This window comes from Nelumbo nucifera, chromosome 1 (assembly GCF_055504915.1).
Source record: "Nelumbo nucifera cultivar China Antique chromosome 1, China Antique-T2T, whole genome shotgun sequence".
Taxonomy (NCBI): Eukaryota; Viridiplantae; Streptophyta; class Magnoliopsida; order Proteales; family Nelumbonaceae; genus Nelumbo; species Nelumbo nucifera.
Genome location: NC_142649.1, coordinates 208,279,348 through 208,335,621, shown reverse-complemented (window position 1 = coordinate 208,335,621; position 56,274 = coordinate 208,279,348). Strand labels below are relative to the sequence as shown.

At 35.2% G+C, this 56,274-nt stretch overlaps 3 protein-coding genes and 1 non-coding gene across 7 annotated transcripts; 2 read left to right on the top strand and 2 right to left on the bottom strand.

The window, feature by feature from the left end:
* The first annotated feature begins 3,016 nt into the window (after positions 1–3,016).
* BOU (Mitochondrial substrate carrier family protein) lies at positions 3,017–7,341 on the top strand. 2 transcript variants are annotated; one of them, XM_010276911.3, is made up of 4 exons: positions 3,017–3,305; positions 3,606–3,722; positions 6,227–6,618; positions 6,714–7,341. In XM_010276911.3, exons 3-4 carry the CDS (start codon positions 6,227–6,229, stop codon positions 7,213–7,215), a joined length of 894 nt encoding a protein of 297 aa, XP_010275213.1. In that variant the 5' UTR covers positions 3,017–3,305; positions 3,606–3,722; the 3' UTR covers positions 7,216–7,341. The 2 variants fall into 2 exon arrangements, with proteins under 2 accessions (XP_010275213.1, XP_010275212.1); XM_010276910.3 differs by having other exon boundaries at positions 3,017–3,394.
* Positions 7,342–11,059: 3,718 nt separating this feature from the next.
* LOC104610420 (pyrophosphate--fructose 6-phosphate 1-phosphotransferase subunit alpha-like) lies at positions 11,060–37,153 on the bottom strand. 3 transcript variants are annotated; one of them, XR_016081002.1, is made up of 19 exons: positions 36,996–37,134; positions 35,962–36,137; positions 34,689–34,801; positions 33,930–34,004; positions 33,091–33,204; positions 32,931–32,998; positions 32,212–32,295; positions 23,195–23,248; positions 22,310–22,390; positions 22,122–22,215; positions 21,948–22,021; positions 21,280–21,390; positions 20,109–20,153; positions 19,968–20,024; positions 19,574–19,678; positions 19,370–19,486; positions 12,586–12,686; positions 11,802–11,993; positions 11,060–11,374 (listed from the first exon to the last, which is right to left on the bottom strand). XR_016081002.1 is itself a non-coding variant. In XM_088896017.1 (19 exons), exons 1-19 carry the CDS (start codon positions 37,077–37,079, stop codon positions 11,249–11,251), a joined length of 1,842 nt encoding a protein of 613 aa, XP_088752143.1. In that variant the 5' UTR covers positions 37,080–37,153; the 3' UTR covers positions 11,060–11,248. The 3 variants fall into 3 exon arrangements, 2 of the variants coding, with proteins under 2 accessions (XP_088752143.1, XP_088752142.1); XM_088896017.1 differs by having other exon boundaries at positions 11,802–11,967; positions 35,962–36,134; positions 36,996–37,153; XM_088896016.1 differs by having other exon boundaries at positions 11,802–11,967; positions 36,996–37,130.
* Positions 37,154–37,418: 265 nt separating this feature from the next.
* TRNAM-CAU (transfer RNA methionine (anticodon CAU)) lies at positions 37,419–37,503 on the top strand. Its single transcript is given in 2 exon segments — positions 37,419–37,456; positions 37,468–37,503. It is a non-coding gene; the product is annotated as a tRNA-Met (tRNA).
* Positions 37,504–50,171: 12,668 nt separating this feature from the next.
* On the bottom strand, positions 50,172–51,301 carry LOC104610351 (abscisic acid receptor PYR1). Its single transcript, XM_010276912.3, has one exon. The coding sequence runs from the start codon at positions 51,159–51,161 to the stop codon at positions 50,514–50,516; it is 648 nt and encodes a 215-aa protein (XP_010275214.1). The 5' UTR covers positions 51,162–51,301; the 3' UTR covers positions 50,172–50,513.
* Positions 51,302–56,274: the final 4,973 nt, after the last annotated feature.

Genomic DNA, 56,274 nt, shown 5'->3' with positions numbered 1-56,274 from the left:
AAGAGAAGAGAATTGGAGGACAGTGTTGGATTTTAAAAATAGTTATGCATCAGGTGTGTATGGATTTTGGTGAATTTGGTGGAACATTAACCAATCTTAATGACAGGGGTAAACCTCCCCCGTAAAGGGTAAAATATTTAAACCTTCCCTTCCTAACACCTAATAAACACATTCCAACACCCTCCCAACCTGATCTTACACCGCACTTCTCATATATTGCACGTCTCACTTTTATGGTGGATCCCAATCTTATGTAAGATGTAAAGTGCCTGATCATGGTGGGAGGGTGTTAGAACGTGTTTTGTTGGCATGTGTTCTCAACTCTAGAGAGTGAGAATTGTCAATGGATTGGATTAGGTAGGATCGGTCTCGAATCGATTATTAATCAAAATAAATTGTAGACTCAAAATCGTCCCAATTATACTTAAAATTATATTTATTTATTTAAATAATAACTTAAATTTTAAATTTTGATCATATAACCTTGATAAAAATAATAAAAAATACTAAGTTATTTATATGTTAATAAATTAAATATTTTTAACTAATATTATGTTATTTATTATCTATCAAATTTATCATTTCAAAAATAAAATATGATAAAATTTATAAAAAATTAAAACATATATAATAAAAAAATCGATTCCAAGTCTGAATCGATTCGGAATAAACAATAACTAAAACCAACTCAATTATTAGGACAAAATCACCAAAACCATCATAATCGATTCAATCAATTCGAACCCATCAGATAGGACCGACCCATTTAACAACTACAGAAAATCAGAAATCTCCTCTCACATTTGGGTTAAATACTTAAATTGTAGAAAGGCAACCCTTCCTTAGTTTGACATTAAAATGTTATGGAAAAAAAAAGATAATATTCATGATTTTAAACATAATGAAACTCTGATTTTGCCCATCATAATTTTTACTTGGCCGACGGGGATGGGTTTTGCATTACCATGGCCAAGTGAACATTAGAGGGTAAATTTGGAATATATGAAAAATGCAATTTCTTATTAAATGAGAAAAACAAGGGTATTGTGGTGATTTTATGTATTTTGTCTATTAGAACTAGACGGAAGAGGTTTATTTGTACAATTTACCTCAAGTGTGAAATGTAAGGAGAGGGTTTACATAAGTCATATTTTTACCTTAAAAATAAAATCTCCCATACATCAATTTTTTCATTTATGAGAAGATGTTCCCATTTATGGCTGCGATGTGTTGTGAGATGTTCTCAATCTTTCAAGCTTCGGTTCAAAAATGGATGTTCATCACGAAACACAAAAAGATTCTATGATCAAGGTTTTAATTTAAAATTATGAAATTTGAGTGTGAAATATTTTTGTTATTAAAGGGGGAAAATAGCTCAAAACTTGGAAACAAGTATCTTGCAAGCTAAAACTAAAAATAAAATGTTACACGCTTGTTGAGTATCTACTAATAGAGGTATAAATCGGCCTGTTCAGTCATGCTGTGTTGTGTTCGCCCATGGACCTCAAACCCCAAGCCCAGTATGGTCCATCGTACTAGACCAACTCAAAATTGTGTCAAGTCATACCAGGCTATGGGTGGCATGTTCCGGTTTATACCTCTATCTACTAATCTACTGTGCTTAGCGCTTGTTGATATATAATTTAAGTAAAAAAAAAAATAAAAGAATTAAATTGAGAATATCAGATAATAAATAAATATAGGTTTTCACTATAAGACACCCTCTACACTTTACCATATTAATTAAAACACCTCCTGCAATTTGTGTATTAATGCCCATTCTCTTTAATGGAAGTGTAAAATGACATTTTAGACCCCCCGGTGTCCACTCAATAGGGCTGCAACTTCAAATAAATCCATCTAAGTCGGTTCGAATCTGAGTTTGATCTGGTAAGAATCAGATTTGAATATCCTTATGATCCTAAAAATCAAATGGAATTGGGAAACCAGATCCATTTAGGCTATGTTTGGTTTGAAGGAAAAGGTGAAGAAAGGAAAAAAAAAGGTAGGGAAACTCATACAAGGTTTGTAAAGGTTTTCTTACCTTTCCTTTCTTTTTCTTTTCCTATTTTTTCCTTTAAACCAAATACAGCCCAAGTTTTCAGATTGAATTGGGGATATACCTTCAATTCTATCCAATAAGAGTCGATCTAATCTGTTAGTTATAAAATATTATATCTTAGCGGGACTCATATATATGATGCATGGGTTTTGTTAAAGCAAGAGATAAACAATAAAAATAGATAAGAGTATACAATTGTTTTATATTTTAATTTTTAAATAATTAACAATTATTTATATTTTATATTTTACTTTTATTAATTAACAATTATTTATATTTTATATTTTATGTTACTTTTAATAATTTACATGGATTTCCCGCGGGTCGTGCTGTATCGAGTTGGCCTGGCCCGTTTGACACCCTTATATCTATAATTCAGAACAACTGTGGATTGTGATGTGGTGTAAATTGATCCGTACCACAAGGTGGTGTGGACTAGTTCACACCCACCACCACAAAACACTTCCTTAGTAAATAACACCTAAAAACAATGAAAGAAAACCTGTTCCATTTTGCTATGATGAACTCTTGGACTTAGGGAGGGAGAATTTCATGGACTCTTTGGACTAAGGAGTAGGGAGGGAGAATTTCATTTTCTTATGATAGGCATCGGAAATTATAGACTATGGAGTATATATACAGATAGGCAATAGCCATATGCTTGGCTTTGTTGACATTTCAAGTAACATCCTATAAGGTTGTTTTCTAAATATATCCAAACATGAATTTGATGTTTCCCCAAATGTCCCATCCACCTAAATCAAAACATTTCAGTTTTCTAATGTTTATTTGATAAAGGATATGAAACCAAACAACGGTTTTTCAATAAACGCCAACGTAACCAAACAATACCAAGTCAATATTCTCAACCTCATCTTAATCCGTATTTTACTGCCGCCACTGTGCTGCAGCTTCTCTCTGTAGTACACATACATATATACTGCAGTGGGAGTAGAGTATGAAATCAGTGGTAGCAGTTGTTTCTAATTTGGGAGGAGGAGAAACATTCTTGCGAGTTACGATTGAGATTGAGGGGTTTTGATTTGCTTCGTTCGAATCTGCGTCTCGGCATCCATGATTTATCAACCACATTCTCTGTCCATCCACTGCCTAGCTTCACTTTTCTTTTGTCTTACTCTAACCTAACCTCTCTCTCTCTCTCTCTCTCGTGTGGTTCTGAATCTACAAGATTCTCCGTTGCTCTTCTCCTTATCGCTATTATAAAAACGCCTATGCTCAAGTTGTAAGCATCCAAACCGAGTTTTTTCTGCATTGAAAAAGGAATAAAAATTGCAGAAATGGAGCTCTTTCTTGCTAAGCTAATAGCATTTGGTAATTAAATAATTGATTTGTTAAGTGTCTTTTTCTGCCTATACCCATTTTCTGCATATTCGTGGTTTGTTTTGATTATTTATTATTATTATTATTATTATTATTATTATTATTATTATTATTATTATTATTATTATTATTTACTGCTTTATGAAAGCTCCAATCCTGTTGCCATTTCTTAATTTCAAGTTTTTGTCTCGTGTCTTTTCAGATTTTACAGCTTTATATTGAGGAAGGGGATTTTAGTTGCAGGAGGCTGTCTCTCTCTCTCTGTCTCCATTCCATCCTCTTCTTTTGCTTCTTCGTTAATTTGAGAAGATCAGATCTAGTAAGATTTTTAGCCTTTTATTGATCGTCTCTTAATGGTTTTGATTGATACTTGCTGGAAATGATAGTTGGGTATCGAAGAAAGTTCCGTTTTTGGCGATCAACTTGGATTAATGGTCTCGCTATGCTTATGTTATTCAACTTGTTTGCGTTACACTTGCGAATTGCAGATCCGATTTGCTAATTGCTGTTCTGATTGGACTTATTTTCATTTGCTGTATCAGTTGGTTGCTTCTTAGGCTTTTCGCATGGGATCTGAAACTACAATCCTTTTTTTTTTTTTTTAATTTTCATTACCAATTTAGGTTGTTATTATTTTTTTTTTCTAATTTTATTTATTCAACTGAACTGCAGCAATGCCATTCAATAATACTTCCGAGGTCGATAAATTTCTACTCTCACACTCTCAGTTGAGAATGCTTAACTACTGTTCTATATTATCCCTTTTTATTTTTCGTGACCACCGTTTGTCGATTATTCAGGTATCCTTACATTTTATATCATCTAGAAGTTGATTGCCCGGACCCTCATCCTCCACCAATCCTATATTCAACCGTCTCATTGCAATCCTTCCTAAAATCAACTATTTCAGTCCTGATGCTTCTGTTATCTAAGACTATCCATATTTCCATATAAGGTTGACGTATAAATCAGCTGATTTCCATGATTTCCTGGTGCTAGATAATAGAGGAAAGTGATATCCACTATTTCAGACCAATGTTAAGATACAATTCATTGTAAAGGGTCTCTCTGAGAAGCACGGAAGACTGGAAGAGATATCCTGCTCCTTGTTATATCATACATGTCCCACATTCTAAGAGAGGATGCCCCGATTTAATGACCTCACATTGAGATCTTTTATGTTAGACACTTAGACTTGAACTATTTGGGTGAATGTAGCCATGTAGCATTATTGATTTTTTTATTTCACACCATGCTTCTTGTTGTCCAAAATAATATCTTATGTAGATTTGTTAAGATCACAGAATTTAGTTGATATTTGGTGCACCAGAACTTCTCTCTCTCTCTCTTACCTTTGTAATGGTGGGTTACAATTCTTTGCAAGGATATCATACTTCACACATACATGGTGGCAGGGAACAGGGCTTCTTCTCATTCCTGTTCTTATGTGAGCACATGTTTAGAAAATATTAGTTACCACTGAAAATGGACTTGGAATCAAGTAAAGTTCTTGCAAGTCTTCATTTGCCATTTTCTTCTAGTAATTATATATTTTTTTCCAGATTTATTTCATTGTTTTCCTGATATCCATGGTTAACAGATTGAATTGCGTTTCACTTTTTTTGTGTAATTTAGTGTTGATAATTCTTTCAGGTCATATTATGTCTACATAAGCCTATCATTAATTACAGAAATAATATGATAATCCCAAAGAAGTTGCATGGTGAATCTGGCTCCAATTTCTGGAGCAAGATATTGACTACTGAATATTGAAAAAGCAGCTGCTATTCATATTTGTGAAATATCTGGATGGTCAAACCTCAGATTCTTATGTGGCTCTTGACTGAGCAATGACTCAACTGCCTCCAACAATGGCTCTTCAAGAGTGGAAGACCATCAAACTGATTTATCCTGATGTATCAGAAATAATCTCATAGTGGTGAAATTCTCTTTAATTCAATTAATAATATCTTTAATTTTTTAAGATAATTTATTTTTTGTTGTCCTTTCTTTCCCAGTTTTTCATGATTTTCTCAATAGAGCAAAGATAATCTTGTTACAGCTTCCTTCACCAATTCTTTTTTTTTTTCATTTGTTAGTTATGACTACACTTTGGGAATAAGGACACATGTCAGACACATAAGATGTTAAATGAGTATAAAATATGATGTTGCATTACCACTATTAATTTATAAATATAACTGTGTAAGTTCCACTTGTCAGAGCAGTATGTTTCTATTATTGGTTGAAATAATACTGAAAATAGTCTTGCATGAACTTGCTTGGCACTTCATGCAATTACATATTTACAGTGGTAAAAAGCCACAAATAAGTGCTGTAGATGGAACTGAAGGTCTTGAATGGTGATCAAAGTATGGGAAATTAACAACAACTCATAATGGTTGTATTAAAAGTCAGGGATCACATACTGTTTGCTCTTTGCATCCTTTCTACCTTTCTGATAGTCAATTATGATGACATAAAGTGTTCTCATTGTTTATGATGTGTAAAAGAAAGCTGCTGCTTTTAATTTACCTATGCCTTTTGTTGTGTATAGAATAACATATTTTGCGTGCTCCAACTTCTCTACTTCTGTAAGGAGCTTGAGCCTGCAAAAGATAACTTGATAACAAACTTCTATGACATGACTTAAAGGTCACCATGTTATTCATCCCAGATCACAAGCTTTGATAACATAAAAGAAGTACCTTCTGTATATACTTCATTTAAGTTTGTTTTCTACCCCAATGATGGTGAAACATCTTATCAATAATACTTGCTGCTAAAATAAATAATCTTTGTCATTGTATTTGAATTTTGCAGATGGGGGATGTGGCTAAGGACCTAGCTGCTGGAACTGTTGGAGGGGCAGCACAACTGATATGCGGCCATCCCTTTGATACCATCAAGGTCAAGCTGCAAAGCCAGCCTACTCCACCCCCTGGTCAACTCCCTAAGTATTCTGGTGCCATGGACGCTGTTAAGCAAACAATTGCAGCAGAAGGCCCAAGGGGCTTGTACAAAGGTATGGGGGCTCCACTTGCCACTGTCGCAGCTTTTAATGCTGTTCTCTTCACTGTAAGAGGACAAATGGAGGTGCTGTTGAGGTCTGAACCTGGTGCTCCACTATCAGTTAACCAGCAAGTTGTATGTGGGGCTGGGGCTGGAGTTGCTGTTTCTTTTCTTGCATGTCCCACGGAATTGATTAAATGCAGGTTAGTGTTATTATTGGTTTTCTTTTTCATGCCCAAGGAAATCACTGACCTTCATATTTACACCATTCTTGCTTGCTTTTATGGTGGAAACATAGGTTGCAAGCACAGAGTGCTTTGGCAGATTCTGGATCTGCTGCCGTGGGAGTGAAGTATGGAGGGCCAATGGATGTGGCAAGGCATGTTCTCCGATCAGAAGGGGGCATCAGGGGTCTGTTTAAAGGTTTGGTTCCCACCTTAGCACGTGAAGTTCCTGGAAATGCTGCAATGTTTGGAGTCTATGAGGCTTTCAAGCAGTTCCTTGCTGGGGGTCAGGACACCTCAGGGCTGGGTAGGGGCTCTTTAATTGTTGCTGGAGGCTTAGCTGGAGCCTCCTTCTGGGCCTCGGTCTACCCAACAGATGTTATTAAAAGTGTCATTCAGGTAGATGACTACAAAAATCCCAAGTTTTCTGGCTCCATTGATGCCTTCAAGAAGATACTAGCATCTGAGGGAGTTAAGGGCCTCTACAGAGGATTTGGACCTGCCATGGCCCGAAGTGTTCCAGCCAATGCAGCCTGCTTCTTGGCATATGAGGTGACAAGATCTAGCTTAGGATAATGACCGGGTGTGATTATGTTGTCTGATTCTTTCTCACCAACGAAGGATATGGTGAACAATTGCATTCTTATCACATTTTCTGAAAACCAGTTCTAATCATTAATTGAAACCTTATTTTATCCTGAATTTTTTTGTCATACATCTTTTATCAGCATCACCTTCTGGCTTATGTGTTTTCTCTCCCATCTAGATTTTTAAAAATTGTCCTAATTTAAAGCATTGCCACACGAAAGGGTTTAGTTTTGACATGCAAGTGTGGTACTAAGGCTGAAACTTGCCTTGTGATGAAGGCAAGGCTGGTGGAGGGAATAAGCAAGATCCAGCCACCATGTAGATGTAGACAATCCTGGCTCATTTAAGATTTCCTGTGATTGTGATTTGTGAGTGGAAGTGGCCCTACTAGCCAGACTCTTCAGTATTTCCATCCAGCGAGATTGTGTTCCTGCAGCACAGGCTCATCCCTCACTTGGAACCATGCTTGCTAGGCCTGACTCGGTCTGTGACTGTTTACTCTCTGACTAAATTAGCACTGCAAACGCCCCGGATCGACCTACTACATGTTTATTTTTGTTTAAACAGTCAGATCATCTCCTTTGTGAATAAAAATAAAAGATTTACCAGTATAACTGAGTGTCCATATTTTGCAGATAAGGTCCTAAAAGAAAGAAAGTTGATCAACAAGGCCTATGGCCCCATGCCACATTTCTTATATAAATTGAGATTCCTTAATATGCTATTCCAATGGCTAGGATTTCTGTAGTCTGGATCATCCTACTACTGGGACCTTGTTAGGTTCTTGAATCTTGGATTGATTTGTAATTCTCTAGCCATATCACGATGATGTTGTGTGAAGGTGTAAGTAGTTTGATCTGTCTTCATTGAAGTATGAGCCTTCTTAAAGCCAAGGGCCGTTGATTCTAGAGTGATGCCAATTGCCAAACAGGGCCTAAGAGGTCGACTCTGCTCTCACATTTTGCCTACGAGTGAGTTTAGATAGGCCCATTGGCTATTATATTAGTTTGAGCCTAAGCATGACATTGAAGCTCATCTTTACATAATTGATGCGTCCAATATCTCATATGAGATTGTATCAGTGGCAAGAGGACTGATCAATTTAGGTGGTGTTTGGTTCCATTGCCATTTTCTGAGAAAATGGTGCCACAATGGAGCTACATCAGATTTTTAGCCGTTTTCTCAAAAAAAAAAAGACAAACATTTTGCCGTTTTCTCAAAAAACTGTTCATCTCAGAAAATGTCATTTTTGATGTTTTTACAGTTCTCTAAGGCTGTGTTTGGTTTGAAGGAAAAACAGGGAAAGGAAGGGAAAGTTAAACCTTTAAAAACCTTGTATAAGTTTTCCTAAGTTTCCCTTAGTTTTCTGGTATGGTGTCTGATGTGACTCCTACGTGACCGCAATAGCACCAAACGTTCTTTCAGAAAATGGAATATTCCACAATTAGATCTCTTTGGGCAGGCTTGGGATAACCTCATAACCCTACATAGGCTTGGGTGTTTGTTACGACTAAGAATTGGGATCTGTTCTTCACACAGGGCGCCTCACACTGACTTCACATGCACATCTCACCATGCATTGGGAATATTTTCCATGGAAAATGTTCCCAATGCATGGTGGGATGTGCCTGTGGCTAGCCTGAGGAGGTATAGTTAATTGTAGCTCCATATATTCTTTCAGGTTTGAGCTAACCATTGAATCAGTCTAACTCAACATATGGGCCAAAAGGGAATTTTCTATACTTTGGTTAGATGTTGTTGCACATCATTCTAGGGGATTAGAATTTCCTTGGAGGGTTCATTTGAATTCTACGACATTTGCACATTTCAGATATGAAACGGAACCACTTTAAAGAAATTGTTATCATGAATATGTATATCAGAAAAATAGATTTCCCAGCTAAAGTGAAAACAGTGCTTGTATTTTTTGTATATCTAACTTCTAAATTGCAGCGCATACTAAGATGGACCAACATCAGGATTCTGGTCCTACTAGTATGGAGCAACTGATCACAGTTTTCTCTTAACCTGTTTCTTTTGGCATTCTTGTTTGTTCATTCCTTACGGGTAAGGGTTTGAAGATGAAGCTCCAATCTGTATGATCAAGAAAGATGATGGAGCATCCCGGTTTGTTGATTTTAACACAGCTGAAGAGAGTCAAATTCAGAAATTTCATGTTATTTGTATCATTAACTAATACAACTTAAAAGGGTGAGAGCGGATCATGAATTGATCATATTGGGAGATCAACTAGGCCAAAACTCAGCTTGAAGCATGGACTCAGGTTTATGATATAAGGCAACTTGCTGCATACTAACAGTTTTGTCCATTCTAAGGTTGTGTTTGTTACCATTGCTGTTCTATCTCACAAGTTTTGGGTTTATCGATAAAATTGGTGAGAGAGATGTGTTATCATATCATATTGAGAGTCACTTCAGCTAGAATGATTAGTTTCATTGCTGTTTCTCCTCAACGTGAATTTAACAATCTACAAACTGACTCTCACACTCATTTTTTAAGATATACCTGTTTCAACTATAAACAGCCTCAAATAACAACTGCAAACCAATTTCTATTGATTAACCCAAAACGTATCAGATAGAAACACTAATGGTACCAAATAATACAAAATAAATAGTACACCAAAATTCAAAAACCATCTTATTTGTTACCATCATAATTGATTTCCCCAAAAATGCATTTTATAATTTTGCTCAAATCCCACTTCCACCAGGGTTTGGGGGGGGGGTGTTTAAGGGGATGGGGGATGGGCTACCCATTGTGTAGCCATGATGCAAAAAAATAAATAAATAATAATAATAATAAATTAAATAAAAAATGCTATCAAAGTAAATCACATATTAAAATATGTTTTATGCCTAACATTTTTTCATGTACTATAGTTCTTGCTTCACAATTTATAGTGGACAACTATGATTTAGTGTAAATTTTCAGGAAAAAAAAAAGATTGTATACATATTGGGAGGTAGAAATAAGTTCCCGTTACAAAAACACTCTTCAGATGGATAATTGTACTGTTGATTTTGGACCATATTTTTCTTGGGAGAATTAGGGGAGTCGCCAAAGTCAAAGAGCTTGTACACGTGCAGGACTTGCTTAAAAGGTTTGGATATAACTTTTAACCCAAAAGATTAAAGATATTAAGTTATGAGTCAATCCTTATACACAAGTCTCTTGCACTTCTTATCCCTTTCCAGTGTTGGACACAACCACTTACACATGTATATGATACCTGGCAAGTTAATAGTGACATAGAGGGCAGATAGAGTTTCCATGCTTAACATGAACCAAAATGGAGAGTTGCAGATCCTTCAAATTGAACCTTGAATGTCCATGCCCAAATATTAGGCTCAAAATTGTTCCCATTTACTTCACATGGAAAATAGTCATCATGGGTCTCTTCAGTGTTGGTTGGCATCTGATGAGGGAAGGGATACGATGAAGAAATTCATAGAGGGGGTTTTGTTCCCACCTGTATGATTCACAACGAGTTCACATCTCTGCAACCATGGGTGTACTCCCTTGTGACCCTCAATGAAACATGAACTTGCCAGCTATGGAAATAAATTCAAAACATTATGTCAACTGTTTTTTTTTTTTTTTTTTTTTCATTGCTGGTGCGTCTGTGTACCAATGAGTTATCATCTTTTGCACAAGGGTACAAAGTTGCATTTAGTCCAGATGTGAGATAAGGTTTGATATGCTGCAGCAATCTACTTAACAACTTTTGCGTAATCATCAATTAATGATATAGTTATTTGATGGTTCATAGCTAGTCATTTTCGTTTACCAGACAATCATAATTAAACAGTTGGGTTAAGAGATTTAATCATTAATTATGTAGAAGAAAGATCTACAAACACATAGTTGCTGCAGTCTTTCCGACATTATGTTGGAAAACCTCCATCTCCACCATTCAACAAACAAGTGGTAGACAGGCAGTTCAGTTCCAAATAATAATGACTAATCATTATTTCGGTGACAAGAAGTGAAGATCAACTCATAGTGAGGACTGGCCTTTTGTACTGGGTGACATAAGAGAGAGGATATTAACCACTGAAGCCATGGAACTAACGGCTGCCTTCAATACATCTTGTGAACAACCAGGTTTCACCAACTTCTTTACCTGTCATGAACATAGACAAAGGAGATTGTCTCAAGAGTACCACATATCAGATCACATAGGTAGAATTGAGGATGCAAAAGTTATCATTTCTAATAATTTGCATGCCAAATATCTATCAAGTTTAGTTGTAAACCTCCTCCATTGAAGTACTTTTGTTTGGAAGATAAAAATTCCTTCAGAATATGTAAAAAAGTACAATAGTATTGTTCAATTTTAGACCATTTGACATATAAAGATTTTCCAGGAGAAATATATAGAAATAGATGATGCTGCCTTCTGTATTCATGATTATGTGCCCACAATAGTTTGGTCATGCATTTAAATATGAGGTAAAATGCTGCATACTATCATGACTTTAAATTAAGAAAGACCCAAGTAGAAGAGAAGGTAAAAAGGTGCATGAGAGAACTTGGCTGTTGAATATTACCATGTCAATGTAAGTTTGCAACTCTTTTATTCTCCCCATGTAATCCTGGTCTTCAATACACAAAGTAATGGTTTTGCTATCAGAGCCTGGTCCCTCAAATTGAATGGGCCCTGGATTTCGGTAGAGATCATCCATCAAGAGCTTCTCGCCATTAAAGACCAACGTTCTGTTACCACCGCAAAAATGTCAACCCTGTGAAGGCTAGAAGATAAAGTCTATTGAAACCAACTAATGAAAACAATGGAATAGAGAAATGCATCAAAGATCTGTGAAGCCATTATTAATATTTTCTCACGATAACAAAGGATGACAACGATAGTAAAATAATGTTAAATAAATTAAAGAAATTCTAATGGAATCAAAACACTAAGGATAAAAATTAACAAGACAAGTGTTGTCAGTGAACTGTTTAATGAACCTCCTGTTTGATAGTCCAATTCAAACTATTCAATATGCAGTAAGCAAACTATTGCTTAAATTTTCTAAAAATCTATATTGTCTATGTAGTCACACTTACTGATTATGTTATTTCATAGTATTGTCCATGATAGATGGGGCCATGTGCGGAAATCTTTGTTGTTTTACTGACCTTTAATCTCCTATTTGCATTTACAATCAACTTAAACCCAGTATACCATTGAATCAAGTCAGTTTTGTTAGCATAAAAATGAAGTGATGAAGGAATCAACAAAATTATTATAATTTTGTGATGGACAAGATACTGTGTTTTATTAAGAGGACACCTTATTAAAGTAAGTAAAAGTAAAATTCCAAAACCACTTACTGATATGGTTTTCCTCTCAAATCTACAGGAGCTGGATGAATGGCTGGTTTTCCAATTGATGAAGCCCCAGGGCCCTGCGACCTCTTTACTGTCATCATGGCCTGCCATAAATAACATTGTAAATATAATGGAGGAATGCTATGTATGCAGGTCATTTTAATTTTTTTTAAGATTCCATTCCCTATATTATATGGTGATAGATAAAGGAAAAATTAGAAACTTCTCCTAACCATGTGATAAAGGAAATGAAAATAAAAAGTTAAAGAGCTTTCAGATTTTGAAAGGGAAACCTAAATTGTTTTGCAATATCAACCATATAAAATAAAATGGATCCAAGAAAATCTTTAGATGAAAGGACATACTCTCATTGGAAAAAAGATAATAAAGGATGTGTGTGCTCTAGATAGAAAAAAGAGATTTTAAAACCACAGAATGCTTTGGTTTCTCACATTATGGAAGATTCCAAAAACATAAATAAATAAATAAATCGAGTTCAATCATAAGACTTGTGGAAAGACAAGCTTTGGTTTGTGACAAAAAAGCCAAAGTTGATACATGGAATCAGGCAAGACGCAGGATATTACATTTCAAGGGCCAATAACTTCCTGTAGAGAACACTGATGTGGTCCCCACAGTGTTCGTATGGCAGCAATATTTCTGTTAGATATGACAGTGTTAGTTGGTAGTTATTCCAGTTAGTTATTTCAGTTTTATTATTAGTCATTTCTTATTCTATTTGCCAGGTAAGCAATAAGGGCAATTCAACCCTTTTACAATTAGCCAATAGTTATATAAATACTAAGAGTGGGTCGGCAGAAATTATAACCTTCCCTCTCTTTTTCTGAAACTCTCTTCGTGTACTTCTTCTCTTCCTCTCTTCTCTTCTTCTTCTCTTCAATTTTTCATCCTTTTTTCTTTTAAATTCAATATTGATTGTAGTCTAGATCGACTACTTGGTATCAGAGCCGACTTAGGCCGACTGCATGAGAACCTCCTAGGTTTGGAAGTTTTTCAACAAGGAGGATCGGCTGATTCTTGGAGGTTACTGGTAGTGTGCGGCTGCTAATAAAGAGATTGTAGAAGTTTGGGAGAGTTCCAGTAGTCAGGAAGAATCAGAAGAAGCTTTGGATCCTCAAGATTAGGGTTTTGCATCAACCAGAAGGTGGTGGCCAGAGATTTTTTCATAAGGTAAGCTTTTTTCTTGTGATTGACTTTAGAAAAGATCATCTTGGTTTAGTCTGAGAGGTGCGGCTGGAAAATCTTTGTGTTTTCTTTAGGGTTTTGAGAGAAAACCCTAAAATTCAGAACTGTTATTTGTTTCAGATCAGAATTTGAACTAGTTTCATTCAGAATTCTGTTTTCTATGTTCTTTGGAAGGCCTAAGCCGGTTGTTATCAGTTGTTTGGGTGTTGTTTCTCCTATTACAGTAATTAAAAAAGGGTTTTTTATTAATTCTTGATCAAGAATGGAGTTTAAGAGTCAAGGGGAAGGTGTTTTTGGGACTAGCAATTCTGGTAACATGTCTGAGAATACCTTTCAGATTACAACAGTTAAGTTTGATGGATCAAACTACCTAGTATGGGCTCAATCGGTCATGATGGCCATCGGGGGTAGGGGAAAACTGAGCTACTTGTTGGGAGATGTGAAAGAACCAACTAAGGAGGACCAAACCTATACCAAATGGGTTCAGGAGAACTATTTGGTTATGACATAGTTGTGCAACTCTATGCAGCCACATATCAGCCGGAACTATTTGTGGGCGAAAACAGCTAAGGAAATATGTGTTGTCATGAAAGAGACCTACTCCCAACCCCTTAATGTTGCTAGGGCTTATGAACTGAAATGTGAGGTTGACAACCTTAAGCAAGGAGAGAAACCAGTCTCGGTTTACTTCTCTACACTGAAATCTTTGTGGCATGAAATTGACCACCTAAAAACACTTGAGTGGGAAAGCCAGAAGGATGCACAGACTCATAGAAAGCAGGTTGAGACTAATAGGGTTTTTGAGTTCCTAGCTGGTCTGAATCCTGAGTATGATATTGTGAGACAACAACTACTGACAAGAGACAGTGTGACCCTATCACAAGCCTACTCCTTAGTGCATAGTGAAGAGACTAGGAGAAAGGTTATGATGCAGCATCAGCCCTTCCCACCAGCCTTGGCAACAGTCAAACCTAAGTCTGGGGGTGATATGGAGAGGGATATAAAGAAGGAAGACAACCGAGATCTAGTATGTGAACATTGCAAGAAACCCAAGCATATTAAAGACACCGGTTGGAAGCTGCACCCTCATTTAGTCCTAGCAAAACTCAGGAACAAAAGGGGTAATGCTAATATGGCTGTTAATGCTGATTGTACCTCCTCATCGAGCACAAAAGGCACACCTCTAGACACCTTAGCTGCTGTCCAAGCTACCTTGACTCAGTTGGAAAAGGAAGTTGGCAATTCAGCTCAACCATCTCAGCCGCCATTAGCTCCCACATCAGCTTTTTCTCATTCAGGTACTCGGGCCTCAGCTTATCATGCTTCAGCTCTAGGTAACACTGAACATTGTTGGGTAATAGACTCAGGTGCATCTGACCATATGACTGGCTTGCCATCATTGTTCACTACTTATCACTTTTCTTCTGGCAGAGATAAATTGTCCATTGTTGATGGTTCCTTTGTTCCAATTTCTGGCAAGGGAGAAATCAAGTTGTCTAATGCCATCTCCTTATCTTCAGTTCTACATGTTCCTAAGGTTAATATTAGCTTGCTTTCAGTCAGTAGCATTACAAAACATCAGAATTGTTCAGTAATCTTTTTCCCTGACCGATGTGTTTTCAGGACTTGGAGACAAGGAAGGTGATTAGGACTGGCCATGAGATGAATGGGATCTATCTGCTTGGAGAGAGTTCACATTGGGAAGAAAGTGAAGATAAGAAGTTTTTTGTTTCTCAGTCTGTTAGTCAGGTTATACTTTGGCATAATCAGTTGGGTCATTTATCTTTTCGGTCTTTGAAGAGTTTGTTTCCTAATTTATTTGAGTCTGTTCATATGCCCAGTTTGAGATGTGAGAGTTGTGAGCTTGCAAAGCATTGTAGAACATCTTATTCATTGGGGGGTACAGATATTTCTTGTTGTTAGTTGATGACTATACCCGTTTTTCTTGGGTTTACCTTATGCGTTCTGGAGATGACGTTCCTGCTTTGAACGGATCTTTCATTAGATGATTTTAACCCAATTTGGGGTCAAAATCAAAATCTTCAGATCCGATAATGCGAAAGATTACTTTGCCAACCAATTAGCCTCTTATTTGCTTGACCATGGGATTATCCATCAAAGTACTTGTCCTCATACACCACTGCAGAATGGGGTTGCTGAGAGGAAGAATAGGCACATATTGGAGGTGGCCAGAACCATAATGTTTAACTCCAATGTGCCTATTCGTTTCTGAGGAGATGCTATTCTTACAGCAGTGTATCTCATTAACCGAGTTCCTTCACGGGTTCTTGACATAAGCCTCCATTTACCCTCTTATACCCTGATAAAGACTTATTTACTATTCTCCTTAAAACCTTTGGTTGTACTTGCTTTGTTCAGATTCTTGGACCTCATCGTTCCAAATTTGATCCTAAGGCCTCCAAATGTATTTTTCTTGGTTATGCACAAACTCAGAAGGGATATTGCTGCTATAAACCCACTTCTGGAAGAAGATTTGTATCTATGGATGTCACTTTCTTCAAGAATGTACCCTATTATCCTAGGGTTTCTCCTCAGGGGGAGAGTAGTGAGTTTGGGGTTAACTCATCAAAAGTTCCTTTACCTATTCCATTGAGTGGTGAGGGATGTAATGGGGAGGGGTGTCAGAGGTGCTGGGATTTAAGAGTCTATCACAGATAGTAGCGGTAGGTTGATTTCGATCATCAGCAGTCCAGGCCAGCCCCAGTTCCTTCTGCAAATCTAGATCCAGGTACTATAGTTCCTTTATCAGATCCAGGTTCCACTGAGATACCTTCCATTGTTGAGCCCTTACCTCCTTTGGATGACCTTGACCTTCCCATTGCAGTCCGTAAAGGCAAACGACGTTGCACCACATCCACAGCCCACTGCATTTCCCAGTTCTTGTCCTATGATCACCTGTCCCCCTCTTATAGGTCCTTCCTCACATCTATTGGTGATATTCCTATCCCCAGAACAATGCAGGAGGCCTTGTCAGTTCCTGAGTGGAAAGATGCAATGAAGGTTGAAAATGATGCTCTTCTGAGGAATAATACTTGAGAGCTAGTTGACTAGCCTAAAGGGAAGAAACCGGTTGGATGTAGATGGGTATTTACTGTGAAACATAATGTTGACGGTTCCATTGAAAGGTATAAGGCTCGGTTAGTTGCAAAGGGATTTACTCAGACTTATGGTATAGATTACTTGGAGACTTTTGCTCCAGTGGCAAAGATGACCACCTTCAGGGTTTTATTGTCCCTTGCAGCCAGTTACTCTTGGCCCTTGTTCCAGATGGATGTTAAAAATGCCTTCCTCAATGGAGACTTGCATGAGGAAGTCTACATGCATTTGCCTCCTGGATTTTATGATGCAGAAACAAGAAAGAAGGTTTGTCGGTTGAATAAAGCCTTGTATGGACTCAAACAGTCCCCTAGAGCTTGGTTTGATAGATCCAGACAAGCCCTTGACAGATTCGGCTATGTACAGGCCCAGTCAGATCATACACTGCTCATTAAGAGAATCAACTCTTCCTTGACCTTGCTTGCTATATATGTGGATGATACTGTAGTGACAGGGAATGATAACGGTCAGATTGAGTGTCTCAAACAACTCCATCAAGAATTTGAGGTGACAGATCTGAGAGAGCTACGATACTTATTGGGTATTGAGGTAGCTAGATCTAAACATGGGATTTTTGTTTCTCAAAGAAAGTATGTTCTAGATTTGTTGGAAGAAACTAGAAAGTTAGGTGTTAAGCCTACAGATACACCTATTGAACAAAATCACATGATCAGTGCAGAGGGTGGAAAGCCACTTGAAGATAAAGCTATGTTCCAACAGTTAGTTGGAAAACTCCTCTATCTGTCTCACACGACCGGACATCAGTTATGCGGTCAGCGTTGTCAGTCAGTATATGCACTCTCCTAGGACTACTCACTTACTTGCAGTTGAGAGGATATTAGCATATTTGAAGAGGTGCCCAGGTAGAGGTATACTATTCAAGAATAATAATCACATGAAGATAGAGGTTTATACAGATGCTGATTGGGTTGGGAGTGTTGATGATAGAAGGTCTACCTCTGGATATTGTGCTTTTGTAGGAGGTAACCTAGCCTCCTGGAGGAGTAAGAAGCAGAGTGTTGTTTCTTGTTCTAGTACAGAAGCTGAATACAAGTCCATGGCTAATGTGTGGCTGAAATCCTATCGTTAAAATCACTATTTGAGGAGTTGGGTATTGCTTATGAGAAGCCTTTAATGCTGTATTGTGATAATCAGGCTGCTATTAATATAACTCATAATCCGGTCCAACATGACAGAACTAAGCATATTGAAGTAGACCGACATTTTGTCAGAAAAAGGGTTTCATCTCAAGAAGTGTGTATTCCGTATATCACCTCCAGCATGTAGCTTGCAGATCTTCTCACCAAGGCGGTTCCAAGGAAGAAGTTAGAAACAGATCTATGCAAGTTGGGAATGACAAATATCTATTCCCAACTTGAGGGGGAGTGTAGAGAACACTGATGTGGTCCCCACAGTGTTCGTATGACAGCAATATTTCTGTTAGATATGACTGTTAGTTTTTAGTTATTTCAGCTTTATTATTAGTTATTTCTTATTCTATTTGCCATGTAAGCAATAAGGGCAATTCAGCCCTTTTACAGTTAGCCAATAGTTATATAAATACTAAGAGTGGGTCAGCAGAAATTATAACCTTCCCTCTTTTTCTGAAACTCTCTTTGTGTACTTCTCTTCCTCTCTTCTCTTCTTCTCTTCAATTTTTCATCCTTTTTTCCTTCCAAACAAACTATCGTCTTGTCACAGACTTCAATCCTTGAAAGATCCAACATTTTATACCACTTCAGACAGTTCCATGACAATTAGACAAGGGGATCTAGAGTTGTCAAGACTTGCCAATATATGTTTATACTTTTTGGAAATATTAGAATGTTTGACTGTTTGACCAAAAGTTGAGTGATTTATTTCCTTACCCTGAGTCATTGTTTAGATTTCATTAAATTTGTTTTAGTTTTGTCAATTTATTCATGCCCTTATTTTAAGGTTTACAAATTCTCCTTGGATTTGACTTGGATATCATTATAAACATTTTCCATTTAATAAATATGAAGTGATTTTCCTAGCATATTTTTAAATTGTGAGAGGAATTGAGCATTTAGAAGTTCTATTTTAGTTAGGAATTACCTCATGCAGTTTCTAGATGGACTTTACAAGGAGATTGAATGATAATAGAGAGTTTCTGATTTTCAAGAGTTTATCCATACTAAACCTGGTATATGGACATGTCCATCTGACATTATCTTCTTTGATTACCTTATTTCTTTTCTAATTTTCTTTTGAAATAGTAAGGCATAATATATTTCATTCAGAAAGTGTAGTTGTGAATACAGTGGCCCATTTATACAAGATTGGATGCAACTGCCCTTTGCTACTGTTTTTCTTTGCTTTAACTTTTAGCTCAATCAGTCCAAAAATTGGCTGAAATCAGACACATCAATAATCAACAAGTAGTTTCTTTCAACAATGCATTCACTTTTAACAACAAAATTTTAGAAGGTGGTGAACAAACCGTTAAGGGAGCACCTCCACAACTCCACTTACACACAGGATCTTTAAGATTGGTCACTGTGGCCATATAACCATTAACACCAGCTGCAAGAAGATGATAAGATACATGTCCGAGAACCTGTGCACAAGTTGTTTGAACTGGAATAAGTTGGTTTTTTCCCAGATAAGTACAGTTAAAGATTAAACAAAGATAATAAATGCTTACATAAGCATAATCACAGTCAAACTTCGATGGAAGTGATCCTCTAGCCTGATACCCAAAGAAATGGCAAATAGAATTGAATTTCTTCCCACTGTATGTGCCAACCCTCTGTAGAGTTTCATCAAACATTTATTAACATGTCAATATAGAACCAAAGAAAAATTGAATAAGCTTTTTTTTTTATTTTCCAAATTGAATAAGCTCTAATAGAATTTCTTCCCTTCCTATGGTCAAACTCAAATCAATCCTGGGATTGTTTTTATGGCTGAATTAATAAGCTCTCTCACGGACTCAAAATTAAGGCACTTTGCAAACCTTTTCTCCAGGGAAACAACAATAGTGATGATAAAATTGAAAATAACAAACAAAAGAGGCAGCATGGGTATATCCACCTTACCGATCTCAAGTTCATCTCTGTTTCAACTAGTTGAGCCAAAAGTTTTTCTGTTTCTATCTGTCAAATTAAATACAAATCTCAGCTTACTATTGAAACTACTAATGGGAAAAGAAGTTAAGCATGTAGTTCTCAACTTTTTACCTGAGATAACTGTGCAGAATCATCAGATTCGGGGGAAAGAAGAACCTGCATCATGAACATTCTAGTGTAAACTACCATTAAATAGCAAAAGAAGCAAGTCCATATTTAAAGCAAGAATATATGAAACAATTAAGAAAGAAAATGCTATTAATATCAGGGCAACAGTATTTTACTTCAAGCATGTTATTGGGTTCCTACTTTTTTGAGTTTTATCAAGTGCAAATAGTTCAGTCCAAGATAGGATGTTATATCCAATTAGCCTTTCTTGTCTCATTAACAAGATTGGTAAGCACTTAATATTTTATGTAGACATGCTTCCAGAAGAGGTTAACTTGGTTTTCTGAGTCATCAACTAAACATCTCATCTCTCATAGGTTAAAAACTGCTCCTTATTAAAAGGGAGGGTTGGATGAGTTAACTGGTAAGTTCAGAATCATGGTGTTTATCTAAAATGTGTCATTAAGCGAAAACCAATACCCTTCTAAAAACAACTATTCCATAGTGCTAAAAGATACTTTCAACCTCATTCATCTGTTCATTTTGTTCTCCTTTGAAGAAAACTTATTTTCAGTGAAATCAACTGAAAGGGGGAAATGTAAAGAAAATAAAGTATTGACATGGTTTAAAATGTCAACATATTTCCGTTTCCATGGGTACTGACACGGAAAATTACTGGAATTGATATATTTACCAATGAAAACTACTAGTGCCATGTGGAGGAGTATACAAGACGGTATTATGATATTATGAGTTGGCAATAATATTATAGATATGTGGAACAGCAGTATTGTTGCCTGCCTAATGGGGATGATGACCACTTTGATCCACCTCAAAATTATTTTTGGTTTTGAACATAAATATTAGTTTTAAAATAGATTACTAGGTTGATCTATTAGAATTATTTGCACATTTTGTGAGTAAATTCTGCTTGAATTTACCCTATTGTCTAGCTTTAAATGTTACAGTCTACATGGATACTTAATAGACATATTCAAATATAAAAAATTATAAAATATCATTATATATTTTTATATATCTCACAAAGTTCCCATCATATATATTTTTGCAACATTTCTAAACAACATTTTTGACATGTTTCCTACATTTGGATGATTGACATTTCCGCTAACACCAACATTTTAAACCTTAAGTATTGGTCATAGAAGGTTACCTGCTTTCTAATGAATGGTGGCAAGAACTCAAAAAATGCAGTTGCCCAAGGTGACAGTTGTGCTGGAATGTTGTCACTAGAAACCCCTTTCTTATGTAATTGGTGTATTTCCTGGTAAGGTCCCTTCTTGTGGTCAGTAAAAAGGCCAAATAACAGAATAATATTGTCCTATCAACTATGGTTATGAGAAACTGATAATAAAACCGAACATTTTCAAGAACCTAAGACTTTTCTTGTAAAACAAAAGAAAAACAAAAAGTAATTGAATCTGAAGTAAGAGTAGAAGAAGAAGAGAAGCAAGAAGAGGAGAAGAGTAAGAAGAGAGAATTTGAAAATAGGCAAATAGTTCTACTGCTGCCCTTACTTTCTCATATATATACAAAGAGATAAAAGAAAATACAATGACCATAATGTCAAAGATAACAATAAGTTACATAGTCACATACTCCTATAGCTCACGTTCTGTACTATGTATTTCTCAAATAATACCCCCTGGTCGCCCATATCAAGAAATAAAGAATAAACAAATAAAAACTTCTATTACAAGGTCATAACAGAAGCTGTAAACTAAGAAACAAACAATTAAAAAGACTGAACTGATCCCTCAGCACTCATAAACTATAATAAGAAAATAATAATGAATAATCAATAAATAGGTGCCCTATTACCTGCAAGAGAGCATAAACCTCTGGTATGCTTTCAATAAGCCCTTCAGGCAAAAGAATGACCCCATGGTACTTGTCTGAAACCAAACCACTCAAATATTATGCATAATGATGATGATCCATAATATATTCATTTGTTTATTGTCAAACTCAGAATGACAAAGAAGAAAGTATAACCTTGTTCTGCCCTATCTTGAACTGCATCACAGATTCGTTTTGTTATATCGAATAGGGTGAGCTTTGAAGATGCAACCTCCTCACTGAGGATAAACTGAAAATAATACACTAAACTAAGTTATTTTTCAAAGAAATTGAGTAATAAATAAATAAACAAAGTTCTGTATATTTTTCTCAAGAAAAGTCACCATATTTGGATTAGATTGGAGTGCACATTCCAAGACAACATGAGATGTTCTCCTTCCCATAACTCGAATAAAATAATAATACTGCAGAGACAAACAAATTTTAGAACCAGATTTCAAGAATCTCATGTGTTTTCTAAAAGGGCAGCCCAGTACACGAGGCCCCCACCAATGCGGGGTCTGGGGAGGAACAGATTTATGCAGCCTTACCCCTACACATACAGAGTGGCAGTTTCCAAGATTTGAACCCTGGTCACCCAGGTTGCAATGGATCAACCCTACCATTGTGCCAAGGTCCACCTCAAGCTCATGATTTTTCTCATAACACTAAAAATATGATGTAATATTTAAATGTTTCAAGTTAAGGTTCAGATGCGGATAAGGTAAATTATACTGTTGTTAAAATCCTGAACCCACTAGTGCCCTTCCTCACCATTCCAAATTGAAACAAAAAAAGATATTAAAAAGAACATGAAAGGGAGATCTTAAGGTAGAAAAAGCAAGTGGGTCAACCACTTCAACTAGAGAAGGTTTACACTGCTTAACTTTCCTCTGAGAACGGATTAAAAAATTAAGAATCTTCAAATGTCATATTTCTGTTTTAGAAACAGATTGGAATAAATAACATATGTACAGGCATATGATTATACTTCTGCCACTGGTGAAACATCCTTAGAGTTTACCAGGATTCGCTCTTCACAATGGAAACAATTTGCATATAAATATAGTCAAATTACTGCCTTTGAAATAATCGCCTCTTTGTTCATATCACCCTTGTATGGGGTTGTTCACCACTTCACCCTACCAAGCTATCTCTCAATACCATTAGTTATCTATCCAAGAATACAAATGCAGTTACAGTGGCATTAAGGAAATGAAAATTTTTACCTTTTCTGCAGACAGCGCATCAGTGCATATATTGCTGACAAGTTGAGCATTCACCTGAAGAATGGAATCAACTATGAAATATGCCCCTTTTCGTAATCAAAACATAGATAACTGCCTGAATAATCTATAGGTTACAATAATACCATCAGAAGAATAAAAGGCTGAACATGACTCAGAAACTTAATAAGATTCATATTTCATTTCAGATATAACAATAAAAGTAAAATGAGGCACAGGTTGATTTAAGGTAGAGCAAGGTTTCATGAACAAATAAGATAGCATATCTCATGATCATGTGGAACCTCCTGGAATTTATACAAGATTATTGTTATTGTCTCTCAGTTCATCGGTGTCCAATCTTACATTGCTAGGTAGTGAGGAGGAATTAGAGGTACTTAGTAAAAGCATTAAATAGTGATCTACTTTTACTTTTGATCATGAAGAAGAAACCAAAGTTTTAGTTTATCAAGTGTAGAAAACACTGATGTGGGCCCCATGGCTGTGGTCCCCACTGTGTTCGTATGACAGCACATGTAATCTTTGTTAATTATATCAGTATTAGTTGGTAGTTATTTCAGACAGCTTGTTATTTCAACTTATTATTGTTTTATTTGCCATGTAAGCATTAAGGGCAATTCTGCCTTTTCCTACAATTAGTGAACATAACATATAAATATTAAGAGTGGGGCGGCAGATTCAATCTATCTATCCCTCTCCTTTCTAAACCCTTGTGTACTTCTGCTTCTCCTCCTTTTCTCCTTCTTTTCTTCTTCTTCTTTTCTCCATCCGAAACCTTTTTGGATTCAAGACTGACTGTAGTCTTGATCGACTACTTGGTATCAGAGCCTATCTAGGGTTTCTCATGTGTGTCTAGTCCAGCCGACCACATGAGAACTGCCTAGGGCTGGAAGCTTACAAAGAACTGTTCGTTGGCTGATTCTTGGAGGTTACCAGAAGGGTTTAGCAGCTGTCCGAAGGCTTGTAGAGGCTGGGAGAGTGTTTTGGTAATCAGGAAGAATCAGAGAAGGTTAAAATGATCAATATTAGGGTTCAGGCCGAGACTGAAGGTGGCGATCAGAGTTTTCTGGGTAAGTTTTTATTTTTCCTTGAGATCGTCGTCAGTCAAAGATAGGTTGGACCTATCTAGGAGGAGCGGCTGAATTCTCCTTTATTTTCTCAGAGGCGATCGGGTTTTTCTGATTTTTTTTTAGGGTTTGTCATTAACCCTACGACCAGATTTGACTGTGAACCTATTTGGAAGGTGCGGCTGAGCACTGTTTATGTTCTCACAAAGGTTTCCTTAACCCTACGATCAAACCCTAAATCTACTTCAGCATTACAGATTGTTTTCTAAGTGGTTTCTAGACCTGTTTTGGCTTCAAATCCTGTTTTGGGGTGAGAACCTTTATTGGACTGCTTACATTCTGAACTGCCAATTGGTTTCAGATCAGATCCGAACTGAACTCATACAGAATTTTGACTGTGATCAGTTATTTAAGTGTTGTTTTCTATTGCAGTAGCTCTAATAGTTCTTAATTACTGATTCTTAACCAAGAATGGAGTTCAAGAATCAGGGGGAAGGTGTTTTTAGGAACAACAGTTCTGGTAATATGTTTGAGACTGCGTTTCAGATTACAACTGTGAGATTTGACGGATCCAATTACTTAGAATGGGCCCAATCGGCCATGATGGCTATTGGGGGAAGAGGAAAACTTAGCTACCTATTGGGAGATGTGAAAGAACCTTCCAAGGAGGACCCAATGTATACCAAGTGGGTTCAGGAGAACTACTTGGTTATGACATGGCTGTGTAACTCTATATAGCCACATATCAGCCGAAATTATTTGTGGGCAAAAACAACCAAGGAGATCTGGGATGTCATGAAAGAGACCTACTCCCAACCCCTTAATGTTGCTAGGGCTTATGAACCGAAAGATGCACAGACCCATAGAAAGCAAGTTTAGACCAATAGGGTGTTTGAATTCCTAGTTGGTCTGAATTCTGATTATGACATTGTGAGACAGTAGATACTGACAAGAGATAGTGTGACCTTATCTCGAGCCTACGCTTTGGTGCATAGTGAAGAGACTAGGAGAAAAGTTATGATGCAGCATCAGCCCTTCCCCCAACCCTAGCAGCAGTTAAACCTAAGTTTGGGGGTGATACAGAAAGGGACATGAAGAAGGAAGATAAGCGGGATCTAGTGTATGAACTGTTAGACAGTTTTGTATGCCCTTAGCTTCAATCATTTTGATATACTTTTGTTATTTAGTGGAAATAAATAAAGTGCATGTTTGATTCATGTTGTTTGGTTTAATTCTGTGTAAAACCCTAAAACTGGACATTTGTAGAGACTCATGTTAGTTTTAAATGTTCACAGCCGTTGGATAAGTCTGGGGAGATTTATCCTGCCAAGGCTGATACTGGTGTGCCACCAAGTGTTGGGATGGCCTGTCTCAGCCATCAGGGTAAGACCCGAGGCACATACAGCATGGGATTACTTGAATCCTTGAACCGGACCAGATTTCCAGTCTTGCCCTGGACCTTGGAGATAGATGGGCAAAACTGGAAAGTTACACCTGACCCCTAGACTCGATTATGACACTTCACTAGGTGCTGGATCAGGCTGCCTTTGATATGCCAATCAGTGAGATCCTTAGTGGGGATCAAAACCTGGGTATGTTGGGGCAGTTTGAGAATTCATCTGAGTGGGTGGTCATAGTGACAGAATCAGCCACTTTGTCGGACAAAGGGTAATGATCGGGAATGCACTCTCTCTGATGGAAACCAAACTGCCGGCAGTTGATTTCAATCGTTGGAATTTTGTTTTTGCAAAATTAATATATTTACATATATATGTACGGTTTCAAAATGTTTGCAAATGGTTTTAATTCCCGGGATCCATGTGAGAGGAGAGTGCGGCACTGTTCCTTGCAGCCGAGGGAGAGGTCCTCTCTTGTCGGGCAGTGCTTGATCATTAAGGGCTGAGAGGTTAAGTGTAAGACCATTTAGGATAATACCTGATGGGCTAATCTTGCACCTGCCCACAGTCCCTGGGTTTTTATAAGATGGCTTGGCCCAGGGACCACTTAATGTAAGTGTTGGGCCCATAGGGTTCATACGATGGACTCAAGGGGTTCATTGAGATTTTCAGTGAATTCGGCTGGGCCTTGTATTAAAGGCTGGGCCGAACCCATGTGGCTGGTGTGTAGATCAATGCTTGGGTCCCACGCCATACAAAGAAGCCCAACTGGGCAGCAGATTGGAAACTAATTAAACACTGAATACTTAATGGGCCAAAAGCCCATTTCGAGGTGGGCTGATATGATCACCCATCAATGGGGCGAATTTGAGATTGAAGTTAGCAAAAAGGATTGGGCTCTTAGCCTTATCCACTCTTAGAGACCAAATTCAAATCAGATTTGAATCTGGTAACCTCCTGATAAGATCAGGAGTAAGCTAACTCTATCTGGGAAAAGGGATTAAGATTATCCCCTATCCAAATACTGATTTGGATTGGGATAACTCCTAATTAGGAGATTTCTTAATCAAGAAGAAAAGAGAGGAGATTTTCGAATGAACCAAGAGAGGGAAATCAGATTTCGATCCAAGAGGTTCTGGTAAGCAAGAAAGGTTCCTGCGAATTGAGATTAGATCTCATTCTCTCCAGAAAAGAAAACAGTTCAGCCTTTTCGTTTCTGGAAATCTCCTCCTGCCGCCGCCATCTGCATTGTTGCAAGATTTGATCTTTGCAGAAAAGAAAGTCAAGAAACCAGTTCTTGACATCAGTCTTGCAAGAAAGACTGAAAGAATTCAGTGTTTAGTACATCCAGGGGATTCTTGTGAAGGATCCAGTGTGTAGGACGCACCCTGCTGGTTCTGTTCCATCCACAGCTGTGTCATCTTCAGCAGGGACAGATCTTGGAGCATTCTTTGGGCGTGAACACCAACTTTGGGAGATACTGCTTCTCCGGATCAGGTATAATCCTCCCATTTATCTTTTGGTACAGATCTGGTTTGATTAGGGTTCAAGTAGATCCTTGAATATTGTATTCTAAATTCAGGGAATATGATTCCCAGTTGGGAGAAGGTAGGAAATTTTTGAAATTCGCCCCACCCATTCCGCAACCTTTATGGCGTCCATTAGATGGATCCTACCATTCTTTCATGAACATTGCAAGAAACCCAAGCATACTAAAGATACATGTTGGAAGTTGCACCCTCATTTAGTTCCAGCAAAACTACGGAACAAAAGGGGTAATGCTCATATGGCTGTTAATACCAATTCCGCATCCTCATCGGGCACAAAAGGCATGCCCCTAGACACCTTAGCTGCTGTTCGGGCTGCACTAATACAGTTGGAAAAGGAGGTTGGGAATTCAGCTCAGTCATCTCAGTCATCATCAGCCCCTGCCACATCAGCCTTTGCTCATTCAGGTACTCAGGCCTCAGCTTACCATGCTTCAGTTCCAAGTAACACTGAACATTGTTGGGTAATAGACTCAGGTGCATTTGACCATATGACTAGCTTGCCATCACTGTTCACTACCTATCACTTATCTTCTGGTAGAGATAAAGTATCCATTGCTGATGGTTCCCTTGTTCCCATTTTTGGTAAGGGAGACATCAAGTTGTCTGATACTATCTCCTTATCCTCAGTCTTGCATGTTCCTAAACTTGATACTGATTTACTTTCAGTCAGTAGTATTACAAAACACCAGAATTGTTCAGTAACCTTTTTCCCTGACCGATGTGCTTTTCAGGATTTGGAGACGAGGAAGGTGATTGGAACTGGCTGTGAGACGAATGGGATCTATCTGCTTCAAGAGAGTTCTCATTGGAAAGAACATGTGGATAAGAAATCTTTTGTTTCTCAGTCTGTGAGTCCGGTTATGCTTTGGCATAATTGGTTAGGTCATTTATCATTTCGGTCTTTGAAGAGTTTGTTTCCTAATTTGTTTGAGTCTGTTGAGATGTCAAATTTGAGATGTGAGAGTTGTGAGCTTGCAAAGCATTGTAAAACATCTTATTCCTTGAGTTATAAAAGAAGTAGTAATTCTTTTGATGTTGTGCACACCGATGTTTGGGGCCCGTATCACATCCCATCTGTGGGAGGGTACAAATAATTCCTGTTGTTTGTTGATGACTACACCCGTTTTTCTTGGGTTTACCTTATGCGTTCTCGAGATGAGGTTTCTGCTCTGACCCAGACCTTTCATCAGATGATTTTAACCCAGTTCGGGGTCAAAATCAAAATCCTCAGATCTGATAATGCGAAAGAATACTTTGCCAAGCCACTGGCCTCTTATCTACTCGATCATGGGGTTATTCACTAGAGCACTTGTCCTTATACAACACAGCAGAATGGGGTTGCCGAGAGGAATAATAGACACATTTTGGAGGTGGCTAGAAGCATTATGTTTACCTCCAATGTGCCTATCCATTTCTAAGGCGATGCTATTCTCACGGAAGTGTATCTCATTAATCGGGTTTCCTCACGGGTTCTGGACATGAAGCCTCCGTTTACCCTTCTATACCCATATGAGGAATTATTTACTGTTCCCCTTAAAACCTTTGGTTGCACCTGCTTTGTTCAGATTCTTGGCCCCCATCATTCCAAATTTGACCCTAAGGCCTCCAAATGCATTTTTCTCGGTTATGCACAAACTCAAAAGGGTTATTGCTACTATGAACCTATTTCTGGGAGAAGATTTGTCTCGATGGATGTCACTTTCTTTGAGGAGGTACCCTATTACCCTAGGGTTTCTCCTCAGGGGGAGAGTAGTGAGAATTTGGGCCTTTTTCCTCAGGGGGAGAGCAGTGAGAGTGGGGTTAACTCATCTGAGGTTCCTTTACCCATTCCATTGAGTGATGAGGGCTGTAATGGGGAGGGTTATCAGAGGTGTCAGGAGTTAAAAGTCTATCACAGGCGGTGGAGGCAGGTTGATTTCGGTCATCAGCAGTCCAGGCCAGCCCCAGTTCCTTCTGTGGATCCAGATCCAGGTACTACAATCCCCTTATCAGATCCAGGTCTCACTGAGATACCTTCCACTGTTGCTACTTCCCTTCCTTCGGATGACCTTGACCTCCCCATTGCAGTCCGTAAAGGGAAACGGTGTTGCACCACATTGTTATGGTCCCTTGCGTGCAGACCCTATTGCGGAAATTGAATGGGTGTTAAAAATGGATGTTAAAAATGCCTTTCTGAATGGAGACTTACAGGAAGAAGTCTACATGCAATTACCCCCTGGATTTAATGTTGCAAAGACAGGTAAGAAGGTTTGCCGACTGAATAAAGCATTGTATGGACTAAAGCAGTCCCCCAGAGCTTGGTTTGATAGATTCAGACTAGTCCTTGGAAAATTCGGCTAGGTACAGGCCCAATTAGACCATACATTGTTCGTTAAAAGAGTAAACTCTTCTTTAACCTTGCTTGTTGTATATGTGGATGATATTGTAGTGATAGGGAATGATAATAGTGAGATTGAGTCCCTCAAATGACTCCTTCATCAAGAGTTTGAGGTGAAAAATCTTGGTGCACTACGATACTTTTTGGGTATTGAGGTTACTAGATCTAAACATGTGATCTTTATTTCTCAAAGGAAGTATGTTCTAGATCTGTTAGCAGAAACTGGAAAGTTAGGTGTCAAGCCTGCAAATACACCCATTGAACAGAATCACAAGATCAGTGCAAAGGGTGGAGAGCCTTTTGAAGACAAAGCTATGTTCCAACAGTTGGTTGGAAAACTCCTATATCTTTGTTTCACACGACTAGACATCAGTTATTCAGTCAGTGTTATCAGCCAGTACATGCATTCCCCTAGGACTACTCATCTCCTTGCAGTTGAGAGAATATTAGCATACTTGAAGAGATGTCCAAGTAGAGGTATATTGTTCAAGAATAATGATCACATGAAGGTCGAGGTCTATACAGATGTTGATTGGGCTGGGAGTGCTGATGACAGGAGGTCTACCTCTGGATATTGTGCCTTTGTAGGAGGTAACCTTGTTTCTTGGAGGAGTAAGAAACAAAGTGTTGTTTCTCGCTCTAGTGCTGAAGCTGAATACAGATCGATGGCTAATGGAGTGGCTGAAATCTTATGGCTGAAGTCACTACTTGAAGAGTTGGGTATTGATTATGAGAAGCCCTTAATGCTGTATTGTGATAATCAGGCAGCTATTAATATAGCTCACAATCCGGTGCAGCATGGCAGAACTAAACACATGGAACTTGATCGACATTTTGTCAGAGAAAGGGTCTCATCTCAAGAAGTGTGTCTCCCGTATATCACCTCCAACATGCAGCTCGCAGATCTTCTCACCAAGGTTGTTCCAAGGAAGAAGCTAGAGGCAAACCTATGCAAGTTGGGAATGACAAATATCTATTCCCAACTTGAGGGGGAGTGTAGAGAACAATGATGTGGGCCCCACGGCTGTGGACCCCACTGTGTTCGTATGACAGCACATGTAATCTTTGTTAGTTATATCAGTGTTAGTTGATAGTTATTTCAGACAGCTTGTTATTTCAGCTTATTATTGTTTTATTTGCCATGTAAGCATTAAGGGCAATTCTGCCTTTTCCTACAATTAGTGAACATAACATATAAATATTAAGAGTGGGGCGGCAGATTCAGTCTATCTGTCCCTCTCCTTTCTAAACCCTTGTGTACTTCTGCTTCTCCTCCTTTTCTCCTTCTTTTCTTCTTCTTCTTTTCTCCATCCAAAACCTTTTTGGATTCAAGACTGACTGTAGTCTTGATCAACTACTTCAAGTTTTGCCTAACATAATTGTGTAGCCCAAGAAATATATATCAGAAAGGAGCTAGACCACAAAATTTCTTTTTCAGTCATATGGGCCTGGAAATTGATCCCAAAAGTTGGCCTAGCAGCAGTTGTTTTGGTTCTTGAATAGGTTGCATAGACAAGAGAGGTAAGTCCTACTAGTGTATGAGGTGGGTAAGAAAAAAATTAAATATGGTATAGGGGGAAATGTGGTAAGGATTTTATTGGGGGGGAGAGAGAGAATGACAAAAAACATTCGATAAAACAAATTCTGGACATCACGCATGCTTTACAAGCCTCAAAAAATTTCATTAAATTGTTTTTGTTCTAAAAATTCAATCACAATGACTCTACTTATAGACTATAGAAATAAGGGCTCGTAACTCCCTTTGCAAACTCCAACTTAGAAGAAAAAACTAGAATTGACTCTTAATTGCATTAGATGAGGATGCTTTATTAAGATTATTATTTCAATTGTAGTTCATGCAGTGAAGAGTAGTTTTTGGATATTTTGAAATTAGAATAATTCTATCTAGAACAGGATAACAATCAGAGAATGTTCTGTCTTCAAATATCTTCAACTTGTATTTTTTTTTAATTTTTAAAAGTGTTGATAAATATGGAGAAGGGGGATTGATTGATGTATTCTGTGAGTCTATTTGAATGAAAGAAATCTATTTGACTGCAGAACTTTCCTTTTTCTTCCTTGACTTGTTATGTCATCAACTTGAAGCTTGTTCGTTCCTCTAATATCAGTTTCCGAACTAAGGTATTTACTTTTGTGGCTAAAGAATTATACCCTAAACTGTAGTCTTCTGAATCCTTGACCAAATTTCTGTCCATGGTTTTCTAAAATCTTCATAGCTACTTCTTTCATAAATCCTAAACCATGCCTTATTTGGATTTATATTTTCTAAGAAGGAAATTACTTAGAGCTCTAGTCCTTTCTATATGTGTCTTTAGGATGGGTAGTCTAGATATGGACCTATCAGTATGGTAAAACAATAAGCTTGGGGATCCAAATTTTGATAAAGGGGGTGCACTCATTCAAAGACTGTCTCATAGAAGACAAGAATATTTCCATGAAATAATTTTTATCACCATGTAAACAAGAGTAAAACCAAGGGCATTAAATATAATTTTTGGTAATTGTTTTGGCCATTTTTTCTATGCCTTCATGTCAACTTTGTTTGTTCTGTATGTGTCAAAAGAAGAAATTGGCATTGATCATATACCTTGCAGGTTGTATCAAATCCAACATTTGCTTCAACAAACTGATTCTTCAGATCCCCATATATGGTAACAGGAACACCAACTACCTGTCAGACAAGAAGAAAATAAACTCAGTAATCTGAAGAAATTCAGCACATTTTTTGTGAGTTGTGCCTAACATAGTTGAGTCATTTCAGTAAATCTAATTTTACAATTAAAGTTATTAGTATAGAATATCATGTAAATACAATATTGCATAAGAAAAGAGAGACAGAGAGAGCTTAGAAGGCCTTAAAATTTCATAGGGTATTAAAATGTCTTTACAAGTTCCAGGACAGGCTTTCTAGTTGTTGTAGAGAGAATCTTCTCTCAGATGATCTGATACCTAGAAAATCAATCAAAAGTATTCCAAGTCTTTAAGTATCCCTATTGATTTAGATAACCTAAACATTTAAAAACTCTTTTCCAGGAAAAACTCAAACAATCAAGATCAAAAGTAATAATGTAAGCCACTCAAAATTAGTTATATAGAAAGATATGAAGAGACATATTGCCTTTCTTATTGTTGGCAGATGCTAATGTTTTAGGTATTCCATTTGATATAAACATTATAAAGACATAAAACAGAAGTCTTAACATTATAAAAAAAAATGTAGAACATATTGAGATACCAGTTCTCCCAATGGAAATAATGTTTAACAGATATTAGCTGTTTTCAAACAACCAGAAATGTCACAAATACCTTTGTTCGGCATTTTGCTACGGCAAATGTCTCAGCAAGTTGAGCTGCATCAGTATTAGATATAATCCCTTCACCAAAAAAGGTAAACGAGAGAAACATAAGACTCGAATTTGGTAACTTTTCTTGCTTTAGTAATTCCATTGAGATAAATTGTACTTACCTCCAACGATCACAAGCCCATCTAACTTCAATGCTTCACAAGCATCCAATGCCGCTTTTACTTGTTCACTTGTTCTGATCTGATCCTTTGTTCTACCCAGCATGCCATAACCACCTTTACAAGTAACAGATTGAGTTATAAATTAAAAAAAAAAAAAAAAGATATGTCAACTCAGCTTGAGCACAAACAATAAAATAATTTAAAGAGTAAAATTTGAGATTGCATCTTTTAGTCATCTAACTTAAACATGTATAGGACAACTGACACATACATAGATAACAGAGGAAGGGAATGAACTAGTACTTGGAAAAAAGATTGGACCATTAATGTCGCACAGAAGCCACCTTAAAGCAAGATTTAGATGTTTTCATATGGAAATCCATGCTGACTTCAAAATGGCATGGGAGATGATAGAAGCTGCAATGAAGAGATTACTGAGTAGTGGATACTGATAGAGTTTGGAGGTGTCTTGAGCTGATAAGGCATGTAAATGACTGGTGGTAAGTGGACCAGCTTATGGGGTTACTCAGACAAGCTCAATCAAACAGCCATATCTCATGTTTTGGGTGGCATCTATGTCAACAGATTCGCCCACAAACACAGAGTAGAGGGGATTATTTTTGTGAAGGGAACTTAATTTTGGTTCAGATCAGATTTGAACTATTAATTACTTCACAATCCTCGATTAGGAGAAGCATTGACAAGTAGACTAGAATCAAGTAATAACTATATTATGATAAACATAACAGAAAAGAAAAGCAGTAAGATCAAAAATTTCTATCCGTGGATATAACACCCATTATTGGTTAACATTTCACTTGAAGTTGCTTCAGGCTTACCCTGATTACGATATGACAAAACAATATCTTCTGTGATTTCTATAGTTTTCTGAGAAAATAATCCTTCAGTACCCCCTGTTCCAACAACAAGTATAAGTAAGTCATTAAGAAGGATGGTACAGCTATATATGAGATTATCACAACTAAATGAATAGATTACTAATGAGAGAATTAAATAAGAATGCTAACAGACAGTTCAAGTACTTTTGAACGAGAAATGTCTCCAAACACAAAGCCAATTTAAAAACACTTAAACAAATGATGAGAGATGGAAGCAGACGAAATTAGATACTGAACCAGAAAAACATAAAGAAACCTAAGCTGGTGAGATACAAATTAACACTGAAATCAACTTTTAGGTCTTATGCGACAAACTGATGTTGCTACACAATGCCAGTGGTATGTAATTCTCTATGCTGGTAACAAATATGGCCTTTAGGTTGCCTGGTTTGCACAAACGTTGATTTGATTTGTCAGACGCATCCAATTTACATATTATTAATATATATTATACTCGCTAATATTTACAGTTGTAAGTTTGTTTTGATGTAAAGTGGCTTTGAACATGAACCGCAAGTAATTAAATTTAATCATATTAGAGACAATAAAATCTAATTACAACAAAAAGAGTATTCATACGTGGAAAATGATTCCAAACCAAAATTCAATTTAGTAGGAAATTTGGTGAATGGAAAAGAAAGATATTGTTTAGAACGTGAATAGACAAATAACAGAGAGAGAGAGAGAGTCGATACACACCACAAAATCCAAGCAATGTACTCTTGGGGTTGTGAGACTTGATAGCATCATGAAGTCCACATACAATATTATGTCCTCCTGGAGATTGGCGTCCACAGAAAATAACTCCAATCCTGTAGTGTTTTAAGTAACACTAGTGATAAGCTGATGGGGTAGAAAAAAAAGTGAAAGACTAATGTGAATGGTTTTGTTTTCTTAAAGCAGAAAAAGTGAACAACTGCCATTGTTGATATGGCAGTTTTGGATGTGGAGTTCTTTTTGTTTCAAGAAAACAAAACCATTACATTGGCCAAGTGCTATTCCCTTTATTAGGAGCTTCAAATAGGCTACGTACATAACCCGAACATGCCACATTTACAGAGTTTTTCAAACTTTGATATGTGAAAATACCATTTTTCATGGGACCCATTTGCGAGTGCTTAAGCTTTGCCGTTGATCAGTCAATTGAAGGGCTGTCCGTGGGAGTGGGAGGGCTTCAGTCTCTTTGAATAGTTTGTGCCCATTTGGGCAGTGGCTTCTGGTTTTCCAAAGATAGATCCCACATGGACACCTACAACCAATGTTTGGTCAAAAATTCAGCAAGCCTAATCAACTTTCAGTCAGGGCTGTCCACTTCAGCCCCTTGAAATATGGTCTATCAGGAGTGCTTCAAAGCAGCAGAAACAGTTTTAGCTGGATCTTTAGCTCAGACCTCTCAAATGGGGTGCTATTGTCAAGATTAATTAGTAGACAGCTAATTAAAAGCCAGTTGCCAACAAATATAACAGCTTTGCTGAATCAGTTTATTCAAAGCATCTGAACCAATGCTTATCTTCAGCTCAGCCCTCCCAAATTGATCCAAAATTTGGGCTGCTCTGCTGGTAGGATTTCCAGGTGAGGACTCCATCTCGCAAAGACAATTGGTACAATACATTCAATCTCTCAGCCAAGGTTTGTAAAACCAAATCGGACAATGAATTGGTCAGGGGTCTAGTTCCCAAGTTAAATAGTCTGACCTTTTAAATTGAATGGACGGTCTGTTCTGACAAAAAAAATTAATTTAAAAAAAAATAAAAAACAACCAAACCGTTGAATGGTTCACCGCCCAGGTCAGCAGTTTGCTGACCAAATCAATGGTTTTTAGCGAAATAACAATTCTAGAGTAAAACAGAACTGATCACCTGACCAATTCTCGGTTTTTTCGGTTCAACTATCTGGTCTGATCCGGTTTTAAAAACCATGCTCAGCATCCAATACTATAGGATCTTATTCATTGCTTTACTTAATTTTTTACCTCATAACTGGATGCTCCTTGGTGTCATGTGAATCAGGGAGTTTACTAGGCTTTGTCAAGAAATGAAGCAGCGGCTGCCCGTATGTTAGAGGAAAAGATCGTTGGATTGGATGAGCATCTGAATGGTCGGCAACTTTGGTGGGTTCACCAAACTCGATTTGCACACTTGCTCCCTGCTAATTCATTTATTCATTGACGAATATCAGCACAAACTCAATTTGTTCAGCCTCTCTTTATAACAACTTTACTGCTTTCTCCATTATGTTTCTCAGGAAACTAATACATCTTATCATCGTCTATTTTGGTTCTATGTTCTTAACACTTAACGCTGCTTAAAACAGTTCCCACGTATTTACGCTCACCAAAATATTCTCACATATGTTGCACTTGCATTGCCTCTATATATACTTGTTTTCTTTTTAATAGACAAACACTGCCCAAGCTTTGTACATTACTTTAGGCCCATGGGTTCTGGCCTGTGCCTGCCTATTAAATTAAACCCATTTAATAATCAGTCGGTATACAAGGATATCAAGGTTCGGTCCAAGCCTGGCCCATGTGCATCCCTAGTAATTCTATCCTATCCGGTTAATTCGGTTAATCAGCCAATTTTTCAACAGAAAACCAAATTTACCTATTTGATTAATCAGAATTTTCAGTTGGATTTCATTGATTCGGTTTGATTTTTTGATTTTTTATGAACACCCCTAATTTTAATTTTCATAGCCGAAAGTTATTAAGATTCTCTCTATAAAGATTAGTGGGGATTTTTTATCTGCCATAGCCTTAGTCTTAAATATTAATACCCTGTTTGGATGCACATGAACAAAGAGTCATTATGTTCTTGTTCTGCAATCAGTAGTCACTTCATAGTAAATCAGACCAGGCTACCTTTTGCTACCAGACTAGGCAATGTTGATGTAGAGACTTTAACTTGATTACCAGAATTCCCTTAAAACGGATGCATACATCTTTTTGATCATAAAATGAAAAGCAAAACAGTGTAAAATCAAGGGAAATCCTAACCAACAGACCTGAAGGCAAAGAGGGAGCTCGGGTATGTAAGAACTTCGTTGCTTCTGCAGTCCTGACAACTCCATCACTGCTGCAAACTCCATTCTTCTTCTATTTCTTCTTTCTTAAGTTTAGTAAGATAGAGAGAGTGATAGAAGAGATCTGGGAAGAAACAAGGATGTTTATATATGTGATAGTAGTTTAGGACTAAATTAAGAAACAAATTAAAGGGTATCGTTATTTCAGGCTTTCAGTTCTGAGGGGTGTCTTTAACCGTTGAAGTGGTGGGATCCACTTGACCAGGATGACGGATTAGATGAGGTGGTGGTCATAAGTCATAACTAACCAACGATCCGACAACCCTGCTGACCATTTCTTTATACCGAATTTTTAATGCGATTAATATAGGATTTATATTAAAATAGTCGCTAATCTTACAGGTTGGGGTGGTGGCGCAGTTGGTTAGCGCGTAGGTCTCATAGCTTCTGAGTTATCCTGAGGTCGAGAGTTCGAGCCTCTCTCACCCCACATTACTTTTTCATTTGTGTGTCTCGTTCAATCGTTCCCCGGATTGGGTGTCATCGCCAAATAGTTGCATACATTCATTTCTGTGGCCCAATTAATTCTGCTGGACTCTGAGTTTTTTTCCTTTTTTTTTGTATTTTTATTTATTGAATCAGCTAAATTTAGAATCTTAAAAGCATCAAATTGAAACATAAAAATAACTAAATCAGACTATTTCCCTCTTATTTCTAGTTAAAAAATAAGAGGGTATTCTCAAATAAGTTGTTTGTATGCTTTCTCCTTGTTGTCTGAATCTCTCTCAAAGGAATGATACTCATACTTTTAAAAAGCTTCAGGTTTCAAGTTTTGAATGAAACCATCTTTTGGCATTTTGGTGGATTCAAAAACCATTACATATTATATTATACGTATCGACATTTTGAACAATCAAAATCCTTGCTATGGGCCCATAGTGGGTTGATTTGATCTGAAATCCCTAATTAATCTTTGATCAAAAAATCATGATTAGAAACAAATTGCTAAGCTAAAATTTTGATTGAGACATGTCAAATTGGCCGGATTTAATTTCATGGGGATATGGTTTTGAAAACACTGCTGGTGAACAGGCTATAGATTGCTGCTTTTGTTCTCTTAATTTACATGCGCCTCTCTCACGATAGAGCTGTCGATGGGTTGGGTTTGGTTTGGGATAGGATAATTCAGTCTCGACTTGATTACGATTTACGAACAAGTTCCATAAAATATACCTAAAACTGAACCAATTATTAATCGGGATAATTGGGTCTGATCCAATTAAAAATTTATCTTTTTTTATAAAAATATCAAGATACCTTTATATATTATTAATTACATGATGGGTTCAATCTTATTTGGGTTGGAATAGAACAAATGGTTCCGATTCCATTTTAATTGGAACACAAAAAGTTATAACCAGAGCTGATATAATTGGTTCGGTAATGAAGTCCCAACCCATTGACATGTCTTCGAATTGGAGCGGTTAAGGTAATGTTTGGCATCGGTGCCATGTCGGAGTCACATGGGATAAATAAAAGTGGTTAAGGTGCCATGCCAGTCCATTTTTAAGGATTACCATTTTCGGTGATTCTGATATTTGGAAAATGACATGGCATCCCACATGACTCCAAGAAAAGGATGATTTCAAAGAAAAACAATCACCCTTCAGAATCAGTACTAAACAAACTACTTACATGGCATAAACATACCAAACAATATCTTTTGGTGATTTTCAATTTCTGGATAATTGGAAAAAAGGAATCATCATCGATGCTAAACATCACCTAAGCTACTGTAATCAAAATTGATACTGGTCTATACAATAGGGTCCGGATCTGAATGTACATGAAAGCTGGCCCAAAGCCTGACCCGTTAGCACCCTTACGGTGAGTAGGGGTGAGCAAAGAACCAAAAAAATCGATCGAAATCGAACTGAAAAATCGGTCAACAGAAACAGTCAGTTCGGTGTTGTTAAAAAAATCAAAGGTACCGGTTTGGTTTTGGTTAACCAATATAAAAAATCGATGGTTAACCAAATTGATCGGTATACATATATTTATATATATTTTATGTTATATTTATGTGTATTATATATATTATATATTATTTATTAATTATTATTTAAAATATAATATTTTATATATATTAATAATTTTTATTATATTTTTATAATATATATTGTAAAAACTAAAAATCGACAATGGTTAATCGAACCTGTCAACCGATTAACCAATTGGTTTTAGCTCGGTTCCGATTACTGGTTTTCCAAAAACCAATATTACCAATTCAGTTTAAGAAAATACCCCACGGTTTGGTTAGCACCCCTAACCAATATTACCAATTCCGATTACTGAGTTTAGGTCTGCAAATTGCAAAGGCCTCAATTTTTCCCTGTATGCTAGACTAAAACTCATGTACAAGTGAGAATTCGGAGAAAGTGAAGCTCAGTTTTGGAAGGAGTACAAATACAAATGGTTATGGTTTCCAAACTGAGGCTCATGATCCAAATATCCAATGACCACTGGTTTTTGGATCAATGGATGTGCCCCACCTTAGTATCGATATCCACCCATTTATTTGGGCCCACCTTACACCAACAAAATGGTTATGGTTTCCAGTTTCAACCCTGAAATAAGTAAGAATTAGCCATGTAGGACACTATTTGGGTTAAATCTAATATATATATATATATATATATATATATATATATATATATATATATTAAAGTAATGATTTCAGGCCAAAACCCCCTACATGTGGCTCATTTGCATTCAGACACCTGTCATTCCAAAGATTTAAACAAAATTGATATGTGTCAAATTCTGATTAGTGGTAGTTCAAGAAAAGAGCCCACTAACATGAAGAGTGGAGCCTACCACTATGTAGAGTTGTGAGAAATGGGAATCTCTCACTTTCAATCATTTCCTAAAAAAAGAAAATTATGTTATTAATTAATGTTAACTACTAAACAATTTAATTAATTTCAGCTATTCGTTACTAATAATAATTACTGTTAACTACTTCTAATTAATTAATTTTAACTATTAATCTATAATAATAATTATTGTTAATTACTGTTAACTACTTCTAATTAATTAATTCCCGCTATTAATTACTAAAAATAATTACTAACTGATAATAATTAATTATTGAAAATCATTTCTTATAATAATCACTGCTAATACTTAATTACTAATAATTTATTACACACAATATTGCTCATTATTAATTCGAAATGATGATTGATTAATGATAATTAATAAATATTTTCATAATGGTAATTAATAATTCGGCAATAATCATTTCATATTTATATTAACTCATATTGATTATTTTGAATATAAATATTTAATGCTAATTATTTACATTATAATTATTATTAGAAATTAAAATTCATACATTTATATGAAATAATTAATTATATTATTATAAGTAAATATAATTAATAATATTATATTAGTTAATATAATTATATTATTATTATTATTACCAATAATTATAAATGATTATTAGTAGTACTAATGGTGATAATTATTATTTCAGAATGTTAATTAATTAATGATAATTAATAAGTATTTTAATAATGTTAAATATTAATTGGGATATAATCATTTTATATTAATATTAATTCATATAATTATTTTACTAAAAACGTATTTATAACAAATTAATCACTTAATAAAGATAAAAAAATAGTAATAATAGTAGTAATAATAATAATACTTTAGTATTACTGATTTCAAAATCAGTACACACATAATAAGAATATATTATTAGTTAATAATAAAAATAATATACTTATAATTATAACTTAATTCATAATTATTAATATATTATTAATCTATTAATAATACTGATTATTATTAAAAAGTGTCAATAGAAAATTTTAATTACTTAAAATTATTTGCTGAAATTACCCATTTTAATTTGGATAGATAATTAATTAATAATTTTAAATACTCTTTGATTAACGACCTTATTTTTGAATAATTGGTTTTTTATGTTCAATAATGTTTTTTGCAAAAATCCAAATAATTTTTCATTTGCAATGCTAACCATTTTATTTTTCTCTTATTCAGTTTTTCAAAAGATAAAAAATAAATTAATGTTATTTAACTATTTTTATCAAATTATGTAGTCATCAAGTTGTTGTCATTGATGATGACGATGATAATGATGAGTTAACTTTTTGAAAGAGAGGAGTACTAATAATAATTAATGACCTGTAATTAATTAATTTCAGCTATTAATTACTAATAATAATAACTAACTAATATTAATTAATTACTGATAATAATTACAGCTAATACTTAATTACTGATAATATTTCTCATTATTAATTCGGAATGATAATTAATAATGATTTTCATAATGGTAATTAATAATTCGAAAATAATCATTTTATATTTATATTAACTCATATTAATTATTTTGAAAATAAATATTTAATGTTAATTATTTATATTAGAATTATTATCAGAAATTATAAATCATACATTTATATGAAATAATTAAGTATGTTATTATTATTAGTAATTATAATTAATGCTTATATTACTTAATATAACTATATATTTATATTATTATTATTATCAATAATTATAATTAATTATTACTAATAATAATGATTCCTGATAAAATATAATTATTGATTATAATTATTTACTGATAATTAATTACTTAATTAAAACAATGATAATTATTACTTTGGAATGTTAATTAATTAATGATAATTAATTATCAATCGGGATAAAACCATTTTATATTAATATTAATTCATATTGATTATTTTATAAATATATAATTAGTGCTACTTATTTACATTATTTTTATTATAAGTAATTATAATTAATACTATTATTATTCTCCAATAAATATTTCATTTGGTTAAAGTTAAATTATAAACTTTCAATTATCCATTATTTTTAAACTAAAAGAAATACAAAAGCAATTATTATTTCAGGAATTAACTAAAAATCATAATAATAACAAATTAATTATTTCATAATAATAATAATAATAATAATAATAATAATAATAATAATAATAATAATAATATAATGTTACTGATTTAAAAATCAATACACACATAATAGGAATATATTATTAGTAAATAATAGTAATAATATACTTATTATTATTATTATTGATTTCATAATTGTTAATATATTATTAATCTATATTAACTCAATAAGGACATGGAATAAAAAAAATATTCAAATTGCTACTAAATGAATGAACTAAAAATATGTGAGTATTCTAATTGACTTGAATTTGACACATCAACATGCCCAAAATTATAATTTCAACCTACATTTCCTATTTCTATCTCTCAATTCCCATAATTCAAACACACCATTATGTTATGTACATGTTTTCCTACATTTTTCTTAAAGATAAATTCTAGGCAGTATACGTGCACTGTACATGGGGAGCTTAAACTTAAAATCCGTAACCATGATCGACTAAAAGAAGCGTTGCCACCTAACTTGGAGGTGACTTCCATACTGAATTAGGATGGTCCCATTATTCTCCTTTCTTTCATGTTTCCTCTATTGGATGGGCTCTGGAATTCTGATTAAATTATCAATTGATTGTAGTCATACATGATGATTTGATTGCAGTCATATATTTTTCATCTCTTACTTCAAAGGATGGATGCATCTGCAAATGTTGTTTGGCATGGATTGTTTTTCTTAGCAGCTCTTTGAATGATTTTCTTCCTTCTTTGCCTCTTTGAATGGATATCATTTAAATGCTTTTTATCCATTCATATGTCCCTAGATATTAAGAAGTATTGGTGATATTGTTGTAAACATCCATTTATTTTTATTATTTTATAAATAGATTAATGATTTCCAAGTTATTGATACATTTTTGGGGGTGGATTGCTCAACTGGACATTGATTTTTTATTATTAAATAGTAAATTTCAAATTAAATGGTACTATAGTTGCCCCTTAATATGGTGTCATTGTCTAGATAAAACATGGTAAGTCTCTTAAATCAAATAAATAGAGTATCCTAAATGTATTATAAATAATTAAATAATTCAAATTAAATCAAATAATTTCTTGCTGAAAATTACTGAATTAAGTAAATAATAATAACAATCAATTATTTATAGAAATAATTAATAATAATAATAATCAATTACTTAATTAAGTAAATAATAAAAAACGAAATAACAATCATCAATTATCATTAATGTTTATTCAAAGCATGCCCCATAATAATTACTGAATACAGTAATTAAACCTTAAATAAGAATCAATATTTATTAACAGTCATTAAAATTATTAAGCCAAATCATTAATGTTTATTCTTAAATGCAAAATATGAATTAACAAATCTATTATATAATAATTATAGTCGGTTGGAAAAAATATTTTAAGTAAACATCTAAATTATTACAAATTTAGTTAATATGATACTATATAACAAAAAATTTAAGTTAACTATTAAAATAAATTAATAATAATGGTTAAATTAAAGTAATAAACGGTTCTAGTTGAAGTTAATGACCCATATAACTTTATGGGTTTGACATATAAGGGTCAATTTATGTGGACGCGTAGACTGTATGAATGTCTTAAAAAATGGCAATTTATAAATAATAATAAAAATGGTAATAAAAATCATTAATGTTTATTCTTATATATATATATATAATTAACTTCTCCATACTTAATACGGGATCATTCACTAGTGCCTAATATTAAGAAAGCTTTTATAGGAGGTTGGATAGTTACTAAGAGAATCTTCTTAGTTGCCATGTCATCAAAATGAACTCAGATGGCCCACCTTTTACGAGACAAATGGATCACAAAGCCAGTTTTAACCTATGCTAAAGCCAAGGTTGAGACTTGAGACTAGAGACATTGCAAAGAGTTCTGAAAATGGAAATTTTAACAAGTTGGAATTATGTATAAATATTCATAAGTAATTAAAAATAAAAGCATATAAGCTTGATATAACTTTGTATTTGGATATGCATTGTCCTGTATACCTCGATTGATACTTTGATTTTTTTAGCCTTTTGGTTTGATCATTTGACAAATATGTCAAGTCAATTATTATTATTTAAAATAATTAGGAAAAATTTCAGTTTAGTACCTAAACTGTAGTATCTAAACTTTTGAAAACTGTTAATTTAGTTTAAAATCCTTAACAGACGTTAAATGGCATGGGAAATGATACAAATACCCTTTGGATGTCATGTAATTTTTTTTACAATGCCCTTTGTGAAAATGACACAAATGACATGTTTTGAAGCTAAAGGCCAATGAAAGATGCATGGAAACTATTGAACAATAGTTTCCGGGACATCTATGAAACTATTGAACAATACAAATAGAGAAATACCAGGAATCATGATTTTAAAAAATGATCCGGAAATGGAACCGTTCTGGCAACTAATTTTTGGGCTGATGGTTCGATCGTTTAGTTTGAATGAATGGCCCATTCTAACAAAAAAATTAAAAATAAAAACAGCCAAAAAACTGTTGAACGGGTCGATAGTTCAACTGCCCGGATCAATGGATTGTTGACTAATTCAACGTTTTTCTGGCCAAGGACCAGGTTTGGGATAAAACAGAACTGGTTGCCTGAATGGTTCCCGGGCCAAACGGTCTGACCATTCGGATCAACGACGGTTCCAAAACCATGCCAGGAATTGTTGGGTCTATGATAGCTTCTAAGATGCAGGTGCTCATGAAGCATTTTATTTTCATGGAATTATCCATGATTCAGAACCTCTACTCTTCCAACCCGTTGAGTAGAAAAGATGCATGGCAGTGATTTTTTGAAGTGCTCTCCTGTAATTAAGCCACCTAGGCTAGGTCAGAACTCTGAACATCAAATTGTAAGTTCTGTCTTTGCTGCAAAAGACCTAGGTTGGGTCAGAACATTATAGCTGTAATGTTCTGATGGCTGGATTGAACATCAGATTGTAAGTTTATAGGACGATCAGCAAAGATAGAACTGTTCAGGATCTCCTTCGCTATATTGAGGTTACAAATGAAGATGACATGCGTCCCTCGGAGATTGAAAGTCATGAGTCAACTGGTTCCGCACTGTTTCACCTTAGGCCATGTTTGGTTCACTGCCCTGGTCCTCATTTTCTTAATTCTTGCTCATCCTACGCAAGAATGGGCAAAAATGAATAGCATTAGAGTTTTTTGTTACAAAATTCTTGCCAGGGTCGCATTCTTTTTAGAATGAAAAATCAGCCCCATAGCAAAAAATTTGACTAGCTTGCAGCATGAAAAATAATCAAGCCCTATCTTGCTCATTTCATTATTTGATGAAACTCTACCTATAAAACTGTTGTGAACTCGTCATAGATGTTTACTTTTGTGAAAGTACTTTTATAAAAGTACTTTTACAAAAGTACTTTTACGAAAGAACTTTTATATAAAAGTATTTTTATGAAAGCATTTTTTACAAAAGTACTTTTATAAAAGAACTTTTTACAAAAGTACTTTTAGGAAAGTAGTTTTATGGAAGTTCTTTTATGAAAGCACTTTTATAAAATCACTTTTATAAAAGCACTTTTATGGAAGTACTTTTACGAAAGTACTTTTATGAAAGCATTTTTATGAAAATACTTTTATAAAAGCACTTTTACGAAAGTACTTTTATAAAAACACTTACAAAAGTACTTTTATGAAAGAAAAGCACTTTTAGGAAAGTACTTTTATAAAAGCTCTTTTACAAAAGTACTTTTATAAAAGCATTTTTACGAAAGTACTTTTATAAAATTACTTTTACAAAAGTACTTTTACAAAGCATCTATGCCAATTGGTAAACATTGACTATTGGAGACTTAGGTTGGCAGTTTGTGAATACCAACATAATTTTTTTTTTTTTTTTGAAGAATGAAAATGAGTAACATAGGACACTTGTTAGTTTGAAATGAAATCATTTTTAGGAAAAAAACGTTTGGTTTATAGCAATATTTTCTCATTCTGCCTATTTTCACCCATTCTTTTCCATTTTAGAATTTCATCTTGGGTAAGAATGAGAATTGAACCAAACATGGCCTTAGGTGCTAGCTGGCAATGCGTGAGGCCAGCCATAAAATCCATGCTTCCAAAACATAGGGAGTCATCTCGGCCCTGATATTGGTTTGGCTCTGGTTCCTTTCTTCCACCAATACCTCCCCAAGCAGGTCCACCTGGGTAAGCCCAATGAAGAAGAACCACTGTTATACAAGTTAAACCATGGAATTATTTATGATTTAGCTCAATTTGGAAGGGGTGCAAATACAAATATATACTGTATAAATATATACAAAATACAAGGTTTTGCACTCTACAAATTTTTATATGTATTCCTTCCAAACTGAGCCTTAAGAGATTTCAACAGCTATGGGTAGGCATGAAGTAATATATGTTGGAGGAAGGAAGTTGTTTCTGATTTCTGGTTATTCCGTTATTGTTCATTTTCTCTCGTTTAAATCACATGTGACATCACATGCGACTATTAATGGCTGTACTGAATTGACATTTTTTAAAAGTTTGGGTAGTGCAATGACACATTTTGAAGTTTGGGTACTAACTAAACACTACACTTAAAGTATAGGATACTAAACTGAAAATTTCCCAAACAATTAATATCACCTAATTCTCATTATTTAGTGTATTGATGACTTGAAGTATTATAATATATGCTATGACACATATTCATTTGGCATTCCTTATTTTAAGGATTACCTTCTTTTACAGTTAAAAACTTAGTGTTCATAGGAGGCATTTTGACTAATGTTTGGCATTGATGATGATTTTTCCTTATCATTTTTTTGTTTTAAATCAGTGTTTTTTCAAAAATCGATAAATTTTGTTATTTGGTATCATTTCTGCCATGTAAGCCAATCTGCTTGGTTCTGATTCTCAAGGGCCGATTAATTTTGCATTAGAGTTATTATTCAATGTCATGTTGGATGTTATACCATCCTCAAAAATCGGAATTAGCTAGAAATCAGGAAATTATCAAAAAAAGGTGATCGATTTTCTGAAAATCACCAAAATCAGCCAACTAAACAGAAATTTCAACACAGGTTCCTATTTAAACTTTCCCTCAACTTCCTGTTTCTCTCTTATATATTTTCTGTGGAACCAAACACAGTCTAATGTATTAGCAGTCAAAATATGAATCAAGCTTACAATTTATTTTTTTATTTAGGGTCCCTTTGGTTTGTATGGTCAGAATCGTCTTCTTGCTTGTTTGGTTCAAACAAAAAACACATCGGAATTAAAATGAAAACAGACTGAAATGGGATTCTCATTCTCAATGAAAGAGAGGGGATGTCATTCCACCGGTTGGAATTGAAACGAATCATTCCAATTTCCATTCCAGACCCCTATTCCTACAAATCAAACAGACCATTATTTTATCTTATTTTTTTTCTTTGTATGAAGTTGCAGTTCAGGGTTCTCATGAGTACTTAACGAGGGTGTTCCTATCCTTTTGAAGAAGCTCAAGAACCCCAGACGAGGGAAAGTGACCGGGCCAGGGATGCCCTCTTCCTTTGCAAGGATATCTTGAAATTTTCAAGCTCTCTTAATATCTGTTTCAATGTTGTAAATAAAAACTGCAATAGTTTAGCCCATAAACTGGCAAAAACACGACTTTCTGAGTCAGGGACTTTTTTTTTTTTGTTAAATTGCTCACGGTGAGTGCAAGAGATGGCAGCCCAAGAAGGCCCAGCCGGTAGGACACGTGTGTAAGAAGTCGGTTAATTTATTAATATAGTATGTGTTTGGTTTCATTTATGTTTATTGGATAAACGTTGCCACATAAACATTCCATCAGCAAAGGTCTCATTATACACATTTGTATATATCGAAGTTTACAAAATATCAATTTTTATGTGTTCTTTCATTTTAAGAAACTTCATTTTGGAATTTCCCCAATGGATAAGTGTTTATTGGTACCTTTTGCTGATGTGGTGTTTAATGATGTCACCTCATAAATTACTTTCTTCAGTTTTACAGCCATACAAATACAAAACACTTATTCAATAAATCTAAACGAAACCAAACACATACATAATAGAGAAAAACCCTATCACATAACATAAACTTTTTCTTTTAAAGGAGATGCTTAATTACCATCTACGTCAAATTGTTTGGTCCCACAAGCCAACCTTAATAGAGAAAAACCCTATCACATAACATAAATTACTTAGGTATCAAGAGAGAGAGAGAGAGTAAGAGGGATAAGGAGTGGCATCCACAAAAAGGTGGGTCCATTGCTTAATGCCTCCCTCTTGCTTGTTGCTTCCTTTGCTTTTTCCCACCTTGTGACCACGCTTTTTTTGCACAAATAAAAAATAAATATGTGGAGACAAAAGGGGGAAAGATTCTACGATTTTTTTTTTCTCTAAAGCTTGTCTTTGTAGTCTTGTGTTTCTCTTTATCTGCACACGCAGACTCTCTCTCCTCTCTCTATCTCTTACAACTCTTACTAATAATTAATTGGCAAGTTGGCAACTTGCTTGACTACACGGGTGCCCTTTCACTTATCAAAGAGACTCCACCTTTCTAGCCTTACTTTCACGAGACTTTAGTGCCCTTCACGTGGCTTGCCGTCTCCACACTTATTTTTCCAAGACAGCAAACCAGTAGATGCTTGGTTTGAAAACTCGATAAGGTACAAGTACGGCCCCACTGATGTGATGACAGCAACCCTCTATGATCTATGCCCTCCCCCACGTCATCACTAACTTACCTAGGTCTGCAACGTTGGGTTCGTGGGATGAAATTTGGATTAGGTTGACTTCAACCGGCTTGCAACCCACACCTTATTCAATCTAACGATGCACACAGCACACCAACCCACCCCACGAATCACGATCAACAGAGGTGGGTTCTAAGTTCTATGTGCCTGAGCGATTGACACGTGTAGCTTCCACAAATTTTGCTACTTTTTCCATTAATATTATTCTATAGGGTTTCGGTTATGCTGTTGTTAAGACTCAAAAATTTTGAAAGACATTGAATTAAAAAAGAAAAAGAAAAGTCATTCATGTCATGAAGGGCGAGGAGCACACCAGCACTGAAGGCCCACTACATGGATATGAATTAAGAGATAAAGATGTGAACGTGCACGCGAGTGCGCTTGCGTTGTTTGTATCAACCGTACATTAATATTTCTTAACTTTTATTTAAAGAAATACAAATTTCTTTTATTAATGTCCTCCTCTCCTTCCTACTGCATTAAAAATTAAAATACGGCTTTGGGCTTTGATTGGAAGTTTCAGGACCCCACAGCGACAGTTCCTATCCAACTACTGTTTAGATACTGATTGACGAAGATTCTAGATTCACGATTGTGATTGAGCATTAGAAAGCTCGAATGGATACTTCTAGAGAAACCTCCTTCAATGGGCCAGAGAAAGGCGCAGAAACAAACAAGTCCTCGTGGCCTGGGTACTTTACTGACTAGTCTAGTTTTATTTGGTATGTGGACATCGATCAAGGTGTTCAAACCAACCAAATCCAAATCCAAATCCAAATCCATGGGAGACCCTACCGGCCTAACCCGAAAACCAGGATTTCCATCGCCCCTTGTAATTAAAATAAACAGCTAAGAAGAACGTGAGCTCAAATATAACCAGAAATGGGGAATGCATATAGTTATACTCTAGTCAGTAACCGAAAAACCGCTTAATTTGGTTTCCCATTTCACCTGGATACTCGCTTATCGAACTGACACTCTCTATTCCATCAGCAGGTACACTCCGTAGCCTGTACTCTCCCCACCTAACGTACACTAAGAAGTCAGAACTCCTATTCACTGACCCAAACAATCTCTCTCTCTCTCTCTCTCCCTCTAAAATATATCTGAGCTCTGTTGTTTCTCCCTCCTCCCTCCATTAAGAGCTTCACTACTGTTCCAACCTCCACATTAAAACTGTCTCCCTTTCAAATAAACCTGCAACCCCAGGTGAGGTCCCAACTTGAAATTTCACACAAGCATGTATAGCGCGCACAAATGAAAAAGTAGATGAAACAAAGCAATATTTACAATGATGCATGAGAAACTGTAACAAATTGAAATTTCCAAAATTAACCATGAACCCAATTTTTTCAGTTTTCAGTTTTCACCCACCCACTGACAAGAGAGAGAGAGAGAGACAGAGAGAGAGAGGGAGGGAGAGAATCATCAAGACGTCCATTGTCCACCCTTTATCCAAGCATTTCCTTCACTCTTGCCCATCACATTCACAAACGAAAACAAAAGAGAAACGAAAGTTCTCCATTTCTTTAAACACTATGATCATTGACCAACATGCTCCTAACTTGTTTGAGTAAAGAAAATGGCACATTTCAGACCAAGTACAGAGCATTCCGGCCATCTTAATGGAAGCCTTCGTCGACATCATTTGTAATTTCTCTTGGGAAAGAACAGAAAAGAGTGAAAACGTGGGAAGATCGATGTTCATTTTGTTCTTCGGTTCTTCTTTCTTTATTTTTTTTTTGGTTTTGTTTTTTATCACGCACCTGTGTTTCTTCTGTCGTTGTCACAAGCTAAACCTTCTGTCATCGACGCCAGCTTCTGCAGATTTAATTTCACCACCGTATCAGCAAACATGCGAGTATCATCGTCGGTATTCCCCTCCGGCACATCTACTACATACGACTCCAAAACGACAGTCCAGATCCTCCCATCACTTCCTCTGAACTCGTTCAGCGTCGTCACCGATCGGTAGTTCCTCAACCGGTGCTCTCCGCCGATGATGCTGAAACCTGTCACGTGTCTCTCATCATCCAGTATATCCAATCTCTCCGTACTGGTCGCCGCCGGTAACCCAGATATAACGTTGACCTCTCTCAGGCATCCGACGGTGGTGGGAGACTGGGACCCTTCTTTAAGCGAGCAGCTCTTGATGAAATGCTTGTACGTCTGCGGTTTATCGAATCGACGGACGACGGACCAGACTGTGTCCAGCGGAGCTTGTATACGTTGGGCGAGTAGAGATGAGCATTTGCTCGAGCCGATACGATACGTGTGGAAGTCGTTGATGATCGGCTTCAATTCTTCGAATTCTTCTTCTATCAAGCCGGCTGGCATCGTTGTATGGTGAGCTGTGTATGTTTGTTCTTCCTCTTCCGTCGTCCATACTTCTCCTTCTTCCTCCATGTCTGCGATTAGATGGGGACTCGGGAGTGGGGAGAGCTAGAGAGAAGTTGTGAGAGAGAGAGAGAGAGAGAGAGAGGAGCCAGTAGGAGAAATTCATTATTTATTTTATATTTATATTGCAAGGTGGGAAATATTATATTTTTAAAATGTACCGAGAGAAATATATAAAATGAAAAGTTGAAATTTATTTGTTTAATAGTATTACTGAAACATGTATCGACCTGTGGTGCCATGCATGAGTTGCAGTTTACACGTGGCTAGATGAACACTTCGTAAACATGCTCACGAGCAAGCGTCAGCTGTCAGGGAAGAGTAGGGTCTGTGGTCAGCCGTGCACTCAGGAGTCAGCAGTCAGAGCAGATGGAGGGGAGGGGAGGTGCTGGTCACCTGCTGCCTGCCGGTATTGGTGTAAATCGGCCCCGATTTTGGACTAGTTTCATTTTTTAGGGTTTTTTTTTTACAAAAATATTTTTCAATAGCTATAAACAACTATAAAGAGAATAGAAAAAATGACACAAATGTTCTTTAATAATTATTAAATAATTAGTTTAGGAAGCATTTTGGGTAAAGTAATAAATAATTTTATAATGATCAAAATACTATTTCTAATTACTAAAAAATAGCTAGTTTTTAGGGTATTTTGGGTAATTGAATTATTTTCAATTCTTATAAATAGTCCTATCTTCCATCTTTCTTATCACACTAATTCAACAATTCTCTTAATCTCTTCTCTAGTTCTCATATTCTCTCAAGTTTCAATCTCTCAATCTCTCAAATTTTCAATCTCTCATACATTTTTCTGAATTCTGATTGATTAATTCTCCAATTCTCAATTTTATTGAAGTTTCAACAAGAAGGCTTGTTCAACCAGCTCAAGTATCTCAACTTAGCAATTTGGGAGGCTTGAACTCTTACAGTTGAAAGGCTTCAACTCTTGAAATCAAGTTGGGATTCTTAACCAACAATCCGGGTAAATCCAATTAAATTAATTTTTATTTTAGAATTTAAAAAAATTGTTGACTCTTCTCACAACCAATTCCCTGCCATGTTCAATGTCAACGATATTCAGTTTGCATTATGATAATGTTAGCACCGATATGGATGTTAGTGATATTGATGGAACTTCCACCCATAGTATTGATGCTAGGGGAAAGAAAAAGATGACCTCTAAATTGATTAGCTCGATTTGGAAAATATTTAAAGTAGAGAAGGTTGAGAGGAAGGGAAAATTGTTTGCCAAAAATATAGAAAAGACTTTAGCTATTGTAGCAGGGGTGGTACTAGCCATTTGGGTAAACATTTGTTCATTCATGAAAAAGCAGAAGCAAAAGAAGAAGAAGAAGAAGAAGGGAGAGAAACAACACAAACACAAATCGAGTGGGGGGTTTTGGTACATTTAAATATTCTCAAGAAAAAATGAGGCATGAATTAGCAAAATACATTGTACATGCTGAATAATCATTTTTGTTAATTGAATATACTAAATTTGAAAAATGGTTACATAATTCTATAAATCCACAATTTATAAAAGTTTCTAGGAATACTATATATGTTATCAAATCTTAATTCTAAAGTTGCAATTAATTTTGATGTTTAAACTTCTAAATTTAACATAAGTTATATTTCTGTTACCGATCATTTTATTGATGAAAATTGGCTTTTAAACAAAAAAAATTAAGTTTTACTAGGCTTAAATTGCCACATATCTAGTTATTGTTGCAAGCATTTTAAATACTTTACATGTTTATAGAATTGAAAATTAATTATTTCCTATTAGTTTTGATAATGTTAGTAATAATGATTCAACAATAAATATTTTAAAATATCAATTAAAACCATGTTTAAACGATAAATTATTTCACATCAGATGCACATGTCACATCTTAAATTTATGTATTCAAGATGTTTTAAATATTAGTTCTACCCATATTTCTAAAATTAGAAATTGTATTATATATACATTAAAAGTTTTAGATCAAGAAAACAATGATTTAAATATTTATGTCAAAATTATGGTTTAAAATATAAACATTTTATATTAGATGTCAAACATAGATAGAATTCTACGTATGCTATGTTGGAAAGTTGTATTTCTCATAAACAAATTCTTAATGATTTTATAATGCAAAAATGCCTAATGATATTATATTTGAGTAAGATTGGGAAATGGCTATTTGTATAAATTTTTAAAACATTTTTATGATGCAGCTAATGAGTTATTGGATATTTATTATCTAACTAGTTGTAATTTACCTTATCAATTAATGGTGATTAGTGATTGTTTTGCAAAATATAGAAATAATTCACAATTTAAAAGTATTATTGAAATAATGGAAAATATATTTAAAAAATATTAGGAGAACGTTTCTCCTCTTTATTGCTTAGCTATAATATTAGATCGTAGGATTAGGAAAGATGGTTTAGATATTTTACTTGAAACACATTGTAAAAATATGAATATTGAAATTGGAAATAAAAAAGAAGAAATTAATAGTTTATTATTTGAAATGTATAGTTTATATGAAATTGAAGCAATATGAAATAATTCTACAACTTGTACAACTTCATCTTCTACTTCTAAACTTGAGCCCAATAATAGAAAAGAATTTTTTTTTTATTTAATAAGTAGAAGTAAAAAAATCTGTTACCTCAACAACAAGTTCATTTATTGAATTTAATTTTTATTTACAAGCAAAATGTTCTACTTTAGGTGAGGAAATAAATAATTTTGATATTTTAGTTTGGTGGAGTGAACATTCAAAAAATTATCCAGTTCTCGTTGACATGGCACGTGATCTACTAACCCCTTCGATGTTACAATTCCATTGGAGTTTTGTTTTAGTGTAGGTATTAGGGTGTTGGACAATAAGAAGTTGTATGAATGATGAAAGTATAAAAATATATATCTACTTTAAAAATTGGCTGGACAACTAGAAGTTGTATGACTGGTGAAAGTATAAAAATATGCATCTACTTTAAAAATTGACTGTATGCTGAAGACGAATTACAAGACAAAGTAGGGCATGATAACCCGATATTTCACCTGAAGTAGATGCTGAAAGTCATGAACAATAGGAGAAAATCAGAAAATGATAAAGTCAATATTTTTTGTATACTCACTCAATAGTTGTATAGCATTTTTTCAAATTATTGTAAAATTTTTTAATTTTATTTAATTTATTTGCTATTTTTTTAACAATGTAATTTTGTATTTTCAATTTGTAACTATATTGTATTTTTTATATTTTATTAATTTATTTCAACATTCTATTTCCATATTTCATTCATCCAAGTATCCAACCATTGTATGCTTTGTAATTTGTATCATTCAAATTTAAATCAAATAAAATTCTTATTCTTCTTTCAATTTGTCATTTCATTCTTATTTGGTTAAGTATTTTTTTTTTCATTTATTTGTTAGATTTTTCATTTCTTATTTTTTTTCAAATAGTTCCCAAAGGCCAAAATAAAGTTAAATATTTTAGTTTTACACTTTTACTTAGCAAGGAAATAAAAAATAAAAAATGCCAAAAAAACAAAAAATAAAATAAAAAAGTAAAAAACCAGTTTAGCCCGATTCAACCAACACCTTAGGCCCAGCTTGTGGCCCAGCCCGACATGGCCTAAGTCGGTGATACAGCACGGCTTAGGCCCATGGCACGGCATGGACCCGCACGAACCGACCCCCCAAATTATCCCAAAGGAAGGCGACAAAAGCCAAGATGACCCGTGGCAATGAATAGGTCCATTTTGGCATAGATTTTGGGCCCGAATTGTCATTAGGCCTAGGAGCAGGAGATTAATGCGCCATTTCCATTTGGCGACGGGCCAATGTTTTTCTTATGCTTCAAAGAATTCTTTTTATCTTTTCTACTCACATGAAGCGAAATACAAGGGAAATTTCTAGAATATATATAAAATATATAATATGTAATACTTTATAATATATATAAAGTATCTGAATTTTCGCAATAAAATTGTCATTAAAGTCAAAATACAAGATACTGATTGAGAATTTTTTCTATTTTATAATTAAAGATCGAACTGGATTCATAAATATCCAAATTCGATTTATTAATTAAACAGATCAATTTTTCAATTCGATCCGATTTATTAAGATCAAGGGAAGTATCCGAATTTGGTTCTTATCGAATCGAATTCGGATTCAAATAAAATCTTATTTAACTTATTTATAGCCCTAATCCGACTTCAATCCGAAATTTGATCAAATGTTTGAACGTCCGATTCAAATTCAGCTCTGATCAGATTTTCGGATTTCCAAATGGTCTTCAGGCAGCTTATGAACAAAACTCTGTTTTTTTTCAGGCATTTGGCGAATGTAATTACAAACTTTCATGAGACATTTTCTTGAAACATTTTTTATTTTTTTGCTGGATAAATAAAATCGTTCATTCAACAAAACATCCAAGCACAGTATTTTACTTCAAATAAATGCATTGAACGACATACCAAAACTATTCTATTTGTTTTCAGTGAGGACTGGGGTGCAAGGCAAATTTTTAAGGTTTGATACTTTGATTAGCTGTTTTGGTAGAAACAACGAGCAACACGATGGCAAGTAGCAAATGCGATGGAACAAAGTAGAATTGCAGATTTATGGCAGCGGACAAGAGTTTTGTGCTTTGTCTTTTCCAATGTTCCTCTGACGAATCTCAAATAGGAATAATGAAAATGGGAGAAATAAATCTGAAATATCAATAATAAGGAGTGTGAAATTTTTGTTTCACTAAAATATTCCAACTTTTTAATTTGGTACCTCTCTAATTGTAAGGAAAGTATATAAATATAATTTAAATAATTATTTTTTCTTCATTCAAATCCCTCTCATTTATCTTATATTTAAGGTTTTAAACTTTTTAATTTCATCTAGGGTGGCAAACGGGTGGGTTGGGTAAGGGTTGAATACCAACCAACCCATATTGACCCACCAACCCATCATGATCCATCATCAATCCTTATTAAAGGGTCATAACCCACCCATATTGACCCACTTAATCCATTCATATTGACTTTTAACCATTCTAACCCATACTAACCCACCTATCATCACTTATAAATACAAAAATAGGTTGGGATGAGTTTGAGAGAATAA

What these genes read in the sequence shown, in the direction of transcription:
- BOU (XM_010276911.3), top strand. Translation starts at nt 6,227, where the DNA reads ATGGGGGATGTGGCTAAGGACCTAGCTGCTGGAACTGTTGGAGGGGCA. An exon ending in ACGGAATTGATTAAATGCAG is followed by an intron (nt 6,619 to 6,713) that starts GTTAGTGTTATT and finishes GTGGAAACATAG; the next exon opens with GTTGCAAGCACAGAGTGCTT.
- LOC104610351 (XM_010276912.3), bottom strand. Translation starts at nt 51,161, where the DNA reads ATGGAGGAAGAAGGAGAAGTATGGACGACGGAAGAGGAAGAACAAACA.
- LOC104610420 (XM_088896016.1), bottom strand. Translation starts at nt 37,079, where the DNA reads ATGGAGTTTGCAGCAGTGATGGAGTTGTCAGGACTGCAGAAGCAACGA. An exon ending in TGGGCTTGTGATCGTTGGAG is followed by an intron (nt 32,999 to 33,090) that starts GTAAGTACAATT and finishes TTTTTGGTGAAG; the next exon opens with GGATTATATCTAATACTGAT. An exon ending in TGCAAACTTACATTGACATG is followed by an intron (nt 11,375 to 11,801) that starts GTAATATTCAAC and finishes TGTTCATGACAG; the next exon opens with GTAAAGAAGTTGGTGAAACC.